Source organism: Perissodus microlepis, chromosome 22 (assembly GCF_051167445.1).
Source record: "Perissodus microlepis isolate ML-2025 ecotype Zambia chromosome 22, ASM5116744v1, whole genome shotgun sequence".
NCBI lineage: Eukaryota > Metazoa > Chordata > Actinopteri > Cichliformes > Cichlidae > Perissodus > Perissodus microlepis.
The window spans coordinates 16,908,606-16,980,694 of NC_140481.1; the positions used below are offsets into that span (position 1 = coordinate 16,908,606).

General features: G+C 39.4%; 1 protein-coding gene across 1 annotated transcript; it reads right to left on the minus strand.

Moving 5' to 3' along the window:
- Window positions 1–25,538: 25,538 nt before the first annotated feature.
- triqk (triple QxxK/R motif containing) lies at window positions 25,539–50,585 on the minus strand. The gene is made up of 4 exons (XM_084919631.1): window positions 50,414–50,585; window positions 44,925–44,999; window positions 34,808–34,893; window positions 25,539–27,361 (listed from the first exon to the last, which is right to left on the minus strand). The coding sequence occupies exons 2-4, from the start codon at window positions 44,983–44,985 to the stop codon at window positions 27,254–27,256; spliced, it is 255 nt and encodes an 84-aa protein (XP_084775757.1). The 5' UTR covers window positions 44,986–44,999; window positions 50,414–50,585; the 3' UTR covers window positions 25,539–27,253.
- Between the last annotated feature and the right edge of the window lie 21,504 nt (window positions 50,586–72,089).

Below are 72,089 nucleotides of genomic sequence, written 5' to 3' on the forward strand. Positions count from 1 at the left end.
AGGAATTAGGGACAGATTTGAGACAGGCTGTATTGTTAAGCCTTCAACAGTGACATGTCTGTTTCGGTCAACGTCTACAGACTGCCTGACCTGGCAACGGCTTTATGAACTTATGTCTCAGCCAAAATTTGTGAAGCATGGATTGGCAAGGTTATGCACATTAAAAATGGAAACTTTTGTCCAGAAAACTAATACAGGAAGTTTTTTTTTTTTTTAATTAGAAATTATTGAAATTTTAAATAAAACTACATAGCAACATTTTGAGACTTAACTTTTACTTTGCCTACAGCAAGTGTGGCTCACACCAACCACCACATTCAGTGATATAAATACAAGGCATCACCACTACCCAGTCCACTCGCTTCGAAATAGCACACAAATGCACACGGGCAAAGCCGCGCGGTCCACCAGACAGACGAACACCCGCTCATTTGTTTCATTTGAGAGCAGAAAAACTGAACAGACGCCGGCTTCTCCTTTCGGCACGGTGCCGGCCGTGGTGGCAGTAGCAGGGGTTGGCGGCAGCACGCTCATCATTCCACAAAACCCCAGCCAGATGTCCCAGAGCCTGGAAGGCAGGTGGGCTGGGGCCCCCCCCTCTGCCGCACCGCGATGATGCTGGCAGCTCTTCAGACCTGCTGGGTATAACCTTTAATTCACATGCTTTTCCTGGCACGGTGGGCTGAGGGGCTGCCATCTGCCTGGCCTGTTGTGGTGTGAAGAGAGAGAGAGAGTGAGAGGAAATGAGAGGAGGAGGGAGAGTGGAAGTGTATCTGTTTGTATGAGAGTTGCGGTGGCACACTGGATGACTGAGCTGCCCAGGAGCCACCTCACAGGATACTATTCTGGTGGTCCATCAGCAGACCCACACACACATATATACACATAAAATCACAGAGTTAGAGTGCGTTCATAAAATCCTCCTTGCTCGGTGCTTACTAATGCTTATGTTTAATCAAGATCGCACATGCTGAAACACAAAGCAGTTTCCTGACTAAATGTGAACAGTTTAAACTACGTCCTAATAAAGACTTAGCGGGGTGCTCTGTCAAACGTCAACACCTTGCACAGATGCTCACCAGATGCAGCGATTTCTACTTGATCCAAAGGCAACTCTGATTATTTACAGTATCCTCTTTCATCTGTTTGCTAACAGACATATTGCTTTTCAGTGCTTTCTGTCATGAAGGAAGGGCAGAGCTGTGTGACTTAGAACAGATGTCATTGATAATCCTGAGCATAATGAAACCCAGCTGACCCGTAAGTCATGATACAGTCAACAAACATGGTGACAGTCACTGAGGAGGTGAGCAGAAGAACCACGTCCCTGGGATCATACATGCCAGGAACAGTCATATTACAATGTTGGGAATTATTGCCAGACTGAGTGAACTGATAAGATCTTTGAAAGTTTGGAGAAGCAGTTTGAACGTGTCTTTATCTTAAGTTGTGGGGTAAGTCTCACTTGCTGTTTTATGTTTTCACATGACATGATAGGGGGTTGCTTTTCCTGTGGTTGAAAGAGAACGTGTATTAAAATGCTAAAAATTAAAATATAGAAAATGAAGAACTCTATCAAGCAGTCTGAAAGACTCGAGTTTAACAAAGGCAGAAGTTTTTCAGATTCCATGGCAGTGCTGTTTGTTTTGGGATTCTCCATGACGAAGGAGCGCACCCTGAACCTAATCACCAGGAAGAGCAGCTCTGAGTTTTCATTATGCTGGAGGAGCACTATTAACCCTTTAAAACCGGTTGGAGCGCATGCTCCGTTTTGCGTAACTATTTTTAAATCCCGGTAGCACTGTAACCACGTAAACTAGCGCAATTATTGTTTTTGCATATGAAACCGGAGGAGTTGTACTTACATCTTATGCCATCAGCTTGTCCTAGGTCACGGTTTCCTTCCACATATCAAGGCCTTATAAGCCTATACTGGTGTTTTTAAAAATTATGTTTGACTTTATGACTTTCTGTGTCATTTCTGGGATGCTTAGAAGTCAAATTGCACTGCTGGAGATAGTTTATTTTGATGCACATGCTGTTTTCTTTGCAGATTTGCATTATAGGATTGTTTTTTTCGTTTTTTTCTGCAGTATATAAAAATTGCTGTATTTCAAAAATAAAACTATGAAGACACTCAAAATAAATTTCCTGTGGTTGGAAACTATTTTGTGCAACTTTTTTGTATTTACAGTTTTAAGGGATAAGCCTCTTAAATTTCTCTAACTAGAAATATATGTTAAAAAAACAAAAACGTAGTTTATTGCACTTTTTTGCAATTTATGTAATTATTATGCACTTAATGCATACATATTATTAAAATTTGGGCTATAATGGTTGTATTGATTTATAGCAACTTGAAATGCTCCCAAAAATGGCACTACAGCATGAAAAAATATAATATAAGCTCTGGCGGACTTGGTTCTATGGTAGGTCTTAAAGGGTTAAAAAGCTTTGCAAGTCATTAATTTAATACTTGAGCACTTTTAAACACACCAGAGAAAAGTTAAACTTAAAGAATGAACTAAAGACATTGCAAATGCTGTTTATGGTGTTAACAACTGTTTGTGAATCCCTGTGAAATAATAGCTATTGTTTTGTGATAACCTTATTGATGTTATTTTAATTGATTTCGATATTTCAGCGAAATATCAGAATATTAAAATTGCGTTGTCACTGCGTCTCCTTCTCTCATCAATGCCTCGAGACTCGAGACTCTGGTCCTACTTACATTCCTGTATTCTGTAAACCTCACATAGGTTGTGTTTGCGTCTTGCAATAAATATTTGTATGTTTGTGTCACGTTGTTCTTTGTGTGTTTCCCTTTTCTGCTGTAAGGATAGAGGAGACTTTGATTTTTGAGTCTTGAGGTGCTTCCAGTTTCAATTATAATTGCTTCATACGCCACAACTTGTCCACATTTTAGATGTGGTCACAATAATTAACAACAAGTCCTGAGTTCCCTCCTGGTACTCCAGCTTCCTCCCACAGTCCAAAGACATGCAGTTAGTGGGGTTAGTTTAACTGGTGATTCTAAATCACCCATAGATGTGGATGTGATTGTGAGTTTTCTGCCATCCCACGCCCTGCAACCCTGAACTGGATTCTCAGAAAAAAATGAATGGATGGAGCAAGTATTTATAAAACCAACAGTAATCACTACAAAAATACACAACTGATAATTAGTGCATACCTAATGTGCATAAGTCATTATACTACATACAAATGTGTATCTATATATTTTAGAGACAATTTACCTAGTTGAACCATTAGCAGCTCCTAAATAATGATGTAATACTTTATTCAGAAATGGTTAAAGTCTCATTTCTTAAGTATGAAAACTTATTAATTGAGAACAAAGCATTTACAACTCTGTTTATAAGTCAAATACTAATGTATACTAATGTAGGTGCAGTGCTTTATAAGTGAGTAAAGTAATATGAGTAAAGGGATTACTATTGCAAAAACGGTAATTAGATTACCGTTACTTTCCTGTAGGAACGTTGCGTTACTGCGTTACTAAAACCGTGATTTTTTTTGCGAGAATGTCTCATGACAGTGACATAAGCGAGTGCGACATTCGTGACAACAGCTGTGTGCAGATTAACAATGGATAATTGACTATGTGCACGAGACAATGCTAACTTCCTGGTTTGAGACCGGATGTGGGGTTGTGCATTTCCGGTAGCTTTACTTTGCGGTCAATCGCTACTGCGAAGATATACTCCAAAATCATGTCCAAAACTCGAAAACGGAAAGATTGCGTTAAGTTACAAAGAGCAGAAGGTGGGAACACTCACCGCTGTTGTGTCATAAAAAATCTAATGATCAATTTTGACGTTTAAAGAGTTTAGATCGATCAGTTGTTTACATCACTCAACACAAGCAGAACTGCATTACTGCAGCAGAAGACACATCGTCCACATTCAGAAGCACATCTCTGTATAATAACTGGTCTTATGATTTAAACAGGCAAATGTTCAGCATTCAAACTACAGGTGAAGAATAGTCAAACCAGATGTTTCCCCTGTTATGTCATATCAGCTAGTCAAGTACACACCTACACAGCATGTTAACAAACCGTGAAAAAAGCCACACAAAAAATGAATGATTGCTGGTAACGGTTTCTATACATTAGTATGTACGAAGGGTATGTTGTGACTTACCTTCAAAATTACAGTGGTCCCTCGCTAATAACGCGGTTCACCTTTCACCTCGCTGTTTCGTGGATTTTTTAGTGCAAGTTTGCATGCTTTTTTTTACGTCACATTGTGTCCTGCGTCCTGATCGCTGCAGACGATCTCCTCCGTGACGTCTCTCCTGTACACTACAGAATCGCTGCATCGATCGCTAGCAGTGTGACTCTGAAGTGCAGTACTGTATGTCCACGAAACGTTTTGCACCGTCAAAAAATAAAATTGGCTACTTGATTTCACCTATCGCTGGTTATTTTTAGAACATAACACCTGCGATAAACGAGGGACAGCTGAGAAATATAACATTTGAATCCCTTTTCTCTTTTGCTCTGAGGCGCGGGGGAAAAATATCGACAAGTCGATGAACATCATTTACAGATGTATTGGGTAAATGCCCAAGACATCTATAGAAATGTAAATCGCCGCTTGATTCATTCATTTGCTTAACTTGTTTTGGACCATAAACCAGGCGCGAATAGGACACCGGAAACAAAGCTCCCCACAGGAGTTTCCGCACCGGAAGTAGCATATGCTAACGTGCACATAGTCAATATATCGAGTGCGGGAGAGAGGGTGTGTGCGTGCAGCGTTTAAAGCGTGGAAGTACTGACCTTATTTTGAGTTTGATTCCATAAAAAGTGACAAAAACATTAGTGTCCGTTGTGCGTGGGAAGAAAACTTCTTTTTACAGCGAAAAAAAAAACCCTAAACAAGCACCGAGTGCGCTACCACGTAATGGGAAATTCACAGAGAAGCTGCCGTATCCTTCCACTGACCGCTGCGGCACACCTGCACCAGAGCACACCTCCGTCTACCCTACTCCTGCTTTACAGGTGAAAATAGAGCAACAGGACCGCTGAGTCTTTGATTTTATTTATTTTCTGCTGTGTTTTACTTGCATCTATTTGAAAGACTGAGTGTAAACACAAAAAAAATATTTTATTTTATGTGCTGGAATGTGCAGAAAATAGGTTTAAATGTTAAACTAATTTCTTCAAGTCAGAGAATGTTGCATATAATTTAATTTTTGCTTGATGCATAAAGTTAAAAGATTAAAACTGATAAAACAAGTAAAAAAAAAGAGACTTTTCCATTTGATTACATTTTGTATGATGGATTATGCAGAAAAAGTAGAACTGGGCTGAAAGATCTATTGCTTTATCACCTATTCAGGTTGTAAATCGTGTTTTTAAAAGTAACTAAGTAACTAAGTAATTAATTACTTTTGAAAATAAGTAATCAGTAAAGTAACGGGATTACTTTTTTGGGGAAGTAATCAGTAATTAGTTACTGATTACTTTTTTCAAGTAACTTGACCAACACTGTTCCCTAATACCTCAGTAATGCCTGAAAGCATATAGTTATTATAAAGTATAACCAAAATGAATATCTAAAATATTACTGGGTAAAATAAAATGACATAAAATGTAACTTAGAGATTAGATTTTACAAATTCTCGACATTAACATTACTTACACATGCCTCTTCATGATACTACTCTCTTTATAACGTGCAGCACATATTGTTAGCCAATATTATATGGTGACTGATACTTGTTTTAATCTGAAACCATTTGAATTCAGTTGTGTGCCATTCCCACTTTTCACAACTAAAGAGGGAACGGGAGATAAAAAAATAATTTAAAAAGTGATTGTGCCAGAGTAGCAGAGAGAGGAAAACAGAGAAAAACAGAGTGAATGTCTTCATTTAATTCCTTTGAGTTAAATGAAGTGAAAGAATGATAAAGGCAAAGTGAGAGAGGGGGAGTCAGAGTCGGACGGAGGGAGCAGAAGATGGATGATAAGCAGCGTGTGGCGCATGTGAAAGATAATGAATAGAAAGAAAATTTCCAGAAATAGAAGAAGAGGAAGAAGTAGAGAAAATGGAACGAAGAGTGAGAAAGAGAGAGAGGGGTGCTGTAGAGAGGCAGCCACAGGCCTGCTGTGTGGTGCATGGCGGAGACTCATCATTCAGCTAATTATGATCAGGCTTTTCCCTGCAGGCACAGCAGTGCTGGAAATGGAAAGTCTTTGTTCTCGCACACCCCAATGGAAGCGATGGGGCATGGCGCCATGCAGATGAGATGTGTGTACACACACGTATACACGTATACAGACACACACATACAAACACAAGCAAGCATGCAGCCTCATTAACACTACATGCACGCACTGTGCTTACTCCCACACACACATTCTTGTGTACATACACACACACACACAATCACTATTCACACCACGCTTCTCTCTTAATGCATGTTGCCAGCCATTTATACATTCCCCCCTCACACAAACACACACCTCATGATCATGCAGTGGCCCACAAAAAAGCACACACACAAACACACACAGCGTACACGTAAACAAACAGTATCCGAATCACAGAGAACGCATTGGAACATTATGATGATACCATCAATTAAGTTTGCACCTACTGAGCCAAGTTATCCATCTCTATTATAGAATACGAGCCTCCTTTAGAAAGACCAGTGGGGTATTCAATTAGAAAAGTGAAGAAAACAATGGAGTTACATCCAACAAGGATTAAAGAGACTCTAAAAAAGTAAATTTGAGCTTTTCATTAATTACTGGGGCTTTTGTGCCAAGTAAGAGCAATTAGGACAAACGCAAGCACACAATATTGCCGAGCAGATTTGTGGGGTCAGATATCAAACCAAATTATCCATAATGACAACAACTACCTGTCAGAACCACGCTGTGACGTTCATGGCTACTGAGCAGCACTTTTTAATTAAAATTTATGGGTATTTCAAACACTTCATTACAAGAAGGGAAATGATTGCTTTATTAATAAAGAAAGAAAAAATTGAAACCCTGCCAAGAAATTGGCATTGGACCTAATGCATAAGCACCCTGCTTAATCCAATTATTTTATGATGATTTCAAAGGCCTAATCAAATCTGCAGCAACTTCCATTCATAGAATTTTCTTCAGAGCATGGATATTATTTTAAATATGATGCAAATCTAAACACAGGTATGAAATGTGATCAAATATTTGTCATTTGAGGAAGGCATATATTTCACATTGGCAGTTAAACGCATGCTCAGGTGTTCATAGTGAACACGACTGCACACCCTCTTAGAACAAGCAGATGAAAACCGTGCTGACTGTTGCACAAAACAATTATCTGACTTGACACATGTAGAAAATATAAAGACAGAAGATGCACAGAAGATTTAAGTTTCAGTCTAGACAGAGAAACATGTGTGTGTGCGTGTGTGTGTACCACGTTTACATATCTTTGTGGGGACCAAAAATTGGAAGTTTACTAAACTTGTGGGGACCAACAACCCTTGTGGGGACAAAATCCCAATCCCCACGAGTCTGACACTCAAAATTTGCTATTAGTGTCAGGGGTACAAGGGTTAGACTAAGGGTTCGGGTTAGGCATTCATTTTTGATGGTTAGGGTTAGGGGAAGCGGCTAGGGGAAAGCATTAGGTCCCCACAAAGACATGAAAACACATCTGTGTGTGTGTATAAATACACACATATACATATACACATACATATATATTCTAAAAAGGTTTTGGCACTCATGTATTTCAAATTAAATCCCTGGGTTATGTCATGACAACAACCAGATAATTTACTATAGATACACTTGAGCTTCTTTGATTGTTTTAGCTTCATGATTGGTATTTAAAAGTACTATTTGAGGTTCACTTTTAATCTAACAATTACAGTAAAACTACAACATCTGATTCCTTACTTCCTACTTTGCTAAATTGACTTCCAAACTTAAGTTCACTTGGAAATTCTTTGGTTCTGGTATATTTTTTTCTAAGAATGAGCCAGAAGATCTCAAGCACAGCTGCTTTCTTGCTCCTGAATAATTGGTCCATTGAGTCCACTCCTTATCTGAAATATTTCGGAGACTGACTTTTCTCTCTATGAGTGTGTGAAACAAAGAGCAGGCAATAATTATGGTTCATGTTCCTTGTGGAGTTACTCTCAGGTGATTCGCCCACTTTGTAAGCAGCACTTTGTCTCCTCTTTGCAGCCATCAGGTGCTTCAGCGCTGTCCAGCAAAAACACTACAGAGCCTACGCTTATACTGAAATCCTTTCAAGTAGCAACTACAGAAGTAACTGCGGGGATATTCTACATTAAAGAAAATTATTGGGTAGTGTAGCTGATACTCATTTCTAAAGAAAAAGATGTCAGGGGAAAAAAAAGGGATAGACTCACTCACCAGATGCATGCTGAAGAAGCAAAGTGCTTAACAAATTATCCAAAAGGAAAATGATGGATCTGGAAATACTTGGAATAATATAGGCCAAGCCAGAGGGAAATAGCTACAGAAGCGTAGTGATTAACTACATTTTGAAGTGTGGAAAGCAATAACTAGGTCTACACTATTTAGAGAGTCTGATAAACAGCATATCACCAAAATAACCATACAATGAGGAAGAGGACAAAGGTCATGTGTCAGACAGAAATATCTCTGCAGTGATCTCACAGGATCTCACAGGAACATGGATCCTTTAAAATGATTTATGATTGAAATAATTTGTTTTGTGCGCAATGGTGTGAATACTTTGTGTGGATGTTGAGTTCCTTCAGAAAACTGAATGACATTTATCCAACATTAAATAAATAAAAAATAAATAAAAACATCTGTTTGCCTCTTTCAAATCATTTGCGACTAGACAAAGTGTGGAACTCAGATAATGATTTCATGCTTTTTCCAAGAGGAAACGTGCCGATGTCTTACAGTTTCAGTGTCTCTAACTGCAAACTCTCCTGCGCTGCTGGAAAATACTGGGCAAACCCCCCCCCAAAATGCATGTATTGTTGTGATTTCATGCCGGGTATTGTTACTGGACATATTTTTTCATGAAGTCTAGCATTACAGCCCCCTGGCAGCCAGGGAAGATCTCTTGGCATGGCTCTTCAGCACTCTCCGACTCCCCTCTCTTGTTTACTGCACAAACACATCTGCCTTTCACGCATAAGTGGCTCCTCAGAGCTGTGCAGCGGTAAATGATATCCCCCTGCTCCCAGATAGAGGTGTGTATCTCAGAATAATGTCCCCAAAGGTGAGAAGACTTGGAAAAAAAAAAAACAATAAAACGAAATAAAAAACCCAAGTTGTTTTAATGAGCTGCTTATTATTGTTTGGGTGCCTTGTGTGTGCGTGTTTGTGCCTAGTAAATACAGGCACATGCATGTACAGTATATAGCTCTTTTTTTTAAAAGTATATTTGAGGAATTAGTACTTTTCATTAATTGGTTGTTTTTGGTGTTTTTGTTGTGTTGGTGAGTGTCAGCAGTGAATAGAAATGGATAATGGATTGAGTTTATTCCAAACAAGCCCTGTACTTGCTTTTTGTGTAGATGGTCTCACCTTCTGTTGTATGGAATGCAAATTAAAAAATATATCTCCAAACTAACAAATCAACACAAAACAACACAAAACAAAACAAACAAGAACTAAAATAATGTCAAGATGAATATTATCGAGAATGGTTAATAGGACTGTAAGCAACCAGGTTTATCTTCTCTTTGACAAACCAGGAGAGCTTCAAATTTTCATTTTAATAATTGTGCTAATGTGTTTTATTTTCTGTGTATGAGATTTCATGAGCGCTTTTTGATGTTTGATGTGGGCTGATGGTGTAGGGTTTATGTTTTTGTTTTACTGCTTAAATGCTATTATTTCTTGCCTAAGTGTAGATGTCTCTGCATCTTTGGTTTTCCATTATTGTCTATAAATGCCATCAACCTGTGAGGGACCACAGATGAAAAGTGCTCATGTTGATTAATGTGCTTTGGCCCTTTTAAAGGAAATAAACATTCAGTTTGGTCTCCATCTAGCTTTTGCTGTTGACATCAGCTGGAATCTGTAAAACTGTCACTGGATAAGGTTGCTTTTACAAAATCATTATTAAATCAAAATATGGAAATATGCCAATTCTTATGTCTTCACAGTCAAAGCCTTATTTTTAAAATACGTTTTTGCAAAATACAGTAAATGGAGCAGTATGTACTTAGCCAAAAATGGCCATTAAAATAGAGTCAGAGACAAGAACTTGAATTAAATTATGTAATTTATTTTTTCTTATTTATTTATTTTTTTTTAAAATCTTATGGAAAATGATTGATCCATCTTGCAGCTATCCATTTCCTTTGACTGAGTATCTCATTTAGCTCTCCTTTCATATTTGTAATCACCATATATGCCCATGGTAAAGTCTTAGTGCCAAGCTTTTGCACACTTTGCACTTCCTATTTGACAGACTTGTTTCCACTCAGATGAGTCTCCTTGATTGTTGACTTACTTGCTTACAGTATGCATTAACATATCTTCCATGTCTAAGTGTCAAATACAGTTTCATAACTACTTCTTTAGCTCATTGTTTCTTTAACAATGTCTTACACTCATCATCAAACAATAATAACTCCTTAAGGACTAATCACAGGAGTAAACTTGTGTATACTGAATAAACTATTCAAACAAATGCTGCAAACATGTTGTGCAGCAACCTTATAAGTCTGAAAAGAACAAAAACAACTAGAAATGAGCCTCGCTCTGAGATTATCAGTCACTTCAGTATGTCAGAGCGCTGGCATGCTGGGAAAAGCTGTCACTGCGGTGAACTGGTGGGTTTGAGGTTACGATGGCCTGATCAGACCGCACTCTTATTCCTGGTGGAGACAGCCAGAAACAAGCAGAGAGTTGTGGAGTGCCAAAATGTAAGTCAACAACCTTACTAACCAGATAGTCAGTTAAGTAACCGACCTCAGCCAGTCAGCCAGCCAGTGCAGCCGAGCGTCTCCTTCATGCTGCCAGCTGTCTGTTTTTTTCCCAGTAGCTACAATGTGGGATTGTTTACAGCTCTTTTTATAGTCCAGTGAATAAGCCCTTATTTTCTCCCAATCTACCCCTGCTGGGAGAGCCAGCCCAGACAGTGGGAAGTAGCCCTGGGAAGTCATAATTATATTTGGCAATGTGTGCAGAACCACACGCGCTCACACACATACACACACACACACACTAAGAAGACAGAAAAGTGTTTAAACGTCATCGCTCACGCTTATATAAAGATCCCTGTAAAAAAAAAAAAAACAAGGTGGTGTGTGCTTGTCTACAGATACACATCAACACATATGGGACACAGCAAACGCAGCGCCATTCCTGCCCTCACAGAAAAGCCAGCATGCGCATCCATAAAAGACCTGAGACACCTCCGCAGAGTTAGAGCGGCGCTTGAACTCACCTCCCTCTCTGCCTGAAACATATGTTTAACAAGTACTCTGGCTCATTTGGCTGACTCTCTCAGACATGAGGGGACAGTGAACGATCATTTAGTGTATGATGACTGCATATGTATTGCCTGATTTGGCTTGTTTCCTTTGTATAAACCAATACGCTTCACATAGCAAAAGAAAAGCAATTACAGAGAGTTCGTTTGTCACTGTTAAATGTAAGTGAAATACATATTTGATTACATTTGTTACATGTGAAACAGTGATTGTGAATTACATACCAAAGTACAATGAATTTGGCTTTTATTCAGTTAAAGTCACCTTACCCACAGAACAACCCTAAGTTTTTTGTCCCCGCTGCTATTGAAACCCACACTCACCAGCCACTTTTAGTCATTTGCTGAAGTTCAACCTGAGCATCAGAATGGATGAAGATTGGTGATTTAAGTGATTCTGAACATGCAGTAGCTTTCTGAGTATTTCAGAAAATGCTGACCTATTGGGATTTTCCTAGACAATCATCCCTGGAGTTTACAGAGAATGGTCCAAAAACAGAGAAAATATCCAGTGAGAGACAGTTTGCTGGGTGAAAATGCCTTGCTGATGCCAAGGGTCAAAGGTGGCCCAACCACAAGCTGATAGGACGGCAACAGAAACCATTTATTGCAATCAAGGTATGCAGAAGGGCATTTCTGTGCATGCAACATATCAATCTTTAAAGCAAATGGGCTACAGCAGCAGAAGACCACACGCACTGTCACTTCTATCAGCTAAGAATAAGAAACTGTGGCTACAGTTCTCATTAGTCTTAATTTCTGCTGAGACATTTGGATGTCAGGGTCAGAATTTGGTGCAAATAACATGAAAGAATGGACCCATCTTGCCTTGTATCAATGGTTCAAGCTCCTGGTGGTCTAATGATGTGAGGGATATTTTCTTCAGACACTTTGGGTCACTTAGTACCAGCAAAGCATTGTTTTAACATCAGTCTGTCAGAATATTGTTGCTCACCATGTCCATCCCTTTTTGACCACAGTGTAACAATTTCTAATGGCTGCTTCAAGCAGGATAGCAAGCCATGCCACAAAGTTAAAATCACAAACTGGTTTCTTGAACTTAACAATGAGTTCTCTGTACACTATAAACTTCACAGTCACCAGTTAGATCTTCTTTTGGCAGTGGAGTATGATTGGAGGAATATGTCCGTGACCTTGTTGAATCTGTGGCATGAAGAATTAAAAAAGCTCTGAAAGTAAAACGGGTCCAACCCACCATCAGCAAGGTGTACCTAATAAAGCTGCTGATTGCATTTTAAAATAGGCAACATTTAATGTCATGAAAAACTATGGATTGGATTTGTTCCTTTTTCATAGAAGGGAAATTGGTAACTGGCATCCAGGAAAACAGAGCGTCATGTTTTAATTTATAAAAAAATGATTATTCCAGCCCACACTATGATTTTGCCTTAGTTAACCCAAACAAGTGCAACTCTAAATAAATAGCATGTTAAGACTTGCACTCGTGCCTCCTGGTCCACAGTCAGCTGTAAATTCCTGTCCACTTCTATCGTATCTCTAGCCCACATGTTGCAGCTGTTGTGCAGTGTAACACTACTTCAGCACAGGGAAGAAAGTTTTACTCTGAGTAATTTCAAGATGCTCTTTCCATACTACGCCTAAGAGTTGATCATTTTTGGGTGGCAACAATGTATAAGTAAGTACAGTTATTACAACCAATAATGTGGCTATTGACGGCTGGGCCTGTGTGTTCCCACTGAATCCATGTTACTGCGGCTGCAGATTAAACTGATTTGTAAGAAGAAGTACTTTGGGTGTCAGATTCTTAAATGAGGGTCACGGCAAAATGGGAACAGTGGGTGAAATCATTTTGCCTGTTCCTCCAGCAGCAGTTCCAGGGGTCCTTTTAAGTGCTTTTTGTGTCTGTGCAACATGTGTGAATACGCCATAATCCATTACTTTCACAACTGCAATTCAGCCTTTCAGAGTAACAACGTTAAATGAGATGAATAGGCCATCACTTGCGCCTCAGAACATTTGTAACAGAGTGCCGTACACAGCCCCAGCTGAAAATTGTACTCAACTGCACATGGGAAGAACTATTTTATATTCTCCCTTTATATCTTTCTTTCCTTCATTTGTACTTGTATTTTTTAACAAAGGCGCTATGGTTAATGTTAAACCATGGTAGGTAAAATAGTAGAGGCAACAAATGCAGAGAATCCTTTCATATTCAGCTGATGTTTTCACGACACAATACCTATGGGTGGAGGATGAATTGGATCATAGCTCTGCCAAGAAACTATTGGAGCACCGCAGGAAACCCATTTATCTGTGAGTGATTCTCAGATTTTGTTATCATAGCAACATCTTCCTCTAAAGTCTGAGTTAACATGAACAAGCCAGCTTAATTTATTTGTTTCTTGCACTTTCTACATTTCTGTAGCAGGTCATGGCACAGGAAAAAAAAGCAAGTATAAGTGGCCATCATTACCACAGTGTGCTTTATGGATTAAAATGGAAACTATTATGAATTGTATAACCAGCACTGTCTTATATAGAGAGTATTAGACTGAGATATAAATAACAATGAAAATGTTCAGATTTCAGTAATGATTGGTTGAATTCCCTGAGCCAGCCAGCCAACTATTTGCCTGATTTTCCTTTATCACTTGCCATGTTTCTCAGTTTCCATTATTCAGCCAAAAAAGGGTAAAGCTAATTGATATCCAGTGTTGATCAGATTTGTATTGCCTGGGTACATGAAAAAGTATTTTCCTGATTTATTTATTTTTGCACATTTGTCTCATTTTCATGTTTGAGAACATGATTTCTCTCTAAAATTGTAATATTAGAGAATACAGAATGCATTTTTTCAATTGATTATTTCATATTAAAATCTATCTGACTCAGTGGAAAAAGTAATTGTCCTCCTTAATATCATGAAACTCTGAATTTTTGGAAAGCTGCCTTTAGTTTCACGAGCCACACCCAGTCCTGATTACTATCAGATCTGTTGAATCAAGAAATCACCTAAATAGTCTGACAATTACTCTGACAAAGTAAAGTGAAGACACCAACAGCTGTGAAACAAAGTCACTGACATTTGTCAGTCTGGAAAGGGTTACAAAGCCATTTCTAAGACTTTTAGACTCCATTGAACCACAGTATGAGCCATTATCCACAAATGGAGAATACTTGGAGCAGTGGTGAATCTTCCCATGAGTGTCCAGCCTACCAAAATTACTAGAAGAGTGACGACTGATCCAGGGCCAAGATTCCTTCACAGCTATGTGAAAGACTAATTACCAGTCATCACAAACACTAGATTGCAGTTCTTGCTGCCAAGGGTGGCACAACCAGTTATTAGGTTCAGGGATATACTTTTTCACTCAGTACGTTTAGATAACTTTTTCCGTTAATAAATGTGTTTAGTCGGGTTATCTTTTTCTAATACTAGAATTTGTTTGATGATCTGAAACATGAAGTGTGACAAATATGCAAAGACATAAGAAATATGTTTTAACAGCATTGTGTCTGTAAGGGAAAAACAAAAATTGCTTTTTTATGTGCAGCTTGTCTTTTTGAAAATTATTTTAAATGCACTCATGCCTTTAATTATTTAAAAATCACAGTTCAGAATAACTGTAAATATCTTACATTATGTTTAAGTAAGCCTGCAAAACCTGCAAATCAGCAGTGCATGCTCAGTACACAATTCCTCCGTTTTTTCAGGTATTTGTAGGTGTTTGGAGCTTCCTGTGTCATTATCATGACACTGCAACAACAAAATATGTTTAATAGACAACATTTTAAAAATGAAGAGATTTTATTGCCCCTAAAACAAATAAAAGTTGTATCTAATCTGCTTATTAAAACTGTTAAACAAAGAGATTGTAGTTATAAACTGACAAACTGCCAAAAAGAGTTGAAATGAAAGCCAAATAAAATTTGAGGTTCTCAAAGGTGAGGCGAATGAGTGAGTGAGGAGGGACATGGTGCGTGGGAGATGGGAGAGCTGTATGCACTCACCCCAGGCTTGTGGGTGAGTCAGGGGGCAAGTATGCCGAGGATGCTCCCTGATTCACCCTGGTACTGTCTTGTGTCGAGGTCTGGGATCCGTCTGGCTCACCCCCCATGTTACACTATCTGCTGTTGAAGGAGGAGAGGTTGGGTCAGGGTTAGGTGTGTGTGGTTGGAGGTATGGCATATCTTTGTGTATGTTAGGGCAGTTTTAGTATCAGACATAAAAAGTATGGGGGTAGGTTAAAGTGAATTTTTTTTAAAGGCAGTAAACTCTAGTTTATGCTTTCTGTTCACATTAGGGTTAAAGGGACAGGAAAGGGATAGCAACAGACATCCAGAAAGAAAAGCACCACGAGTGTCTTGATTATTAAGTCACATTAGGCAGAAACATATATGTGCACACACAGAGGAGTAGCTACATGTACTACAACTATTTGAAAACTGTAAATGATTTGCAGCGACCTCTTCCCTCGTTTTTCTTTCTTGGGTCAAGGTGGTAAAATGATGAAGTGAAGGTAAGAAAGATGAGTCATAGAATATAACGAGTACAAGTTTAGTTTGGGCTTCATTTCACATTAAAGATTAAGAAAACACTGATTGGTGTTACCTTGAGCACAGTTATTTATCAAAGTCCGAGCAGCTTGGTTTATTTTTAAAAGGAAAGTGGAAAGTTGAAAATGAAACTAACCTTTGGGTGGTTGAAGGGAAACATGAATTCTCAGCTCCAGCCTGCAAACCCACAATGAAAACTTTTATCACATTAATTTGAAAAAGAATGCCAATCCACGGTTATTTCGCTGCAGTCTGTGGATAAGTAATTTACTTTGTACTTTTAAGTGTAAACAGGAGATTAGTGGAAAAAATGCATATATATCCATGACTGCAAAATGCTCTTTGATTTAAAGAAGCATGTCATGAGAAGGTTAAGCACTATCAGGTTCTCTTTTGAAATAAACAGCCTGCACACAAGAGACAAGAAACTGTGTACATCTTTTCATTTCTTTAAAATTTGAAGAGTTATTCCCTTTTGTGATTGCCCTTCTTCTTGATCTTGTTCAGTATCACCTAATGCAATAATAAGAATAACCAACAATTATAGTCAAACAGAAATCTCTTTTTCTATTAGGGAGCTGTCAAAACCACATTTTTCTCTTATTGAAATTCGGTGTTTATCGTTTGCCATCTGGAATTGATTTTCTTGTTTAGGGATTTGGCATGAACAAAAAAAACCCTTTTTATATTTATTATTTTGTTCAAGGTAGTTTAGTGTCTTCTCCCAGAGGATTTTCATATACGAGAAATCACTGGCTGTCACAAAACTATGGGTTATGTCTGCCAAATATAATTTGCAGTGAACTGTATAGACTTTCCTCTGAGGCTTTAAGAAACAAGTAATTATTGGAAAGAACTAATATTTACAGCACATTATGTTTTTTTTGCTTCTTACTGGGAACATTCTTCTTTTGTCAGCTTGTTACGGAATCCAGTTGCCTTATTCTTGATACAAATATGACACAAAGTTTCGGGGAGCAGACTGAACTGAGTAAGAAGGCATGCAGTTTGTGAAATTGTACTTGATGAAAGGGAAACACCTAAACATAGAGCATATGATATTACATGTGTAATTTTGATCAACAAATCTATGGAGAGAGAAAAACTGAAGCGATACACTACTGTGCAAAAGACTCAACTCACCCTTCACTCGGTCCAGTCCTTCTACCTGACCATTTTCAGATTCATTATTTGGTTCATTAAATAATTTAAACAAAAAGGGGCCTAATTAAAGGGATGAACCTGCGTTGTGTCGACACATAACAGAGAACTTATAGAAGAACCAGTTTTGAATTGGATCTTGAGGTGCCTTATTAATAACAACCTGCTACAAAACATATCATTTTGCCCTTTTATTTAGTTTAATGTGCTAAAAATGCTGAAGATAACACAGTTTGACAGGAACAAGATTGGTGATTCCCAAGCAACTATTAGTTGCACAGCAGCCAGTGGTGTTGGGGATCTTTTCAAAATTCATGAAATTATTAACACAGAAAAGTGTCATCACATTTCACACAATGCAATATCTTCTAGAAAGCATTAGAATGGCAACAGCTTCACTTTTCATCATGGCAAACACACTGCCGATGCAATGAGAGGATACAAGGATAGAAAAACAAACAAAGTTACACTCTCAGTCCTGGATTGGCTTCCTCAGAGCCAGTGAAGCAATGATGGATGATCTTGAGAGAGATGGGCAGCCAACAACATCCGAAAAACAATCTTTGAATTTCCTTCAACAAGTCTCGTGAACTATTGCTGAAGACTACTGAAAGAAATGATAAAAAAAAGGTGGCCTAAGAGAGTTCAGCCATTGTTGAAGAATAAATGTGGTGAATTTTAAGCTCATTTGTATTTTTGCATCATATACTCTACTTTCATGTTTGCACATATTTCAATAAAATGCTGTACCTATTTCCCGTTTTGCTAGTAAAATATGAAGAAATGAGGGGTTGCTCAAGGCTTTGGCCAGTACTGTACAGGGTGCATTCTTGAAACAAGAAGACTGACAGAGTGGAGACAAACACAGAATCAACTCAACAGCCTGCCATCGTGTTGTGTTAAAAATGAGAGGGCCACAGGTGTGCACTCTCTAATCTCATCATTAAAAACAGGTCCGGTACAGATAGGTGTCATCCACATAGACTCTCACAGGTCCCTCTGATGTGTATTAAACTTATGACAGAATGCCTCTGTGGTGTAAAAATTGTCCTTCAGCAAAGTATTGATATTAGGAGTGTCTGTGTAAATGCCACTTTAGCCCCAAGGCCTGTTAGTTCGCAGCCTCTCATTCCCTCTCATTCACCCACAGTGTGTGTGTTTTACAAGAGGATATTTAGAAGTCAAATGCAAATATCAGATAAAGTTTTTCCCACTTTGTAGCATAGACTCCTGTGTACACTGCCATGTCACTCAACTTGCCACTAAGTGTGCAGACAGCCCAGACAGCTACCTGTCAGGTGATGCTGATTCTGTGATAACTTTAAGCTTTTTATACACAAGGACTTCAAGACAAATCTTCATGATAAAAGCAGTTTTGTATGATGTAACCAAACTATGGGCCTGAGTTTATCATCAATAGGCCTTTCCTCTGCAGGGCATGCCATTTTTTAAAAAGTCAATTTAAAACGTGTCCATGGAACCTTTTTTGTTTTCATTGTAGATTGAATCCTTTTGCATGTTTTGTCTGACCCCATGTAAGTTTTGGAAATCTTTAAAGAGGGTGAAGATGATCAGCAAACACTCGCTGGTTAGCAAGCTGTATCTTGGGGAACATATTTTGCAATCTGAACATCATACTTTATTGAATAACACATGAAACTAGTAATTGAGACCATGAATTAGTCCAATGTTTACTGATTTCATAAATCAAGATTTCTAGGCATTTTCTCATCAATCACTATAACTCAGGTCCTGCTGGCCATTGTGCAGTCCTGCACTGGTAACATCCACTGTCATTTCTATCATGTCTATACCTGCTTAGTGTGATGGCGTGCTAACATGATCTAATCAGCATTACACATAAAATACATGACGATAAAGCACAAAGTTTTACCTGATGACGGCTTAAAGAGGTAAAGTAAAGAAAATCATTTCTAATGTTTCTATTAAATTGCCAGGGAAGCCATCAATTTTAGTAGGTATTGAGTCATTTTAGTTAAATCCACAAATGTTCAGGTCAGTGGGAGAAGGTGAAGACCACTAAAGTCATTAGAAGATATTCCAAAAGGAAAGGAAATTTCTTTGGAAATCTTGTGATCCTCCAGTAGTGCATATGTTTTAATTAGGATTAACTAACTGCTTTAATCCCCAAAGCCACGATCTACTATGATAAAAACATGATGTAACTCCAACATCTACATAATCAGTCTAACTTATTTAACCCTTGTATGGTGTTCGGGTCTGTGAGACCCGTTTTCAGTTTTTTTCAAAAGAAAAATTAAACAATGAATTATTTTTTCAACCTGAAATTCATTGGCTTTGGCTTATTTTCTGTGAAGAACATAAATCCAAACTAATTTTCAATGACCTCATTGTCCTGTGTTCCTACACTCTGTCTTCCTCCTTTCTGGTGCTGCTGATAGTGTTTTCTTCCCCTCCTGCTCCCGCACAAAGTTGCAACATTGTTGAAAATTAAACTAATAACACCGTCTGCTCTTACATTCCCACACATTTTACCCTCTTTCTTGAGGGATCCAAATTTTATTTTCTCATACCCTGTCCCACCTGCAAATTAGGGGCATAATACTATAAATAAGACTTTGCCAGTGTGGTTCTTTATCACAACTGATCAAGATGGCAAAAGATTATCTGCTGCGAGGGCCATCCAATTGATTTTGGAAGAGAGAGGGGCTTCGGATGATGATGTTGACAAAGAGGTTTCAGAATATTACACATTTCTGAAAATTCAGAGTCTGACAGTGACTTTGAAGAAGAGGTTGAGGTTGAGCACCATTTAGTAACAAAACGAAGACGAGTACCCCATCAGCAGCCAGCTCCAGGACCAGAACAAGCCCACCAGACAGCAAGTGAAGAAATATGGATGTCAATAAATGGTGAAATTGAATGGTCATCTTGCCCAAGAAATGAGCCACCCTGCAGAGCTGCTACTGTGATAAGCCAGGGCCAACACGGCTGACAGGTACTCATGTGCAGGACATCAAGTCTTCATTTGAGCTTTTCATCCCAGATTCCATCCAGAAAATTATTCTGGATTGCAGTAATCTAGAAGGAAGGTGTGTTTTTGGAGAGAGGTGGAAGGAGATGGACCAAATTCATCTAAGAACCCCAAAGGCCTACTTTGGGGTTCTTATCCTTGCAGGAGTTTTCAGGTCCAAAGGGGAATCCACAGAATCCCTGTGGGATGCAGAAACCGGCAAGAACCTTTCCGTGCATCAATGTCTCTGGAAAACTTCCACAAAATTTCCAGGATTATCTGTTTTGATAACCGAGACGACAGACCAGCTCGACGGCAGAGAGACAAGCTAGCTGCCATCAGGACAGTGTGGGATAAGTGGGTGCACCACCTCCCACTGTTTTACAACCCTGGGCCTAATGTCACCATTGATGAGCAGCTGATCCCATTTAGTTGTGAAACATGTTGCTTCACGTGTAAATGTGTTGTGTCTTTCCACTCACTCCACTTGATTATAACTGATTTATTTTTTTATAACATTTTATAAAAAAATAAAAAAAATAAAAACGAGAAGCACATTAATTCATAAATGTGATCTAACAAAGGTAAAGGGAAAAAATTAACCATGTTTGCTGTTCATATGGCTTGTAATTGGGATGAAGTAAACATCTGTTGAGTAATTTAACATAAAATTGTTTGATAGTGTTACTTTGGAAAGCCAAAACTCTAGCGGGTCCACCAGACCCATGAACACTGGCTGAGTAACAAAAATATGAACACCACACAAGGGTTAAAAGAGAATAGAAGTGAATAAATATTCAGCTCATGGAGAGAACAAAGACCCCAGTTCTTTTTTATACACTGTTTTATACACAGCATTTGGTTTTCATGACATATTTAACCCTGGCCTTTGCGCAGCTACTCTTAGTGAAAGAATTTTCTAGTATAAAACATCTAGCTGAGCTGAGATGCAGCGATAAAAAAAAAAAATGAAACAACATAAAAGTTTTTGCTGAATGGTGGTCTTTGTTCTTCTAAGTTTTCTATGACTGAATGATATCTCCCCTAACCTCCTACGACCCCCTGGCTCAAGGGCACAAGAAATAGAGAGACTGGTCACTGGTGGGCAAATAGAGAAAGCAGTGTATGTATTTGTGGGACAAAGTGAGAAAAGAGGGGAAAAGCGGGAAAGAAGGAATATGAGTGTGAGTGCCTTTTTGCCTTCTTGCCTTTTGCCCCAGGGTTAGGAGACCTGTGACTCTGTGTCTTCTAAATCAAAGACAAGGCACAGCCATAACCTTCTTAAGAGAATGAGGATCCTTTCACTACCTTGCAACCGCTCTATCTTCTCAGTGCTCAATGCTTAAAAGTGTAAATATTCCCTAAGTAACTCGCAAAACTACAGATGTAACATGAAAAGGATGTTTTGAGCAGGTGGACTTTCCAAAGCACTGAGAAAACAGAAAAGACCATTACATAAAGACAGCAAGACAATTGGTACACACAGCTAATGGGCATATGGTCCCTGATCCTGTGATCTGACCTTTTACCCTTGTGTAATATGATATCTGTTTAGATTTGCTTGGGAGGCTAACAGAAAGATTGATAGCCACTTTTTTATTGGTGCATCGATCATGTTCACTTGTTTCAACTGCCAAAACATAGTGATGATGCTTCTGCCTATTAAAATACTAATCATGCTGGTTATGCTGCTAAAGTGTGCTCGTCTTAGTTCTGTGAATTTTTCTAGTGCATTTAGGTGATCTAGACTTCATCTTTGTCTATCAGTCTATCAGTAAAACAAATAAATTGCTGAATGTTTTGTAAACTAGGAAGTGACTGGAGAGCCTCGTAGTGCAGAAACAATCACGTTAGCCACTTTACTCCTTAAACGCGCCCATCACTGCTGTCTACTTTCTGGAACAGTGATTCGCAGAGAGCGGAGGAGGGAGCTGAGATCGCCTTACTTATTCCAGTAAACAACACAGCGATCTAAAAGACAACATGTAGATATTATTCCCTCGGGTAATTCAACGCTCACTAGTGCATAGCCAACAGCACAAATGTGAGAAACATAGTAACTTTGCTCTGGCTAAAAGATAAAAAAAAGAAATAAAAATGAAAACAACAGATTTTAAGAAACAGGTTGCTCATGTTCTTTGCTCATTTAAAATATATATATGCATGTGATCTGAACAGACAAATCACAGCAAAAAGTGGCACTTGGCTGTGAATTTTTATTCACTGAAAACTCAGGCAGCTGTGATGCATACTGCAGCTTTTGTTGGAAAGATAAACGACACTTGAAATGCAAAACAAATAGATGCCCAAAGCAATCAGCTGTAGAGAATTCAGTAGAAGTACCCACTAGTTATTAGCTTAATGTGCTAACAGAGTCCTCAGTGTGCTCCTTTCCCATTTTAACTGGTGTGTACAAGAGGCCTGATTCTCAGGTAAATCAGTCTCAAGTGGGTCCGAGTTGGATGGTTTACTCAGGGTGTTGAGTCTCTTAGGAACTGAAGGATAGGATGTCAGCTGCTGCTTCCTGCTTAAGCCAGTAACAGGAACTGGCTGTGTTCCAGTGTGTGTGTGTGTGTGTGTGTGTGTGTGTGTGTGTGCTGTCAGACAGAGGACTGGGCAACAAGCCCAGGTGCAGCAGAGCCCAGGTGTTCCTCTACGAACAACACAATGAGTGCGTGCAAACATGGAGGGACCGACAAGCAAATGGAGAGGGATTGGTATCAGAGAGCACACCTGTTGAGCACCTGTCCTATCCGCTTATGACACACTGATTATAGATGGAGCAGTTGTAAACACATGCGCTCCAAAAGCCAAAACTTGTACACACACATATCAGTCAGTAAGAATCAACCACAGCGCTCTGTGCACAGCCTCACTCAGACATCAAACTACTTTTGAGTCTTTGCAACTTTTCACTTTCTCCCTGCCCTCCCTGCCTTTCTCTGATCTCCCGCTGAGTTCTTCAGTCTCTGTGTCATTAGGCAGCGAATCAGGGATTAAGAGGACGATGGGAGGATGTGATTTGCAGCAGAATCCACTAAGTCTGGCATTACCACACACCTCACAAAGCGCGGGGGAGGTTCTAATCCACCGCACACCACAATCCTGCTAATGCATTCATATCAGACACGCAGACAATTGAGGTCGACTGAGAATTAAACACCAAAAGTATTACTGTCAAGTTCAGCATGGGCATGTTTGTTTTTACATTAAAGTCTGAACTGAGGCAGACACCTGCATTTCAGCTGGGTGTTAGCGATGTAGGATGATGATTTATAGGACAAATACTTGCATGAAGAACAATGTATATCTCTGAATAACAAACTTACATATAATATGTATTGCATCATACCATTTCTCAAGGACTAATGCAGAAAAGCTACTAAATGAGTCAAAAATGAAAAGATTCACTGCATACACTTTTATATATTCTGTCACAGTGACCTTGGATGCACACAGTAAAGTTTCTGTCATTGCATGACCTACAAATATTTGTCTTTTTAGCAGAAGTGCAGAAGCAGAGGGACATGTGAAGTATTAAAGCAAAACAATGACAGGGGGAGGGAAGGGGGAAAAGTGGGAAGAGAGAAAGAAGGGAAAGATTAGCAGTAGTACTTTGTGACATGCATCATCAGTCCTGTCTTCTCACTACATCTCCCTAATGGGAGCGCAGCAGTGTGTGTGTGTGTTTGCGCGCAAACGCATGTGTGAGAGAGAGAGTGAGAGTGATGAGCCTCTCTGTCAGAGTGACTTGTAGAGAGACCGTGTGTCTGTGTGTGAAAGAGATAGGGACTAAATGAGCTTCTGGTGGGACTGACCCTTCTCACTTCTCACTGGTCCGTCAGAGAAACTGAGCGCTCCACTGGAGCATGGCCACAGGCAGGGTGCTGAATACTGAAAATGTTACACACACATACACAAACTCTGGGGAAAGGCAGCTGCAGAAGCTCTCTGTATGACCATATTCACATACACACAAAACGCATTAAAACAGAGGTATTTTAGAGACTAAACAGAAAATACATGGAGGTCAAGGTGCATTTATGTTCACATGACGTCAGAAAATGTGACAAAATGCACGTGTTTGTTTATGTCAAAAGCAAATACCGTGCACGCCAAATCTAGCGTGCTGCAAATGCGGGGTGTCTGGTTCACCAGTAGTCATAATTATGATTCATGTCTCAGTAAACAGCCATGCATGTATGATAAGGTTTGTTTTGCCTCAAGTGTGGGAAAGCACAGCAAATTACATGTGCATGTACGCATGTGTGTGTTGGTGCAAATGTGAGTTTGAGGCTAAGTATAATTACTCTTGGTGACATACCGCACATGACTAATGAGCAGAGTTTGGGCACGAAGCGTCGAGCTCATTTGTCACAGGATGGTAGGTAAAAATTTCAGTGGTTTCAACTCCCGTGGAAAGCTGGAAAGGTCATGTTAAATGCTCATAAAGCCCTAATGCCTGATTAATTTCCTGTGCAAGCACAACTCAGTGAACACCCTCGATTAGGAGTGACACGTCACATGACACGGATGTCACAGTCATGTCCTTTTGCCGCTGTTCTCTCGCCATTATACTGTAGCATCTCTCACTGCCTCCGCGGTTCAATCCAGTGGCATGCAAATAGCCTTGACATGACCAGAAGAGCACTCCACACATAGTCAATACAATTTAATAACCCATTACGGAGAGAACACTGTTGTTTATAGCTGGGAATTAAACCAATCTAAAAAGAAATAATGGCAGCTTTTACTCCATAAAAGTAAATCGACGCTAGGATTTTTTTATTCATTAACTTTTAAGACTCAAAGTAATGACTACACATACATTTAACAGCTGAATATAAACCTCTGGAGATAAGAAATATAAAACATCACTGGTTCTAATGCATATGATTCATCTAAAGTACACACTGTCTGATCAGCTGTTATTTTGATTGTGTTTAAATGGAAACCTTTCTCTTATTTAAATTAATAAATTCAATTACAATCACCTTCTTACAGCAATAAAAGCCTCTGGGGTGGTCTGTACTTAACCTTATATACCACCGCTTTTTGTTGTGTAGGTAGGAGGTGACATTGATGGTAGGTAGAAATGTGAAATTTTATTTATGAAATAGTCTGTAACCGTAAATGTACAAATGCATACAATAAGATAACAAAGGATAGTGATCATTCATGCTATGGTAATAGCTCTTGTATTTCCACGTGATATCATCATTTGTTTTTTCAAGATTGTGGTTAATATATCACGGATATCGTCGATAAACATATATTACACCCTAAAATTACATACGAAAAACTCCAACAAAAGCAGAAAGATAATTCATGTCACAAAGAATCACACGATTGATTCATTTAAAAAAAAAAGCACACTTTAAGATGTTTATTTAACAGATGTACTCGACAACAGAACAAACCACCATACTGTTATGAAAAAAGATCTTTCCAAACACAGGTCTGAATACACGGGTTGGGCAGCGAGATCCTTTCTATTGTGCTGATGTCAAGGCTCTTGTAGTTGGTAACGGTGACCTTTCAGATAACAGGTGTCATGTATGAAGGTCTATTAGACCAGGCTATCTATTGTTACACATGTGGGAGGCTCATGGTGTTGGGGGAGGGAGCTCGGACGTATCAAGGCGAGATAAAAGCCTCCGAGTGAGGGCGCGGGTGCATGCTCATCATAATGGTTTCTTTGACATGTGGTCTTTTACTAGAGGTCAGAAGGTCATGGGAGAAAAGGCAAAAACTGAAAGCTCAAAATCTATCTCACATTTCAGGAATCATATCAGCAGCAGACATGACTCGTCCCTCCCCAGAGGGTTTCTGAAATACAAACATGCTGGAATAAACTTAAAGCACTGATATGTATTTGGTATTGGTCTTGTATGCATTACGCAAAACTTCATTTTCTATAAAAAGCCTTATAGACGACAGTATTGCTCTTTCTGCGGGGGGGAAAAAAAAAAAAGTAAAATCAGAAAAATACAATTTTAAACCAAAAAAAATTCCATTAAACTTATATGAAGATAATAAAAAGCTACTGACTCTGTGCTTCTGCTAACAAATGATCTTTCAAACAGTGGAAGCACTTGAACTGAAATGATTGCAGCGTGCAGGCCTCAGGCACAAAGAGTGAAGCAGTAGAAAAAAAGCAGCATTGACAGTCCTTCATATTCCTTTCTATACAGACATATCACATTTTACAGAATACAATACACACAAGATGGAATGAAAATAGTGTTGTTGTTTTTTTATAAGGAAAATAGAAGCAGGCTTGTGTCACATCAGCCATCAATTATCTCCACAATTTACATTCAATCTGATGAACCCAATCATATTTGTGTGCTTACCCTGAGTATGTCTGCCTCCACGCCGCATGTAAGTCGGGCAACGTGTTATTCTGTATTCTGCACACATGTTCAATCAGGACAAGGGCTTTGTGGATTCTAATCTCACACTTTGTGATCTCCAGATATCCAGGAGGAGAGGTTTGTGCACTGGAATGTGAGGCGAGTGTTTGTCTCGATGTGACGAGAGCTTCGGCGGGAGATTTACATTTTTCTATTAGCGGTGAAAACAGTGGGACGTGACTCTGCTGAATATGACTAACGAAGCTTAGTCTCCACTGTGGCTCGGATCAGTTGTGTAAAAGGATGCTAACTTTCTTTACAGAAGGTAGATGTCAAGCAGGAGGTCACCGTCGTTTAAATACTTTACTCTAGTTGGCTTAAATTCACCACATTAAAAAAGAAAAAGAAAAAAGGTTTTACATTGGGGAGTCATTAGATTGAAAAAATTCATTGCAGAAAGAAAGATCAAATTTCTGTGTTTGATCAATTCCAAAACCTTTATCTTAAAAAAAACCCTGAAACTTGACTGTGTGATATGCAGTAATGTGTCTTTTCATAGTGTGTTCACAGTCTGCACATCACCAACGAAATGTGGGGAAAAAACCCGAACAAAAGCCCCAAAAAAACTACAAAACTAAACGGTAGTTTGCGTTAACCAATTTGCCCATGTGCATAAAGCAGAGAAACCAAGTATTTGGTCCACTGTCCACCTCCTATTAATCCACGTCCACGTCCAGGTTAATCTCGGTGCTCAGGTTAAGGTAGAAGAAGGCGTACACGCAGAGCACGAAGAACAGGATTGCCGCGATGACCAGGAACGCATCCTGAGGAGAAAGCAAAGGTTTAAAAATATATTCAAAATGTTCTTGTGAGCATTTTTTTTATTTTTCTGCCTAAATCCCGAGTCTGTCTTTACACTCATGAATGTCTGCTTTGTTTGAATGTCATTGCAGTGTTTCATAATTGTTGTGCTTATTTATTTGTGTTACGTCTGTATTTGCCAAGTCTCTAATGCCTTTCTTTTCATCTAAATTCACCGCATGTGAATAAAGATTTGTTGTTTTCTTTGCTTGTTTTGAAAACCACAAAATAAATATTTAAACTCTTGCTCACAGTTCTACTGATGTGCATAAAAGGGCAAATCTAACTATAGCAATTACATTTCAGTTTCACATATTAAACTGGGCGGGAAAAAATTACTACAGAGGAGCAAACAAAGCTATTATCATCATCATCATCTGTGGATGTCATAATAATATATGAATTTGTATCTGTTTTCATATTTAAACCAGAAACGTAAACTGGAAGCAGTTGAAAATCCTCCACAGCTTCACATTGACAGTGTCAAACAGCTTCTTCTTTTATTTTTTAATTTGAATTTTGTGTTGTTATACACGGTGTGGACACGCTAGCCCTTCAGAAAATATGCTAACAAAATGTTTCTATAAAAACATTTGAAATCGTAAAAGAACTGTACCAATAGAAATCACTTCTCATAATTAGGTAATACCACTAATGTGAAACACTACTTACTTTATAAAAATAAAAAAAATCCAATCCACTATGTATTTTTATTACAATGTACATTTTACTCCAGTATTTAAGCAATCGAGCTAGAAAAACGTAAGAATACATAATAACTCGTAAAATAATAAGTAACTATTTTATATATGATCACAACTTAAAACAAAACTTGGTTTAGGGGACTGATGATTAGGGCTGGACAATATGGAAAAACCACATTATTTTTTTAGGACAAACTCTGGCTGCCGTTCATCTGTAGTGAGCGCAGACTGTCAGGCCACCGTTTACCTCAACTAATCAAACTATTAGCTTGTAATCAGTTGTTGTCGTCGTTGACAGCTCGTCAGCTGTCCTGTGACGGGAGGGTCTCATGTCTAATCTGCTGACAGTAACTGTCACTGTCAAAATCAGGACTAAATACGCATGTTTATTCACTTTTGCAAAGACCTGACTTCAATTCAGGAGAGGAGTTAGAAATGAGGGAGGAGAGAAAGGACTGATGGAGGAGGAGAAAGAGATAATGAGAAAGAGCTGAATGGTCATATACAGTTTTTAAAAAAAACAAAAACAAAAAGCTTATATGTGATTTTTAAAGTACCATATAAAGTGTACTATGCTTGTGGCCAGTTTCTAGCCATATACATAAAACACGATTAGGCAGAACTGCGGTAACTGGGCAACACTGTGCCACCCACTCCTATGAATTTTCAATGGATTAACTGTAAGTTTATGAGACTGCATCAATTGATGAAAGACCCAATAACATACCAATGGGATATATACTCACGAGTACAACATTTTTTTTCTGTTAAACAAACTCAAACTAAATTACTTATCGCCCTACTGGGGCGACCGTGGCTCAAGAGTTGGCAGTTCGTCTTGTAATCGGAAGGTTGCCTGTTCGAGCCCCGGCTCCGACAGTTTCGGTCGTTGTGTCCTTGGGCAAGACACTTCACCCGTTGCCTACTGGTGGTGGTCAGAGGGCCCGGTGGCGCCAGTGTCCGGCAGCCTCGCCTCTGTCAGTGCGCCCCACGGCAGCTGTGGCTACAATGTAGCTTGCCATCACCAGTGTGTGAATGGGTGGATGACTGAATGCGTAAAGCGCTTTGGGGTCCTTAGGGACTAGTAAAGCGCTATACAAATACAGCCCCTTTACCATTTCTTCCGCCAAGAAGAAATGGTAAAGCTATGCTTTCTCTCACTCGCACACTTATGGAGGTGCAAAGAGTACCAGACACAATATGTAATAATTAGGTGCTGGTAGGTAAAATTGAAGCAACATCTATGGAAGGAAAAAAAAAAAACCACATTGCAGCATCACATTTCAGAAGTGGCTGCAGTATTTAAAAAAAATAAATAAATAAAAAATCTATTTGCAGTCAGGCTCCACTTTCACTTTTTTCCTCCCTCCATTTTTACTGATAAGTTAAACTTTCTTCTACAAAATGGCCTATTTTTTTTATTTTTATTTTTTTAGATTTTCTATTGGTTAATTGTCAAACAAATTGAGGCTTTCCAAAGGAGTGGTATTCAACTTGAAAATGGGAATTAGGAGCGCTTGTTCATTATGTGGTGCTCACACGATTACAATCTTCATCAGCTGGAGTTTCATTAGGGGCACTCAGAGTATTGAACAATGCCAGTTATTCTTTATCAAGAGAACTCATTAGCAGCAAACTTTCTAATCAACACTGGAGAGCTTGGAGAGCTTTAAAAGAGCACAGAGTACAGTCTGATTGGAGGTTATTCAAAAAGAAATATTTGAGCGTGGAAATGAGTTTTAAATTGCAAACTGGGCCACAACAACAAAGGTGACGTGGCAAGTGTTACAAAAAAAAAAAAAAAAAAACTTAAATCTTTGCAAATGTTAATAAATTCAGTTTTCCATTTATAGATTTATAAAAAGACTTCAGGGAAAAACTAAATTTAACAAAATCCACCTGTTCATGAAAGAGGCTGATACAAGGTTAGAGACGGGCATAAAGCACTAAAAAAGAAAATAAGATAAGCTTAATCATCCTAAAAGACACTTTTAAAAAATTGAAACAACAAAACTATATGACAATCTGATAAAACATCAGTTCAACGATTCCCTTATACTGCACATACACACATGGCAGACTACAAAAATCAGTCAATGGGCCAAACTGCAGAGAGAAAATGATAGAAAAATAAATAAATAATAAAAAAAAAAAAAAAAAGGGAGTGAGAATGAAATAGAAAACAAGTGAGATAAAGCTCGGCACAAATGAGGGGTGGTGGGGGGCTAATAATAATTCCTCTCTGACGAAGGCGATGGGGGTGACAATTAAAAGGCGTCACAGCAGCCACAGCTATCTGTGTACATGTTGTAGTGCCTAGTCATCAGCAGCATTGGTCTTCATTAGCCTCAGCCCACATTTATCTGAATCCCAGCAGCCTCCAAACAGCTTAAAGTCCTAGCTTAATTGGAAAACTTTTAAATTTCATGCACTTTAGTTTCATATATTAACCGCCAGGCTTCCACCGCTTGATTTACTTTTCTATTTTGCTTAGGCCTCGGAGAAAAGAGAACTGTTATCAAATCACCGAGGCTTGATTGTTTTCTGCTTTTTCGTGTGTTCTGTGGCAGCTTTGAAAAAAACAGAAAAAGAAGCACAACAAAGAAGCGTTTGTAATTCTGTCGAGAATATCACAAAGAAAACATTGTGTTTCTGACATAGGTAAGCATTTTATTGAATTGCTGGAGACACAAAAAAAAAAAAATTACAATTCAGGTTTCTCCCCCTTCTTTGCATCAGGTTTCAGAGATAAAGAGAACAGCTGGTTACAGTGACTTGTCTATAAAAACAAGCTGGAGGGGTTTCAGTGAAAACACTCGAGTTGGAGAAAGCACCTGCATTTGATTGAGATCATTGTTTTCGAGAAGAGTAAAGCCCACTGCGTTGACTCTTGCCTTGTCTCACAAATACATTTATGTGCTCCCCTCCATACACACACACTCACTCAGACACTAACACACAGCCTCTCTGCCCACATTTTGATGGAGACCTCTGGATGGGGCCCAAACACATCATCATCTTCATCGTGTGGTTCTCTCAGCACTGGCGGCAGCTGCAGCACACTCGGCATGCTGGGAGCCTAGTCCCCATCACCCTGGCGACAAGCCATTGCTCAGCAGACATCCCCTCATCTGGTCCGACTTTTATTCTCCTCCTGGGTTTGTTTGTGCACGTATACGTGTGTACGTCTGTTTGTATGTTCCCATGTGCTAAGCAGGTTAGAGTCGGTGTGTCTGGGGCTGTATGTGGGTGGCAGCTTGTGAGAGCCACACAACCGTCGGTGCATTTGGAGCACAGTTAGTAAGCAGGTCTCATCCATACCAGCCACAGCAACCAACAATCAACCGTTAAAGTGTTACGTTTTCTGACCGATTAAATTGAAATTTCTAGTTAATTTTTGTAGATATATTCGTTTCCTTTGTTGAGCAATCGATTCTCCATCACCGACAAAATAGATTCTCCTGCCTTCAGACCTCATTCACTCTTTTGCAAAGCTTCAAATCTATTGATAATTTTGCTGAATTTAATCACGTCATCTATTAGAGGAAAAACAAACAAAAAAATGCTTACCACAGCGTCCAAGGGTCCAGAGGGGTGGAAAGCTACAAAGTTAAGGTTAGTGAAGGATGCTGAGCCTAAAGCCAGTTTTAAAGGTCACAAAGGTAGCTCTCTCTTCCAGATTGCCATGGTAACTCATGGTGTTGCACACATAAGCTGCTCTGGATGTAGTTCAGAGCTGTGGTTTAAAAAAGGGCTGCAAGCGTCACACTTTCACCCATCCTTTTTCTGACAATGTGCTCTGAGTGTGATGCAGATGTTCAGCAGAGGGAATATGTTTTATTTATGTAAAATGGTGAGCCACAAGTTGCTAACATGACTGAACAAAGCCGTGACGTTGCAGCAGACTACTATCACATGCATTCAATTCAGCGATGCAGAAAAATAATGGACTTTTTATACTTGGTGCTTATTTGCTTTAAAAAAAAAAAAAAAAAGGCAGATATGGCAACTATGAATAAATTTCACTTTAATTTGGCCAAAGAGTAAATTGATTACAACATCTCTGCTATTACATCCCCATGCTGAAATGGAAACAAGTTTAAAGTTTAAAAGCTCGAATGTGCCACTGTCATGTTAGAAATAAACAGCAGCACCATTAAATAGAACAAAAGGCCACAAAGCTCCCAACACAACCTTGAGCTTTTCTCTAACAGCACTGATTCGGGCATTTCACTAATTACTGCTTCAGTTACTCGAATCTGCCCCGTTAAAACAAAAGTTGGAGCTTCTTGACGTGAGTTATACTTATACGAACATAAGAAATGCCAAATACTGTATAGAAAAATAGGATGTAATTTCAAAAACACTCTAAAACAACTCTAGATATGAAGCTCTATCCATGGTTCAAATCCTCACCTGCGTCCTGACCCACCTGCTCTTGTCACAAAGAGGCAAAAATGTCCAAAAAACTAATACTTGTGGATCTATAGGATCTCGCTCGCCACACAGCACACATTCACAAATGACAGATGGAAGATACCCATCATTATCTGTCGTCTCCATCCTCTGCCAATTCCATAAGAAACCCCACCCCACCCACTCTACCACAACTTCCTAGGCTCAGCGGCTAAATAAGACTGAGGGAAAACAGTGCAGAACTGAACAGAAGGCTAGTGTGCCAATTAGACAAGGCAGCAGGCTCGTTTCCTCTGCTGCAAGATAATGTGCTGGAGCTACTTTGAAGGCACTGCTTCTTCTCTAGGCAACCTGAGGAGAGGCTGCAGACCGCACTTCCTGCCAGTTTCTCCCTCTCTGCTGTCATTACCACATACCATCCACTCTTTGGAAGAGCCAAAGACTTGTGTTCTGGCAACAAGTCGTTACTTCCGTAAACACACTGTGACTCAACCTGTGTATAAGGACCTGCATGGATACAGCAGGTGGCTGGTTTTTGGGTTGTTTTTCCTTTCTTTTTTTTTTAAAGCAACCCAGACAACTCAGCACTACGGTGGGAACAGAAGTTCTCCTTCTTTCACTTTCTCCTCCACAGTGTCTCCATCCTTTCTCTCTGCCAACTCATCCAGACTGCCCCGTTACCAGGACAGCCCCAAGACAGCCTGCCCTGGCAGCTGTCAGATTCTCTGTGCCCGCATGTCTGTTGGCCCTTCTGAGGTGCCAGCTGCATCTGAGAGCAGCATCTCAACCAGGAATATGGAGAAGAGAAGAGAAGAGAAGAGAAGAGAAGAGAAGAGAAGCAGACAACATGCCCCAACATCCAAACCAGCCCTAAAAATTCCAGACAAATCTTTGCTGTCAACCAAAGGTTCAGAGAGAGAGAGAGTGAGGGAGGCTTTCTACTGTCATCAGAGAGCTGTGTAAAAATCACTTCTTCAACTTCATATCACGCTAAAAGGACTTGATGGGAAAGCAAGCGTGACCAAATATCCATTACATTTGGGCTGAATTTCAATCGAACTCGGGGCCAAGAGGTCTAAGACAGTTTAATATCCTCGTCCCAGAGGTATTTTTAATCCAACCTCTGAAAATTCCACTCATCTTGGGCATGAAAAACATGAATTATTCATGACCAATATCAATATTTCAAGATATGGACTAATCTAATTGGATTAAAGACGTGTTTAATGAGGCCCTGCATGTCTAAGAGATGCATATTTTAAAACCTGACCATTTCACCCAGTGTTTAATCCTCATTGTGATTTGTTCATCTCTGCTCACTTTGTAGCAACTGAGGCTTAATCAGGAAGTGAAACATTTTGGCTTTTAATGTCCTGTAAGCAGAACTTGTCAGTGTAACAAAGGACAATAAGTGTTCAAGAACTAATACTGAATGTTACTGTAATGACGTCTTTCAATTGAGCTTCACTAAAAAATAAAGTTATAAAAGTTCCTCTCATGGAATCTGTGATTTCAATCGTCTTCTTCTCTTGGCTGCTCCCTTTAGGGGGCGCCACAGCAGATCATCTGCCTCCATCTCGCCCTGATGCTAGCATCCTCTTCTGTCACACCAACCCTCTGCAGGGCCACTCATATCCCAAAATGTTCTTTTTGGTCTTCCTCTTTTCTTCTTGTTCCATCTTCATCATCCTTTGGCCAATAGATCCATGTTCCCTCCTCTCTACATGTCTCAGCCTTGCCCGTCATTGGCTCCAAATCTCTTGACCTCCTTTTACTTTAGCATTACCTGCTCTATCCATTTCATCTTCTTTCATCTGCATACTGTATTTTCCTCTTTTCACCCACCTTCCTGTTGCCCCTCCTTTGCCATTGAAAGGATAAGACCACCTTTGTGTTTTATATCTCCTCTTTTTGTTAAAGAAAAGCACTATTTTATACACAATCTATGAAGGACACTAGCATACCTTCTTTAGCAAAGCAGCAGGGATCTTAAAAGAATAGAACAGCACATAATTATGTGAAGATCTACTATGGATTATTATATTCCCTGAAGACCTAGAGTAACTTCTTTCAATAAGACAGTGTGAAGAGTCTGGAAAACATAATATAAATATAAAAACTTAATACAAAAAGGAGCATGGGAAAAGTTGGCTAGCAGATCTTGTACATAGATAAGCAGAACCACAATTGTACCAGGACAGACATTTAAGTGTGGATATACATATATACAAACTGTAGAATACATATAGATAAAGGCTGCAGTAGTCCTAAACAGAAACCAAGTCTCACCCTGAATCCAGAGGAATTCTTCTTCGCTTCAGCTTTCAGCCGTGTTGCTTTCAAAACCGACTTTGTCTTTTTGTAGTCTTGCTTACCTAAAACACATGAAATAGATAAAAAGAAATTAAATGAAGTACACAAATAAATGACCAAGATTGACTGATATCGAGTGACAGGTTTCATTTACTGTTGCCAAACAACCAAAGAGACCAGAAAGTTTTTGTGTAGAAGTGTAGTACTCTGGGAACATTGTGAGGAATCTGGCTTAAGGTGACTGCACTCACCATTTTGTATTTGTAGTGACCAAATGGTTTTTATATAATTCATAAATGCTGGTTGTACTCTGGTCTTTATTCTACAGAATAGGGAGGTTGCTGAATGGAAATATAACAGTTAAATGTGAGTTTCTCTCTATGTATTCATGTGCTCAAAAATGGGTGGTGAGAAAGTGAGAAATAAATTGTGCACCACTGAAATTTCTCAAATAAACATATACACGCCTCACGCAGTCTACAAAACACACGGTTCACCTGTGCTTACTTGACTTCCCGTAGGCTAAATTCTCAAGGGTGAGTCCTGTGGGCAAACTGGCCACCCGGCAAAAAGGGTGTGTGTGTGTGTGTGTGTGTGTGTGTGTGTGTGTGTGTGTGTGTGTGTGTGTGTGTGTGTGTGTGTGTGTGTGTGTGTGTGTGTGTGTGACAGCTGGTTGTCTTGGTCTAATTAGAAACAACACACAGCAGGAAAAGGAACTTTGCTAACAATAGGGTGGAAAGGCAACAGCTTGCTGAACAGTGTGTGTGTGTGTGCGCGTGTTCAAGTTGTGCAATTTCCTTTTTTTTTTTAAACTATTCTTTCTTCAAACTTATGGTTAAATCTAGATTTGATTAATGGTAAGATGAGTGTGGTGCTTGAAGTTAACTATGAGGTTTTCATGATTTAAACTTGATTGTACTTCATTAGAAAAACAGGGATGTTACATAGTATAGACTGAGACCAAGTCAGCCTGGTGGTTTTTCCTCTTCCAATTAATCCTTGTTTACAATGGCGAATAGGAAGAGAGACTGGAAGATGTATTTTGGAGAGGGTTTGAGAGGGAAAAGCTGAAATAAGCTAGTGGGAAAACAGGTGTAGGTGTGTGCGTGTGTGTGTAGAGCTGATTTCCACTCAATAAGGTGTCACTCTTACGGCCCAGTCACAGAGGAAAAGAGGAAATGACCATTAGCCTTATGTTAAGCATTTCACCTGCTTTTCAATAATCTTGCTCCCCCTGCATCTTTTTTCCAAGATCTGATATTCACTTCCCATCTCTCCGCGCTCTCTTTTATCCCCCCCCCTCCATTCCTCCTGGTCCTGAACCCTTCGTTCACCTCCCACTGACTCTGTGGAGGGCTAATAGAAATGGGGAGCGTGTTGCCAGGAGCAAACAGCGAGCTAGTGGGAATTCATTACGGGGGGGCACTGAATGTCTCCTCCACTTGTCAGAAAGTGGAGAGGGGAAAATTTGATTGGAGGGCACCTCAGGTTGCTCACTATTCACATAACCGTTGCAAAGATTTTCACACTTTAAATGGCGTGATGTGAGCAAGGATGGGGTTTAAATTTCAATGCTAGATGTATACATTGGTTGAAGACATAACCATCTAGTAACAATTAGTACTTAACTGAGGCCAAATCAGAATACTTACACCAAGCAAGGTAATATGTAGAGTAGTGTATATGCTAGAGAATTACCTCAGTGTGTGTATATGGTATTCTAATGCTGCTGTGTTACACTGGTGTACCTCCTGTAGCTACACAGCAGCTTTCTCGTGTGGTTTGTTTGTGTGGGTTTGGAGCCTGCACAATCTACACGCGCGTGCCTGATGATATTGCACTGGGCTTATGAGTACTCCTATTTGTCATCACCGTTTCCACTGCTTCACCAGCGCCGGAGACATTTTCTGTCACCAATTATCTACCTGCATTGAGCTACAAGCAATCCTCCCATCCCTCCCTGCCTCAGCCTGCCACCCTGAAAAGCCATCACTGTTCTCCTGTACAGCAACAACAATGACACGTCTCAGAGGAACATTAACCCCTGTAAAACGGCCTAGGGCACCCGCTGGGATGGCTTCCCTGATCGTGCCTTTCACTGAAGTCATCGCTGAAGAGACAGAGAGGAAAAGTGAAAGTGGCCTTCTCCCCCCACCGCTTAAAGGAAAGTTCAGATTCTTCTTGCTTGTTTGTCATCAGGTTACCTATAAATGGAGTCTGATGAAGACGGCTGTGAAATTAGTTTTTATCTTGAGCCATTATTCTGTTTAGCATAATGAGACAGGTAGGGGGTATTAGCTAAAATTAGTCACATGTGATTGTGCACTCAAGGGAAAGAGAGGGGAGGTATGTGATTTGTGTCATACAAATTGGCCATTAAAATGAAGATAGAAGAGTGGTGAGTGATGATAAGAAACTTTACTATTTTTTTTAAGCTTCTAATGCATACAATGGAATCCAACAGCCTGAGCCTCCTAAATGCTTCTATTTTAGAAAACAAATACAGATCCAATTCGAACATCCTGTATTACAGCTGGCAAAATGAGCTTAATTTTGGTGAAATTTTTAGTTGTGATAAAAATGTAAATTAATTTCATGAATATCTTATTCAGTAATCCCCGTTTGCATTAATGACAGCGCTCAAGCTGGACTCCACAAGTCTGCATAAAGATGAGACATGCTATCAAAAATGGAGACAATGCCCCGAATAGTTTACTGCGATATTCAGCACTCCTTGGTCTTCGAGCGTCATCACAAGGATGTAGCTCAAAGGATGTTACGTGTCTCTGAACAGTGGGTTGCTACTTGTTTTGGTGCAGGTGTTTAGTTAAAGACACGCTGCACTGACATTCTCTAGGCTGATTATCTTCTCACACCTTTCTGTTACTGCTGTGAATCTTAAAGTTTAAGTCATCGTTAAATTCTTCAGTTGTCCACACAAACATTTTGATGTCTTAAGCCATGCCAAGTGTTTGCTCTTGTTTCCTCCTTTCTGTGAAGCGGTTTGGAGACACTACCCATCCTCTGACGAGATAGTCTTCCTGCTACAGACTGAAATAACATGTTCTTTATTTAGAAAATGCAGCTGTTTCTAACAAAGCTCGATGCCCTGAACCTCGTGATCATATGGTTTTTCTTTCAGTCTCCCTGGTAATGTTCGGAATAGGGCTGACTGAGTTCTCGCAAAAGCATTTGAGAGCCATTTGAAACCTTCACTCCAGTCATGATGTGATGCTAATAATACCCCTCTTTGCTTAGAATAGCAATTTGATTGCTGACACTTTCTCTTTGCAAGGAGATCATTTTTCCCCACTATCACAATGAAGGTAGTAACCAAATCGAAACTGCACAGCCACATTTGTAACAGGTGTGCAACGGCAGGATGTTCATTTACGTCAAGCCTCTAGTGAGTAGATTCAATTCATCTCCTTTTATATGCAACAAACCCTTAGACAACCATGTCTACTTTTAGATTTCTGGTTGCAAGTTCAAGAGTGAATTGTTCACAACTGGTGAGACCACCTTAAGCCTTTCATATAATTAAGTAAGTACATGCTCCATTTATTTAAGTATTGTATATGGGTGTTGGGGGGCGGGGATAGGGAACATTCTAAGCCTATGTAAGCAAACCTTAAGCCACTATTGGAGCACACTGCAATAGGTGGTCCCGAACTATCTATGTAACCTTTATAAAAAAAGTCTCTTGCTCTGTTCAACTTCTCCTTTCCTCCTTTGTTATTTAGAAATGGACTAGAATGAGAAACATGGGGATCATTTTGTGAATAAATTATTTCCTACTTTTGAGCAACTGAGAAATGAAAGCCTATCATGAACTAGTATAGTTCGGCTGCTTTTATTCGAGTCATGCATCCTCCTATATATAAAAACAAAAAACAAAAGCAAATTATATATTATTCTCAGTCATATCTTGGTAAATTTATTCCAGTGTCAGAAAGTATTAAAAATCAAGTACTATACCATTGCAACGAGTTCCATTATGAACCCAGTATACCCAACTTTGCAAAAATCCCACAGTTTATCTAATGCCATGTCTTCATTTAACCTCCTAAGACCCGAACTCTTCCACGACATGGATGTTTAATTTCTCTTTGATATTTGGGCATATTGGGGCCCAATAAATGTAAAAAACAAAGATTTTTTTTACCTTTTTTTTTTTTTTTTTTTTTTTTATAAAAAGAAAAATGAGAGCCACAAATGAGGATATTCATTTTAAATTTTGATAGAACACAAATGAATATTCTGTTCAGTATAATGTCCTCGTAAGTGGATATCAGGCCCATGTAGAGCAAAAGTGAGTATTTTGGTCTAAATAACCCAAAATGTGGACGGCAGGTCCTAGGAGAATAAACCATGAGCGAGAAGCACATTAGCAAAGCGGCAGCAGCTCCAAACTTCTGCCTGTGTCAGACAGAGCACAGCAAAAAAGCCAACACGAAGGAAAAAAAATAGACTTAAAGTATAAGAATATGGTTCAGAGCACACATATGGACTTACAGTACCACTGTACTCATTTAGTAGACAGGCATGAGGATGACTACTGAAAAACTTGCAGCAATATTCAGTTTAATTGCAAGCACGACTAGGTACACCTGTTCACCTGCTTGTTAACATGAATTACTCATCAGTCAGTAACACGGCAACAAGTTTAGACATGTAGACATGGTCAAAATAACCTGCTGAAGTTCAAACTGAGCATCAGAATGGGGAAGAAAGGTGATGTAAGTGACTTTGGCATGGTCATTAGTGCCAGATGGGCGGGTCAGAGTGTTTCAGAAACCGCTGATCTACTGGGGTTTTCCTAGTCAACCATCCCTAAGGATTACAAAGAACGGTCCAAAAAAGAGAAAATATGCACCAAGCAACAGCTCTCTGGGTAAAAGTGCCCTGTAGATGCCAGAGGTGAGAGGAGAATGGAAAGAGTGCTTTAAGCTGATAGGTGGGCAATATTAATTTAAATTACCACTCACTAAAACAATGATTTGCAGAAGAGAATCTCTGACCGGACAACATGCCAAACGTTGAAGCAGATGGGCTATAGCAGCAGACTGCAATAGGCACTCTTGTCAGCTGAGAACAGGAAACGGAGTACAGTGGTACAGTGGTTAATGTTGCTGCTTCACAACAAGAAGGTCCTGGGTTTGAATGCACTGGCTGGGTTCTTTTTCTGAGGATTTTGCATGTTCTCCCTGTGTTGTGTGGGTGTTCAGGTCTCAGCATATCCCAGCTTCATCTCACAGTCCAACTTTCAATCCTGAAACTGGCCACTGGTGTGAATGTGAGCATGAATTTAATGGATGTAGCTATATGACCCAAAACAAGGGTAGCTCTGAAGTAACCACCAATTCATTATTAAACTGATAGATGATATAACCAGGTTGCTTTAAAGCCAATATATGTAAAATCATTTACGGCTTACAGCACACAACTGTCGCTAAGCCAAAATGACCACAAAACAGGGACATGAGTATGTTCAGAGGAAAAAATAAATAAACTAAAATGCCTGAAGATTTCAGTGGGTGACTGTTTGTGTTTATGGGGACTAACCGTCCCACATACTGCATCCAACACAGGCAGAGTAATTTGGACAGACAGCCCTGTCTAGTAGTTTCTGAGTGCCCTGGGACAATTCGGGAAACACACCGACAGCGTGTTTGACAGTTTTCATGCTTTGCTTCCACGTCTATCTGGCATTGCAGCCATATAGTCAGTGACCACATGGTGCGGATCGCTGACATCTGCCAGGATGAGTGGTAGAACCTGAGAACTGATGCCAGACTCTTGGGGTATACTGAGCCCTTTTTCGCTTAATGGAAGAGAAAGGAAGCGAAATAATAAATAATAAAGGGAGATTATCCATGATATAACGCCAAGAGATAACTGGTACACCTTGTCGATCTGCTGCGCTGTCCTATCTACAGATAGGAGTGAAGTATTTCACCTGTAAGAAGCAGTATATCATGGGTGTTATCTTTTATTTGCATGTAAAATGGTAACTTGTAAAGCTATTGGCTTCCAGCTTGACATTTTGTATTTAAAATTGTGGGTGTCTTTATCTATGTGGACAATTTTCCCTAGTTTTCAACAAGCAGTAAGGATCATTGTGACTGAACACTTGTACTTACATGTAAGAATGCTACAGCTTTATCTATCCTAAGGGCATTCAATTACAACAGGTTTAATAATGTTATTAAAAAAGAGAGTGTCAACAGTAGCTATTTGATGGCCATCTGCCATGACAAAAGCACTCCAGCAGAGATGATGGTACAGCTCAACAACCAGCCTGGACTACCGCCGATGTGCCATGAATAAGCTACCTATTACGATTTCAAATTACCATGTGTGGCCCATTCCAGCTCTGACGAGAACAAGCCCCATGCTCCATTTGAAGACTTCATTTTTCTCCATCTTTTCCCCCCCACGCTCTGTTTTTCACCTTTGCTGTTAAACAGTGGTTCAGTGAAATTGCCTGATGGCCGTCCTTTTCAAACAGAAGGAAAATGGTAGAAATTGAGGGGTTGGAGGCAGGCGGCGGGAGAGATGGGACCAAAGTGTGTTACACATTTCTGAAGTGATAAGATGTGCTCAGAAAGAAAACACTAAATGGGGGAAAGGAAAAAAAAAAAAAAAATGGACTCGTGGGAGAGGATGTGACGGCGGGAGATGAGCTTGTTATGTTATGTCTGTCTCTCATTTGTTGAACCTATCAGGTTTTGCATAATGGCAGACAGTTAAGGGATATCTTCAGGCTAAATAATTCTATTCTTCTGTCCCAGTATGAAAACATATACAACAGCAATCCCTCTCCTTTATAAGCTGGTGGTGTAAAAAGCTTTCACAAGCCTGAGGAAAATAAAATAAAAAAAACACAATTGGACTTAGTGCCATCTTTTTTTTAACAATAATAACAAAAAGAAAAGAAGGATAAACGTGACATAACTTTAGAAATGGAAATATGAACCGTCCAAACATTTTGCTTTAAAACTCATGAGAGCACCACGAGTCCTGTTAACACAAAATTAACGCCAGAAAATACAAAACCTGGAAAAAATGTGAGGATGTGAATCACCACAGGCAAAAAAAATAACATGTACTTAAAGCTGGAATGAAGGTGTTTAGAACAATGCCATTACTGTCACAGTAACGTCACCGTAGTTTACAGCTTTTTAAATAAATATATAGCATCTCCATGTACTCCGACTTCCTCCCACAGTCCAAAGACATGCAGTTAGTGGGGATAGGTCCACTGGAAACTCGAAATTGCCCATAAGTGTGGATGCGGGTATGAATGTGAGTGCGAATGGTTGTCTATGTCTATGCGTTAGCCCTGCGACAGACTGACGATCTGTCCAGGGTGTAACCCGTGTCTCGCCTTAAGACAGCTGGCATGGGATCCAGCATCCTCCCAGCTTAGAACAGGAAAGTGAGGGTATTATTCACACAGGCTCACAAACATTGGACAACAACAAAAACTGTAAAAACATTGCCTGGTCTGATGAGTCTGCTGCCACTTTGAATGGTAGGATCAAAATTTGGTATAAACAACATAAAAGAGATTTATCCTGGCTTCTAGTAATGGTCTAGGCCATAGGTGTCAAACTCTGGCCCGCGGGCCAAATTTGGCCCGCAGCCTAAATACATTTGGCCCGCGAAGCCATACCAAATTACTATTGGAGTAAGCCAACAGAGTACCTTTGAGTTTTGGGGGGAACCCCAGAATACCATCTTGGATGTGCAGCTCTACAGCAACTGTGTAACAGATCCGCAGTAATTGTGTGATACAATCATGCCAAAATCTGAAGACAAAAGGGGTCCAACCTGGTACTATCAATGTGTATCTATTGAAGTAATCGCATTTAACTACTAACTAAACAAAAGAACGCAAGAAAAGGACATGCACATTTGTGTAGCCAGATGTTGTTGCCACATCTCTTGGACTGGGATTCAAGTCACCAAGTTAAATATTCTTTCCTTGAATGTACTGTAGCATCAGATTTTTAGATTCCCACAGTCATGGAGATCCAAATAAATCTCAGACATCGTGTTAGTTTAGTAACTGCACTGTGCCATCACTCTACTACCTTGTAAAAGGACAAATCATCAGTCATTAGTTGTCAATTAATCAAGGCCAAAACCAGATCTTTCATGAAAAGTTCATTTGCTGATAAAATTTCTTTCCCTAAGGATTTGCATGACTTTTGTGTCTTATAAGACTACTGTGTCACATTTCATGTTAACAAAATGGGAGTCCCGGGATTTAAAGTAAAACGTTGAAGCCTGCAAAGCCAACAGAGCTTCCCTTTGTATCCAAGTCTGTCAGCTGCCCACAATTATCCAGCTTTGCCACTGGCGACCTTTTGGCTTTGCTCTACACGAGAAAAACAAAAACAAAAAGATATGATAGGTGCACTGATCTTTAAGAAACCACAGCTGGCACGCTAAAGTTGGCTGAGCCTTTGATTGATTCCAATCATATTGCCTTAGTTGGCCCTTTGTGAAGAAAGGGGAATGAAGGGGGAAGTAAATACTACATGATTAGAAAGCCAATAAACCTGACAAAACAGCTTCTGACAAGATGGTCTTTAAGCAACGTATTCACTGTCACCTGAGACGCTGCTTTTTCATGACCAAGTGTAATTATTTGCACAGTTTGCATAATGGCTGTGAATTTGGTTGAATTTTCTTTTTACTCTAGTGCAAACCAGAAACACTTCCAACGCTGTGCAAAGAGATGATGCATAATCCTACACTGACAAATGTGAGAACGGCCACCAAATACTTCCCAGTAACATAATAATAATAATAATAATAATAATATTATTATTATTATTATTATTATTATTATTATTATTATTATTATTATTATTATTATTATTATTATATGTGATTTCTTAAATGTGGAATGTCAGCTTGATTTTTTATAATGCGGCATTAATTACGTGTGCATTCCTACACTGGCACAATCAACCAATCAGTGAGGATTATGTCTCAAATGGAATTCGACCACAAGTAGATAAATACAAACTACCAAAAAAGCATCACAAAATAATTACCAGTAGCCTTGTTGTTTTAATTATTAGTTAATATATTGGTAGAATTTTGCTGAAACTATCAGCCATATGTTACATACGCTGCTATAGAGAATTTATGACAATGGAGAAAAACAGTTTGTTGGATGAGTTTTCACCATGGACAGTATGAAGATAGATACAGTGATCATAACATCACCCATCGGTTAATGAAGTCTTATTATGAAGCTTAGGGCTGAGCTTTTTAGCTGCTATAGTCTTGGCATTTTAAAAACAAATGTGATGACCAAGGGGTGGATTGGGCTACAAAGCACTCTTGTACTTGTACTTACAATCACAACTGCATAAAATCACCTGTAAAATGTTTATGAGATCAGGTCTGAGAGCAGTTTTCCAATAGATTTCTATTGGATTAGAAGTCTTTTTGGCCCCCATTAGAAGTAGCGCATGTATAAAGCACTGTTGCATTTGCTTCTCTTTTTAGACCTAGATGCTAGATCTATGTTTTGCACTGTGTATGATTTCCACACAGTTCAAACATGTCAGGTCAACTAGCAATAACTAAAAGTTTTCAGAACAGGTCCACAAAATTCAAAAACCACTCAAGTTCCTCTTCTTGTACAACTATGGAAAGTTTTCAGTGATCAGTGGAATGTTGAATGCATTTCTCAAAGGGGCTAGATTTTAATTTTCAGGAAGCAGATAAAGTTGCAGGTTGTGTTGATGCCAGTGGGTTCAAGCCTAAAACTTATGGGCTTTAAGCTGTTTAAGATTGGTTCCTCTAAAATTTCTTTGTTACTATATAAGTCTGCTTTGACTATCTCACTAGGGGACCAATTCACAGCACGCAATCAGATGAATGTTGAAAAAACAAAAAATGAATGCCTGAGAACACTACCTTAAAATAAGAGATGAGACGAACTTCGAACATAAAGCTTTTTATGGACCAGTTTTTGGTTTTTTTTTCCAAATACACCTTGTGCGTTATTTCATTTAATTACATTTGATTGATTTGCTGTTGCCGAGCAGCAGTACAGATGACTCACCAATCTGCTTTCTGTATTGATCAACCGGTAATTTGGTTGCACTGGCATCTTTCTTCCCCATCCTCCGTCCTCAACCTGACAGAAAATGAGAATAAAAAACATTGAGACAATTTCACAGTTAAGTCTCCACATTACTCACGATTGTTTGCAACTATACTGCAGCTCCACTCCTTCTGTAGCTGGGGATAATTTATGAAATCTGCAGGAAGGATTCAAGTTAATACACAATCACATATAGCGCACAAAGTAGTCAATTTTGATCAGGCAGATGGTTTATCTTTCACATACATCTGCTACACGTAATTAAATTAATTCTCACCACCTACCATGTGTGTTACGCTCTCGGTATGTGCACTTCCTACCCATCTCATTTAGCCTAGCACCATTTTCCTTCACACCATGAGTTCTCTTTGATTACACTGACAGCTCAGAGGTAAGATATAAAGACAGAGAGCTATGAATAATATAAATAGTATCCTTAGGATGTAATTGTACAAGTGAGTGACTACACTTGGGGTATGGAATAAATATGAACATAAAAGCACTGCACAGCAGGGATAGCTAAGACGTACTGGTCAAAGGAAGAAGACTTATGAATAAGAAAACAAACGTGCTGCAGGGTTTGATTTGATATGGTTCTCTCTTCTATTTGGCTTGTGTTTCAATAAATGAACCTTCTTCAAGTTTAAGAAATATAGTAGAACAAGGGGCACTGGTAACAATAACATGCCAGATAATGATTAGACAGTTGGCTGTTGTAGTCAGTAAATTGCACTTGCAGATTACACAGTAAAAGACATCCCTATAAACATATCAAGTCATAATAAGTAAGTCATTTTCCGTTTCACTTGTGTAAAGAGGCGTCCATACAGGAAGTGGCGTGCTGAACAAAACGCTAAATATCACTCCCATCACTAGAGAATTCCTGAACTATCGTGCGACTCTTTTGGTTCTGTACATCACCTCAATGGACTAAAATAAAGCAAACAAGATGTGAGTGAAGAATAGCTGCCAATCAAGAAGTTTAATGAAGAAAAATCCCCATTAACCATTTAGGTATAATCAGCCATTTTTAACACAGTCTTTTTATTTTGCAGTGAAATGAAAAAAATCTAATCAATAAGCAGTTTCATGGTCAGGTGTGTTATGTTATTTCATAACAAATGAAAGTGTTGAATTGGCATTCTGTAGCTGTAGGTCTCAATATGACGTCCAAAAATATTGATCAGAAAACCAGATGTGTCAGCGGTACTAGAAACTTTAGGACAAGGCAAATCAACACAACAACAAAGCAACACTAAAGGGCCAGACATGATGATGTGATGATATGAGATTCCTTTCTTTGGTGGAAAAAGAATCACTTCACAACATCTAACCAAGTCAAGAGCACTCTCATAGAGGTAAGTGTATCATTGTCAGCATCTGCAATCAAGGGACTCATTCATGAATGTAAATGAACTCAAGACCACTGGTGCAACTCAGGAGGAAGAAAGTTCAGATAAACGTGAAAACGGAAAGAAAAATGACTGTGAATGAGGAAACGTTGATGGAAGTGATGATATCTGAGATCCACAGGCCAGACATGCAAAGGAAAACACTCAAATTCAATGATATGAGATTTCTTGCCTTTTGCAATGCTCCAAACCTGGTGGGATAGCATTTTACAGTCCAGCTGGAGAATGTTTCTTTTGTGATGCGTTTGAAGTCAGAGCTTTAAAACGGCAGAGTAAGTTACCTGACTTGAATTTTGTCGGCTTAGTCTGTGAAGCAGATTAAGGTACTTGATAAAGACAAAACTAAAGGCAGAAAGACCCACAAAGAAGCAGAAACTAATGGTGGCTGGGGTAAAGGCTTGCCTCGCAAAGCTTCTCAAGACAGGTGACCCTCATGGATACCACACTTTCTGCAAAGGATTCTCTTTATAATTATGTTTGCTTTCCCATAATGTTTAGGCCTGAAAAAAACTGAGTCTTGATTTTGATTAATTAATTTTAAACCCAATTTAGTTGATTATAGAAGCTAGTTTAAGTATATCAAGTATTTTAACCATAACCATTCACTGGTTATGGTATTTGGAGATGGCAAGGTTGTTTTTCTGTGCACCTATAATAAAAACAATAAAACAATACTTGAAAGATTTTATGATGTTTAACACAAATAACTAATAAATAAATAAATAAATAATCAAATGAATACAAATGTGTGTCAATTACAAAGAGTACACCACTGGCATATAACTTTAAATGGTATTATTCAAGTGACAAGAACTACACTACAATCAAATTAAATTAATTTAATTGGCTATATAAAGTTGGAATATTACAATACAAAGTTGGAAGATTACAGACGCCATTAGATGTGTTACTGGGGTTTTACCCTATATAAAAATACCATTACAGTGTCTTTGATCTACTATAACTGTTGATTTTTTTAAAAATGCCTTATGGCCAAAAGATAATCTAAATAAGAGAAATGAATTGGAAGCCAGCATCTAAGCCCATGTAATGCTTTTCTTTACAAAACTTAGGACTGCCTGTTTGTTGCATCAATCCAAAACACTTGTTTCTCCTGCTCTAAATTCCAGACAGACTCTCTCACAACACACTGCATCAATCAATATTGTAGCCCTTTGTTTAAAATAGTGGGAAAAGTAAGAGTGAATCTAGGGACGCGTACGTGTGGTTGCTGATGATACAGAAATGTCCATCCTGTTCTCTGGGCAAAAGATTTGAGGTGAAAAGATTTACAACTACCCACATTAGACACATAATACCAGCTACCAAATCCTGCTACTCTAACAATAAATGATTATAATAAAAAAAAAAAGAGAAAGAAAGAAAATGTTCAAGTGTGGTAAAAAGAAACATTTGTATGCAGGTGTGCACATAAGGGGAAGAGTTAGGTGAATAGGAAAAATATCTATGTGTATCCAAGAGGAACAAGAGTGGTGGAGAATCTAGAGCTGCAGCTGGGGAATAGAGGAGAGAGACTGAATTAGCATGTTCAAGGAGCGTGGCTGGCTGCCTGTGCTGACTGATACCTTCTCAGGGGAGACTGCAGCTGCCTTGGGAAACCGGAATTTTACCTTACATTAAAAACACTGTTTTCAGCTACATTTCAAACACTCTTAGTGGCAGCATAGAACAAGGATGTACGCACAGCTATTGTTCTCCAGCAGCTGGAAACCAGAGTCAGCAAATAAAAGCAAGTCAGAGAAAGACAAAAGGAGGAGAGGAACCTGTCCAAATGAAAATAAAATGTTAACAGTTGGAGGCTCTCAGAGCTACTGCTATGCAGTATTATTCATTAGCATCACAATAATATACCTAAATTGGAGTCATCAACGTTTGAACAGATACATTTGAGTATATTTTGCATCTGCATCAGTGGAACATAGTAAAGCAGCATGCTGCAGCTAGTGACAGGTGCATTGTTGGAGTTGATACTATAATACATCCCTGTCCATTTTTTCACCTTATAGTCATAGATGACAAGGCAAATAATACATTCCTGTCATTAACAGTGTTAACTGTAATCTCACTTTACTAGAAACCTGAAGTAAATCTGGATTTTTAAAAATTGATTTATTTTTTAAAAATAAAGCATTTTACAACAGCCATTTCCCTGAAAGACACAGTCTTCAACCCCAGTAGAGTAAAAACTACAAGTCAAGGTTTTACTTGCCATGCACAGGTTAGACGAGTGTCATTCAAGAAAATACTTACAAATGAGTACATATGAACTGAACCAAAAGAAACAAACGGTTGTATTAAGTATCTGTACAAAAGATTTGTCTTTATCTTGCTCACATTGCCCTCATAATGTTTAAATAAGTATACCAGCCTGTCTGTAAATTTAGCATTTAAGATGATTCACAACCGTAGGCTTTAGCAGGTGAAGGAATTTGTGAAAGAGCCAGAAAATCATTAATGTCAATGTGCTGTAGGATTCATTGAGTAATTATATGGTGATGTCAATCTGGAGAAATTCCAAGTGCAAACGTACAGCAAATGTGAAGAAAAAGGGTTTCTTTAGGGTTTACAGATAAAGGTCTGAAAAAGGAAATATCCAGGTCTCTGGTGACAGGAGAATGGCTAGACTCCAGCGAGCTGATAGGAAGGCAACGTAATTCAAATAGCTACTTATTGCAAGCAATAGATGCAGAAGAGCGTCGTGTCGGTGTTGTTCCCACATCATCATAATAAATGTTGTTCCAGGTTCAACATTGCAACAACACCAACACGAGGATATCAGATCGTCCGCAGAGGACCACACCAGGTGCCCCTAGGTGTCAGCTAAGAAAGTGAGGCTACAGTTTGCTCAGGCTTTGATAGTGGTGGTGAAATGATGTGGAGGATATTTTCTTGGCACACTTTCGGTGCCTTAATACCAACCGAGCCTCAATTAAACACCACAAACTTTCCTAAGTTGTTGCTGCTGTCCGTTCCTTTATGACTACAGTGCACCAGTCTTCTGATGGCTGCTTCCAGCAGAATAACACACCATGTCACAAAGCTCACATCATCTCAAACTGGTTCCTTGAATATGATAATGACTTCACTGTGCTCCAATTATCTCAATTCCAAAAAGTGCCTCTGCAATGTGGTGGAAAAGGAAGATGACAAAACCTCTGAGGAATGTTTTCAGTAACTTGTTGAATCTATGCTTCAGATGATTTAGGCAACTCTGAAGGCAAAAGAAAAACCTCATACTAGCAAGGCATACCTGAGTATAGCATTGCATATTAAGCTCAAGTTGCTCCAGGTGACCCAGATTAGTCTGAAAAATTATGTATTCTCGGTAAACTTCAAAATAACATCTTTTCTTTGTACCATTCATGCTGGTACCACAGTCTGACTCCCAAGCACATGAACGAAGCAAAGTCAGAAGAACAACTTCCCAATCTGGAAAATGTGACCATTCTAAATGCACGTGAATGCACAAGTAGTGTTAGCAAAGGGTCATGCTAAATAGGGTCCCAGTGCCTCACAAAAACAAATAAATAAATGTTGATAAAATTCAGCACTTCAAAGTTAAATATTTTCACAGATTAGCAGCTATTTTCTAAGCTGTATGTGTTTGGAAAGAAATCATTGAAAGTCTTTACCACCAGTATCCATTCAGACAAAGCAAAACCATGATTATTTAGTCTGAATGTTTTTATGTTTGCTGGAACTGATAGGTCAACTTTGTTTCTTCAGTTTATTCTCCCCTCACTGACATCAACAGCGTAAACAAAAATAAGATCAAATGTAAAAAGGCAGATTTATGATATGCTTGCGCAACAATGCTTGATGCTTGTTGACATTTATTATATCCTTCTATTTCTCAACAACGTCAAAATCACCAGTAAGTCTTGACTATTAACAGAACACCCATTTAATGTTTCTGAAAGCCCTTTAATGTGTGTGTAAAGACTCCAAAACACCGCAGTAAGTAGAGACGTGCAAGAAGCAATGTTCATTCATTGCACTGACGGCGATACTTACACTGTGAACGCGTCGACGAGAAGAAGTTTACGATATGCACGGCTGCTTTACGTGAACCCGCAGGACGACCGATTTCACCAATTTTATTTATTGGACTTTGATCTAAATTTCTCCGAAATGCCAACACATCACTTCTTCCGCGGACAGTTCCTGTTTTGCTCGGCAACGTCGATGACAGGCAGCCTTTTCATCCAATGAAACAAGAGTATCTTTCGTTTTGACCAATAGCGGGGCGCCGGGTGGGACGCTAAGACAAAAAAACTGGAGTAGCATGTGACGGATTGATAGTCGGACACTCCCAAGCGGATCCTTTTTTCCTCAAAACTTTTTAACCAGGGTCACCAAAATGGTATTTATTTCTTAAATGTGTCAGAAAAAAACAGTTTTAGATGTTACTGCTATGCATAAAACACAAAAATAGCCCATCAGGCATATGACTTTATAACAGTGCTACATCATTATGGACTAAACTGTCAATAATATCAGGTAGCAAAAACTACGAGAACTATTTGCTAATTAAAACATGAGTAATAATGTACAAATATAACGATTTTTTAATGTTTTACATTAAATGAAGAAGGAGCAGATTTTTATGATACTCCCAAAGAGATTTATCTCTCCTTCTGGGACAGAACTGGAGAGCTTTTGCCTGTTAGACAAGTGTGTAAACCACTACACTATGGAGCCACTGAGCGTAAAATACTCAGATTATCACATACAAGAAATGCGGACAACTTCACAATATTGTTTCTTTGACTTTAAAACCAAAAAGGTCACTGATAATGCTCTAATCAGTTTTGATAGGACGTACACTGAGAAATGGGAGCCAGGGTTCAGAATCTTCCATCACTGCAAAATAAGATGATCACACAGACCTGTCTGCACATCACATGCAAGGATGTGTTCACCCTTGGTTATCCCAAACAGTTAAATGTTATTTAAAGTAACAAAGACATGTGCTGTGTTAATTAAATAGTCATGTTCATTTAATTTGTTGTCCTTAAGTTATTCTTGCAGAATATTACCAATGCCATTGTGATCATTGTGGAAAACAATAGCTCTGTTCGGTCACAATTAAAGGAAGCAACAGCCAACCTCATCAAAGATGAGGCAATCTTACTCCACCATGTTCATTTCTCTTTTATCAGTCTTTGTTTTTAACAGTTTTTCCTTGTTTACTGTGTAGAGTTTTATTTCCCCCTAATTGCATTCAGCCTCATTGCTGCCTGGGGCTTAGTGCAGATTATGGGTAGACTTGCCACCGCTTGTAACTTATTGAAGTTTAAAATGATTTTCTGCTCTCCCATGGGCATGCCATTTGCATGCAGCACAGCAGTAACTAATAGATGTAATCTGTCTATAATGTGTCTGTATTACGCTTTACTTCACATGAAGCTGCCATTCATATGGAGCACTTAAACACTGCCCCTTGATTGAGAAACAATCGTTTGAGTGGCATTTGTCAGTGATGGTATTTTCTTTTTATGAGGAGAAATATTGCTGAGGAAACAGGATATTTTCCATGTATGTTCATGGAAAATGCTTTTCTAAAAATAAAACTGAAGTTATGTGAACTATCTAAGGCAAGTACTTTGATTTCAGACCATATGCTGTAAATACATAAAGTCATGCATATTTGCCAAAAATGTTAGACCTGTCAACAAATAGCCTCAATAAGAAGCCTGAAACTATTGTCTTAATATGGCCATCAAAAGCAGCACGAGTGCAGTTAATGCAGAGCTCAAATGTTCTCTTGTTATTCTAAATGTGTGTGATTAATTTCTCCCGTTGAGTGAAACAAACCAACGTGCTGTGCCTGTCACTCTGATAGATATGGAAAGCATTAGCATCTACTGCTGCTGAGAATGAAAACTAGGTAGGATGGATTTGCCTGATGAACAGCTTCAGTGTGTGGCCTGTACACGGAAATGTATGGATAACTCTTGAAAAGAGATGAGAGGATTTCCCTCAGGATCTGTTACAGAGAGGTGAAATATTTCACCAGTGATTGAAGACTTGCTAAATGAAATTGAGTTTCAGCTGTACAAATGGCTGCAAAGTGACCGCGCTGCAGAGGCGGCATGAAATAGAGTTAAGCCTCGGCCGTTTTCCTAATATGATCATCTGCTTTGTAGTTTGTTTGTTTGCACTTAGATCTATTTATGTGCGCCTGCCTCTGTTTCTCTTTTCTCTTTTTTGCCTCTCGCTGCCTGTCTCTCTTTGAACCTCACTCTTTTACACCCCTCCCTCGATTCCTCCCTCTTCATCTCTCCTCCTCTCCGGCAGTTATACGGCCTTTAATTGCCAGACATTAAAAAGAATGCAAGAGAAGAAGAATCCCCTGGGGCTACTGGCAGGCTAAATGGCAGATCTGCTGCCATCGCCTCTTTTACATGCAGCAATGAAGACGTGTCAACATAATCTTAGGCAATTTGCAGTCATCATCAGGGGGACTGATTAATTTCTGACTGTCAGTCGTAAACAGTAGAGTGGTCTGTCTATATTTTAAGGTCTTACTTTAAATGTTTTAAAGCAAATTTAATGGTTAGCAGTCAACAAAAAGGCATTCGTATTGACATGGAAAATAATCCACCTGTAAAATGCTGTTAATTGGAGATATTAGACCTCTTATCAAAAAGGGCTTAGGACCCCTACACACTGTATAATAATAAAAATGTCACACCGTCTGAGGCAGATTCTTTGAATATTAGCCACAATCTCTTTCAGAATGTATACTATCAATTCTGAGGCATGTGAGATTAAGAAATTAATTCCTTGTGAATCTGCAGACACACCAACAATTCCTGTTATTTATCAGTGTCTCTCAGATGTTTAAAAAATGCGTTTGGCAACATTTAATGCTGTAATGAGCTTTCCTAGTTTATAAATGTGGGTGGTGGCAGCAGCTACAGTCGTGCTGTCAGAATTTGGTCATATTTTCACTGCAACATGAGACCAATGTAATGCTCAGGGTTTTGTTTTATCAGATTAACTCAAGAGGATGCAAAATTGAACTGAAAGAAATTTCCACAAAACAGTGTTTTAATAATTCAATCCAGAAATATTCAGAAACACACAGTGCCCTCTAAAATATGTCACATGAATTCTTATAGATTGAAGTTTAGTGTTCGCCTTTCATTTCCATCTTCAGTCACGTTATTGGTTCGGAGAAGACACAATTCTTTCCCCTGTTTAATATTCTTATCTCAGTTTTCCCGCAATGTCTGCAGTGTGTGGTGAATTCTCTCCCCTCTCTATCTCTCAGCCACAGAGTTCCCTCTCATTGACGGGAAAACTGTATCAGCACCGATACAGAGCAAAATGAATTTTGGGTTTATGAAATGCAAGGCCTGGTATAAGAAAAAAAAACTAACAGACCTAGAAAGATAAGTTATCGTGAGGTGGATTTAGCTCCGTTTTGCTCCAGTCATTATCCGGTATCGGAGTCTGATGACTGGGAGTTATCCACTTGTGTGAGGAGGGTCTGGGTATGTCGCGACTTGGCACACATGCATGCAAATGAATTCTCATTGTAAACTGTGTCAGTGACGATCAATATAAAATTAACATTTATGACACGTAGCTCATAGCTATGCTAACTAGATAACCCAGCCACATTGCTCTACGAGCCCTTGTTGTCCTTTTGCAACCAGGAAGGGCATTCAGCAAAATATCTTTGCCAAATTAACCTCATGGATCATCAGTAAGATTTCCATAAGGAACTGGATGAGGTACAGAACAAGTTACGCTAACTATATATGCTAAGAACGCTCTCCTTCCAGTTATCAGATGTTTTAGTACAAGCTAAAGTCAATGTTAATCCAATTACCAGTTCATTTTCTTCCTGAACCTGACCCTATCCTGTCACTGGGCCAGAGGCTGAATGAAACATGGAGGGGCTGCAAGTTCATCATAGGCCATTGTTTAAAAATTTCTTAACAAATAAATGAATCAAACAGCAGGCTAAATCCACTATGTACCATGCAAAGCGAGATAGTTGGGAAATTTAGATTGCTCATTAGTAGAAGGGATATGAGCTTTTCATTATACAAAGCAAAAATGGGACCTTCTTTTTCATGAAAGGAGTTTCTTCTTCAGCTTAGAAAGAGGGAAGGTAGTTCTGCATGGATCTGATGGTTGGTCTGGCAGGTGCTCTTTGGTGGTTTCTCCATGGTTTCTATGTATCAGTGTAATATCTGGATTTCAGTAAATCACTTTGACATTGATGTTAACAATTAGCTTTATTCATGAATTCAACAATTTGAATTTTTGTTTTCAATTCAAGTGGTGGTCAAGGGCGACACATGTGACGTAGTGAATGTTATGGTAAACAAATGCTCTTTAGGGTATAGATGAGGCATCAAATATTCACAACAAATGCAGATTGGAGAGCGTTGTGTAATGTACAATGCTTGTGTGTGTGTGGTAACTGCCTGCACTGAGTTTTAGCTCTGGTGTTTGTACAGGTGCTGCAGTTGGATCTCTGCGAGGTCTCCCAGTGGTCACACTGCAGACTGGCTGATTCGGCTTGTTTCTTTTCACTGTTTACTCTGGCAAGTCAAGTCAAGGTCCTGCTGAGAGCTATTCTTGAGGTACATAATTTTTGTCACTTTGGGTCCACCACCAGCAAAAATGCATAAATACTCTGGTTTTTTCTTTCGTCTTTTTTTTTTTTTTTTTTTTTTAACAATTCGGTCCAAAAACACACACATCCAGAAACACGGAGTAAATGATTCGCTTAAGAAAATAACTGCAAAAAAAGGAAAAGAAAAACACTAACTCATCCATCCTCACAATCCTACACTGCCCTCTCAATAAAATGTGGTAGACTCTAATACTACCTTGCCTAGTTGTCGTAAGACAGCTGCAGAGTTCTGACATGTTAATTTCAGCCGTGAGTTGACCTCCAGCTAATTATCCTTCAACTCTATAAACACTAGTAGCACCAGTTAACACCAATTAATGGTCACTAATCATTGCCAGATGCTGCACCTTGAGTAATTTGCCTACACTTGCACTTACAATTTCACACATTCATATGATTCTAAATGTCCCACACACTGACAATTAACCACATTTTGTGCGCCACTATTTCTTGCATGTTTAATATTATATATAGACAAATCTACACAGGGATAAAATCCCATTATGATAAAGCTTAAATGTCTTCAGTAACATCACAATAGTCATATTATATATATTCTGGAGTGTTTCTTCAGAATGGAAGCTCATAAACATAAACCAGGTCCAACTTGCAATGTGCAACATCTATCCAAATACACCTAATGTTGAAATGCATGCATTGTTAAAATCCTACATGCAGAGAGGGACAAGGTTGATCCCAGAGCATGTGAACTGGGCGGACACTTTTAGCAAAATAGTGGATTGTGCTATTTCATGAAAAAGAAGACAGGGTACATTCCTGTTGGCACAGATGTGCTTGTACTCGCACTGCTTTGTGCTCAAAATGGAGAAGAAAGGCTCTATATAGGAACCAGTCAATCTACCATTTACAACGAAGGCATATATACAATGACACGCACAGACAGATGCTCAACAATTACATAAGTATACAAACAAAGCAGGAGAGAACAGTTATAGGACAGGTGGAGTCTTGGAGCTCAAAATAGCTTTTCACTTCTTTTTGTTTTTGCAATTTTCAAGTTAGATTGGGCTAAAGAATTGCAGGGGTGGAGCCTGTGTGCTTCAAAAATTAGTGCCCTCCACCCTCACTGACATCATAGTTGCCAGGATTGCAGCTTGACCTGCGGTAACTTACCGGTGTGTTGGTGTTGAGCTTGTATTATCAACAAACTGTATGACTTAATTTTAGTAGTAGTTGTGTATCAGTAGGATTCAGCTGAGAACGGCACAGTGAACTTTTTGAACTGGCCCCCAGGGCCTATCTTTAATGGCAATAATAACATGAAGGCATTACACATTAGGAAAATAAATCTTAACAGATCCTAACACAAAATAATCTCTGAGCCTCAAATAATTAAAAGCTATATTCGCTCCCTCAGTTCTGTCTGCTCCAACATCATTCTTGATTTGCTGCTTCATTGTTTGTATTGATTAGTCGAGTGCGCACTGTTTGCTCTCTTGCCTGCCAACTGTACTGTTGCCAAGGGAAAGCGTGAACAAACCTCTGCCAGCATCAGCCTCCTCCAGCAACAGCTGTGCCACATATGCTGCCGATCAATATAAACAAACATGGCCTCCCTGCACCAGGGATAAGGATTGACAGGTATGATTCATCTTCTGTGCCACTGGTGGGAGGTGCGAGTAATAATAAGGAGAGATAGATCTTTTCCCATTGCAGTATGGCCACTGAGGTTAGTAGGGGTAGGTCAGAGACATCATTCGCCCCCCAAGGTAACTGGCAGGGTTCCCCTCATAACCCCTCGCAGTTTTGCTGAGGATTAGAGCAGCGTGAATCCACCAGGGCTGTAATTTGCGGCGTTCTGTACACAGAGTGAGCAGCAAAGATGAATGTGGTACAGGCATGGATCATTGGTGCCGTGCCAGTCGCACTGCAACTGAGCATATTTAACAAAGACAGTGGGGAAGATCACAGTATCCGAGTGACTCATAACACTCTGCTATTTAATAAATACTTTGTAAGCTGCACCATTTCAGCATATGATCGTCTCATCAAGCGATTTGTGTTTGATGCATCTCACTCTCAAAAATAATGATGAAATTTCTATGCAAGCGCCATTTAAGGATTTTGATCATTGCACTGTGGTCCTTTGTGACTACATGACAGGAGTTCAGCGGCTTGTACATCACGTATGCCATTGTCTCAGGGGCACAGCTGAAAACACAGGCCATGGAGGACAATAGCTCCATAGAGTGGCTATGACGTCGCCTTGATGAAGAGTAATGGCTTGAAACAATATTTCCCCAAGGAGTAGAATTGAAATCTGAACACTGTGATATGGTTTCATCGCCATGCAATTTGGAGATGTCAGATCAGTTTTGCTGGGGCCAGTGTTGTATGATGGAGCAAAGCACAACCACAGGAGGAATGGGTGATATACAGACAGCAATGCTTTTATATGGGCTGCACAAAGCCTGCAATATCTCACGGTGAAGGGTAAATAAATATGGTATCTGAGAAAGGCATCCAGTTGTAAGTCAGTCATTTTAATGTAAGTGTTCTCTAGTTGATGTTGTTTGAAAGAATTCATTGACACGTGGTGTGTTTGGTCAAAATAGCGATAGCGTCCTGGAGAACAACAGGTTGGGGTTAAGTTTAACGTCATAAATTTTTCAATATATACATTTCTGTTCATAAGTCTTGAGCTGCCCTTTACATCTTTATAGTTTTCTAGGAAAATGGGAAATAGGTGCTGCAACGTAGTAAAATATGCAACTGAAATATGCAATTGAAATGCAATTGAAATACAACAATTTCAATTTTCAATTTCATCAATTTCATAATTCAAATTCTTCAATAATGTTGAGGTCCAGGCTCTGGGGAGGCAAATCCATGACTGATGACTGATACTTGCCTGATACTTTTACTGCACCGACAGTGTGTCCAGAGTTCATGGTTATGCTGAAAAATTACACTGTTTCTAATCAAACAATTTGCAGATGGTTTAGCATGATAGATCAAAATACTTTTTTTACTTTTTTTTGTGTCATAACCCACGCTCAAAGTTAAATGTGTTATCTTTGACGTTTTCTTAGGTTCAGCTAAAATAACGCAAGCAAATAACATGTTTTGTGACAGGCTGCTAGCCACAAAGTGCCTAAAGATCTAATTTAAACATGTTTTTTTGCTTAGTTTCACTGGTCCTTTAAACCTTTTTATATATTCAAGTAACTCATAGGTCACAGTATAGGTCAAAATATATACACTTAAGAGGTGGCTCAAAAACTTTGCACAGTACTGGAGAAGCATAAAATATTCTAGCTGAAAATGTGACCACATTCCAGCTTTTTGGTAACTTTTTTCAGTACATCTAAATTGTTTATTTTTATTCAAGTTCTCACATTTCTCCTAATTTGTCAAAGTAAATATTTTAACAATTATAAAAGAGCCGTCTCCACTGGAGCTCATTCACAACCACAAAAATAAACCGTTTACATTTAATATTCAACAATGGCAATGAACCAAACTTCCAACCAAGAAGGCAATGAAAAAAGTTGACATTTTGAAACACAGTGTCTCCTTAAGCCAAAGCTACTGGAAAAAATTAATAATAAAATGTCTTCAATCAGTGTTACTGATATGGAGCTACTTAATAATCAGGTTTGATATTTAGATAAGGGTTGATTGGTGCATTTAAATCAGGTCCATTGTGTGGTGTAGTCATTAACAAGACCACGGCTCTGTTGGACGCCTCCATCACGCAGGCTGTCAAAAGTCACTGCTGACAGTTTCCTCTGGCAGCCTCTATACTTCACACATCGACGTCACCGCGAGTTACAGCGGCAGGGGATGAAGCCAGGTCGAGGCGATGCGCAGGGTTAAATTAACCGATGGGCTCAAACACTCATCTTACTGGCAGACTGAAAAAATTTAAGTCAGGCGAAGTACCAATCATTGCTTTAATAACTAGAAATCTCAGAAGAAACATGCTTAAATGGTAAACCACCGACTTCAAAACAAGCATCAAAACTGAATGCTGCAGAGTCTGGAGTCAAGACCATGGCAACAGCCTTTTTCTTGCTTTTTCTATGACTAGAGCTGCACAGCTGTGCAGATAGTTTATTTGTTTACTTTATTTACCAGTCAATTACATTTTAATGTGACTTGCCTAATGTCCACATTCTGTCTTCAGATGTGGTATATGTAATGACTGTGATAGATAAAAGACAGTTTAATTATACTAGACCCTAATTGTGTGCATGCAAAGCCTCTATTACAGCAGCCTTGAATCTATACCATCATTGAGTGGGAATGAGCATAATTGGAAGTCTGATTGCAGATATCAGAGCTTCTTAGAAATGCGATGGCAAATGTTGCCTGTGAGGCTGCTAACAGTGACAACATTGGTAGAAATTTAAAATAGCAAAAGTGCCAAAGCTTGACGACTGGTGTTGGGCAGAAGGATGGGGCAAAACATTGATGAAGACGATACAACATAAATTTTTACTACAGCAACAGCTGCTCTCCTTTATTTATCTAATGGCATACACAGCATCCGGCCACACAGTTATCTTTCTGTCCTGTGCACAATCAATATAGTATAAAGTTGTTAAGGGGAAACAGAATATTCTAGTCGCTCCTCTCAGTTGCTGTGGTGTTGTTTTAGTCCCAGTGTGATGCCATTCATTACTGCCCTGTCAGAGCTCTCACGACTTGAGGCTCAACAACTAATTGCGATGACATTTTCAAATACACTCAGTGCTATGAGCCACGAGCAGTAAAAGCCACACACGGAGCCCTATATACTCCAACGGTGATATAAAACCTTTATTAGAGGTTATGTCAACAAAAGTCACCTCCTGGTGCAGAGGCAACATTATTTTCCACTATTTTCTCTTCATTATTTTTGGAATTTGGATGGTGTAGTGGAGGTTGAGGGCTCTTTATTTTAGGTGCCCTTTTGATCCTGCGCTGAGAAAAAAATTAGACCTTATTTGAAATGAAGGTTAAAAAGTAGAAAATGAGGAAATAGGAGTGAAACACGGAGAAGATTAATTTGTTTTTCCCCAATAATTGCACCATTATTACGAGTTTTCGTGAGAAATCTCTGGACTGAGCCAGAACTGTGTTTTCTTTAGTGATGCAACAGCTCGAGCTACACCTTCAAAGTTTAAAACAAGGAATTTGTATCATTTATTTTAGTTTTATTATTTTCTCTGTGAGACTGTGAATAATACACCACAAATGAAAATGTAACAATGTATTTTGTACTTCTAGAAATCTGGATCTATTCGGACTATTGCACTTTATTAGTTGCCTGCCTGCTCATAACCTTTACATATGTCTTTAATTTCTCATTTGAATTCTAATATCTGTTGATAGTTAGCATATATTCCTGTTGTGTATATTTATTTGGTGCTTTCTTAGATGTCTAATTTTATCCTAATTCTATCAATAGCAAATTAAATGCTCATTTATACTGGAAAAAATTACTGACCCAAAAAGTAAAACTTTAGTGTTTTTCTTATAAATCAATATTTTTTTTAACATAATTATTTTGGACAGAATTTTGTTGGTAAAACATTTTATGTTCCCTGCACTGCTGCTAACATTTACAATTCACACAGTGTATCTACTGAGTAGTGTATCCATACGCCTGCTCCACAATGTAACAGTTGCAAGCTGACGCAATACAATCTGTGTTCACGCTGCAGTGTTCTTAGCTTGTGTGGTCAGAAAGAGAAAAGACAACGGGGCGCGAAACATGCCTGGTTTTTATTGTAATATTTTTAAATTAAAAGTAAAAAAGAAAAACCCAAAACATATTACCTCAGTCCTGAAGAATGACTAAAATTACATCAGTATAACGTGGCTTTACATTTTAGATAATCATTTTTCTTTCCTTTCTTAGACATTGATTTGTTGATGCAGAATGTCATTAACAACAGCGCAAACTCTGCTTTCTATTGTCGGTGGAATTTGGATTCACTTATTTTGTGAAGAAAATACATGATTAGAAAATGGATCTGTCTGTTTATGCTTTTTATGACTAAGAATATCCAGCCATCCAATTCAGCATCACTGGACTAAGACTACCAATCAATACAATTATTTTAACTCAATGAAATTAGCTGAAGCTCGTATATTCATTTTACCATTCTGTGCACTGGTGATGGTGACGTTTTTCTGCAGGATTATTTTCAGAACCCGTGTTGCATTTCACTGTTGTGACTTTTTAAATTATCTTCAGAGAATTTTATGACCTTTCCCCTTGTTAGCATGTCTGACTGGACTAGAGAGTGCTCAGTTGGTCCACTTTTCACAGAAGCATCAAATGACACGTCAAAATACAATTTCTAATATGAACATGCTCAGAGCTTGAAGCAGAAATTCTGGGTTATCTGTTATCTGACTGGGATTTTAGGTTTTGTAAAGCCAGCTAACATGAAGAAAGCAAGGCTGTGTTAAACCTGCTTTGTAGCGCAACCCTCAGATGTCAGAGTCAACATTTCTTAGTATTTAGTTCATATTCCAGCATAGCTCCAGCTAACATTGTAAAGCAGTGTTTAAGCGTTCCACAGTGAATCGCACTGTCCCTATTAATATGCAGGTTCAACAGTTTGGAAAAAAGTGCGATTAGCCACTAGAGAAAGAGTTTCACTGTGAACACACTGCTCGAATTAGCAGCACAACAATCTCAAGTTTAAATCAATTTTAAACAAATATTAGCAACAGAATCACCAGCAGTACCAAACATCTTGGGTGAAATATTGTGCGCATACCTGAACACTCGAACACACACACACACACACACACACACACACACAGAGATGGTGAATTATTAATATATACACCCTGAATCGCATACGTTGTTGGATTCATCAGTGATGTGAAGACCCAGTAGACTTCCATCTGTGCTGCAGCCTGATGCTTTTACATGTTGCAGGAAAGTCTAAACTCTGGATCTGGAAAAGTCCTCACTCCTTCTTCACTGGGACGCTGATGATCACAGTGCTATGGCAGTCCATGCCCCGGAACACTCACCGAGATATAATTTTGTCCTCATGAGAAAATGTTATCACACATTATCATATACTGTCAATTAACTTTAAATTAGGCTTATCGTCAATTAATTTAGCTGCTAACTAACGCAAATAATTCACAACCACAGTCATTTACTTTGTAAAATAAGGTTTCCAGAGCTGCACCAGACTGACTTGTAGCATCCTCCTTCAAGCTTTTGTCCTCTTGATCGTTCTTAATAGGAGTGTCGTTGTCCTTTGCTTTCAAGTTTTCCCCTAGCAAAAAGCCCGCAATTACGTGTATGACCGCTGTGTCGATAAGATTACTGTCTTTATCTAGGAGGAACAAAAATATACCAGCAGTTAGTTTTGCGGGGAAATTATTATTTTTATTAGTGGATTGTGCACGGCTCACCGTAAAACTAGAACAAACCAGTTTTCAGATTGGTTAATAAGAGCAACCTGGAGTCACATCTTTTACTTTGTTGTTTGTATTTTCTCTCAGCCAGAAACAATGGGAAAACATTAATGACTGAGGGTGCTGAATAATGATTTGATTAAAACAGAGACATGTGCGCACACACACATAAATGCACCGCCACTGTGTCCTCAAAACCTGAGAGACATCGCACATGAAAGGTGCTCGACATCAGAGGGAGTCAAATTGGCCTTGGCTGGGAGGATTGGTCCAATCAACCTCCAACCGTATAATTAGTAATTAGATTGGGATTAGAGTCAACTCTGAGTGGTGGAGCGTGGCCAATTCAAATCAGCATATGAAATGTGATTAAATTAATAAGAGAAAAATTGAAATATTAATGTCCTCTTTTTCCTCTGGGTCTCAGTTTGATTGGTTTGAACTTTGGTTAATTATGGACTCACGTAGAGTAAAAACATTGTGGACTATTTCTTATTAAAGTTTGTTTTAGTGCTGCAAATTAACATACCCTCAAAATTCAACATCCAAATAGGCCCGTGCGCTAATCATCTTTTAATTAAAAATGACACCACAAAACACAAAACAGTCGATGACAATGCAAAAATATTATTTTGACTTTTATGGATTGTCATTTAGTTGTGTGTATCATTTGTTTGTTTGTGTGATAAAGGGGCACACACATCCTGAATGTGACTCTTCTGTTTTTCTTTTCTGGTCCTTTCTGTGTCTCTTTCTGCTCGTGTGTGTTACATGCAGGGCCAGATTTGTCAGCACGCTTTGAATATCAAGGGGAAATCTTTTGTTAAGAAAGGTTAATAACATAAAAAATTGCAATACACAAATAAATAAATACCAAGCTCACTTATCTGAAAAGAATATGAAGTTGCCCAACCAGTTCAAAAACCCATCTCAAGCACAAGAAAATCTCTCACCAGCTGATTATTTGGAGGAAGCAGCACAGTGAAACTGGAGCCCCTGAGGGTCTGTCCTTCCTTGAGACTGTCTAACTGGCCTTACCTTGAATGTTCCCACTTCAGTTTCCTGAAGTTTTTTTTCGTCCTGAGTGGAGGAGGTCAGGGTAGATTTCATGGTCTAACAGCCGTGGAAATAGGAGTCGGTAGCGCTGCGCAAATAGACGTGGCGATTTGGATTTAAGTAGCTGCAGATAATTTACAATCAGCTCCTTTTCACTCCTCCGGTAACAATTGTGTCAAGAGAGTGACCGTTTGTGTCAAAAGTTTCCTGCATGATTAATGCTTAGGCATTAAAAGGATTAATTCTTAACAATAAGCCTGTCATTATGATCTGGATTTTTTAAAAAGATTTAATAAGCATGGCGATCAAAAGGGTTCTTAGGGAAGGGTGACAACCATTCATTTAGTACCGACCTCCTTACCTATTAAGATCTCATTTAAAATTTGTCCGAATTCCATTATTTAAACTTACACTGTTTACTTTAGTGTGCCAAGGACAAATGCATTTGAGACTGTTTCTTTGGGAACCTTGAAGATGTATCCTCAATTTTCCAGAGTAAAGAGGTTTACTAATTCATCCCATGACTCGCAGATTCATTATATATGGATGTAAACCTGTGTGAAGCGTTGTGGCATGAGTTTTTGAGCATGTATAAAAGATTTCACTCCAACAAGCCACGTAAGAAGGCAAGATGTTAAATATTGAAGAGACAGCAAAGCTCTGGTGCAGGTGTTTTGTGTTGTTTTATCTTGTGTTACATTGTAGTATTAGGGAAACGCCAGGTGTGTTTTACAGAAATCTATCATCTTTAATACTTTGATGTTAGGATAGGCAAATAGGAAAAGAAGGAGACAGAGAGCAATGGTGGCAAACAGAGAGAGACTGAGACGATTAGGGATGGGTATCGAAAACCGGTTCTTGTTGAGAACCGGTTCCCACTGTTTCAATTCCTTGGGATCGTTTGCCATTTTTGCAAACGATTCCCTTATCGATTCCAGTCGCCCCGAATGACGTCACCACGTTGCGGAGCGTCATTTACCTGGCAGGAAACACGACGCCTAAGCGGCTTAAACGCTCAAAAGTTTGGTTATACTTTACGAGAACGAATGACAACAGGGCAACTTGCAATACTTGCAAAGTGGATATTTCATTTAAGGGAGGAAACACTACGAATATGCAAAAGCATTTGCTCACAGAACACGCGATAACCTTAAATGGATGTCGTGATTTTAATTCTGCTCCAGACTCGTGAATCTCAACCCAGCAGCAGCGGTAACGTTTGCATGTCCTCAACCGTTAATGCGGCAGGTAAATAATCAACTAACAGTGCATATTATGTTAGCGCGATCTGCCTTATTACAAAACCTGCCATTACTGTGCGCTGCATTTAGGTGACCATGATGAGACAGACAGAGAGAGTCTGGCTGGCTCAGATGCTGGCAGTTCTCGCTGCAGTCTACCGGTAGCGTCTCCTTTCAGGCCAGGATAGACGAATGTCACCGAGCAGTGACTGAGTTTGTGGTCAAAGGCTTGCACCCATTTGTTACAGCAGATGCCCCCGATTTTCGGTAAGTGAATGTGTTTAATTGTAGGCAGGGACATTACTGGATATTCTTGTGTAATTGCTACAGAATAATTGATGTTATACTTTGTTATTGCTACAGAAGAATATTTATTTTATTGTTTTACATTTACAATTTTTTCCCCGGGGACCCTGTGACACCCCATTGAAGAGCCATAGGCTGGATCTCTTAAGATCTCACTGTTGGGTTTGTAAGGCCATGTTACTGCTAAATTTCTATCTTGTTCAAAGAGAAGATATAAAACAAAGTTCTAAGCTAATCGACCTTAGTGTTCTCCTTTTTTAAAAAAAAGAATCGATAAGAGAATCGATAAAGAATCGAATCGTTAAACAGAATCGAAAATGGAATCGGAATCGTGAAAATCTTATCAATACCCATCCCTAGAGACGATTCCATGTTGTGAAAATGTGCGAGTAATTGTTTTCCCTGTTTGTCTCCTCTGGTTGGCATCTGGACAAGCTTCCTCACCCAGGGTACCTACATCACCTGGCTAACCTCCAACCACAAACAACTCAAATCAAATTTAGAAAACAAACAGGAGCTTTTATCATGTTTTAAATTACTGGATTTTAAAATTCATTACTTTAGTGTCTTTTTTCAGCAATCTCATCAGTGTCATTTGCAAAAAAAAAACATTTGTACAGAGAAAATGTTGTAATGTGTACTTTTTTTGGGTACATGTGTTTCACTGCTTGCAAATATATCAGTCACATGGCAAGAACTTAAAGTAGACGTGGTCAAGACGAGCATCACAGTGGAGATGAAACATCACTTAAATGCCTTTGAATGTGTTTTGGTTGTTGGAGCCAGACAGCAGTTTCACAAACTAATCATTTACTTTCAAACACAACCATCTCTAGGGTTTAAAGAGAATGGACCCAAAAAGAGAAAATATCCCATAAGCCACAGTCTGGCCAGAGGAGAATGGCCAGACTGCTTCTAGCTGATGGGAAGTGAAAAGTAACAGGTATAATCACTGGTTACAACCAAAGGATGCAGAAGAGGATCTTTGAATACAAAACACACTGAACATTAAATATACTCACCAATACTGGATAATAGAAGATTGGAAAAGCATTACTTGGTCTGATGAGTATCGAGTCTTCTGGTGCAACATTCGGATGGTAAGGTCAGAATTTAGTGCGAACAGCATGAAAGCAGGGATCCATCCTCTCTTGTTTCAACAGTTCAAGCTGCTGGTGGTGTAATCGTGAGGGGGAAAGGCTCTTGCCACATTTTATTTAAACATGAGGGCATACCTGAGAATTGTTGCTGACCGTGTCCATAGCCTAACATCTTCCGATTGCATGCTTTAGGCAGGATAGCACACAAAAGCCAAATCATCTCAAGCTGGTTTCTTTAACATGACAGTCAGTTCACTGTACTCAAATGGCCTCTAAGGTCACCAGTTCTCAGTCCAATGGAGCACCCAACCTTTGGGTGTGGTGAAATGGGAGCTTCAACTCCTGGATGTGCTGCCAACAAATCTGCAGCAACTGTGTGATGCTATCATGTCGCTGTGGACCAAAATCTGTGAAGAACGTTTCCAACTGTTTCTCAGTTTGCAACGTAGAAGTTAATAATATGCAATATGTAATAAACCTATAACGACTAGAGGGGCCTTTTCTTAATTCATCATGTCTAATTTTGATGCTTTAGATATGTCTTGCCAAAAACACTTCTTGATGCATTCTTAGTCCAAGCACATTTTTTATTCATGTTTAAAGATGGCCATTATGTAAAATCATTATCATTTTTTTTCCACAAAATTGTGACTTTCAAATTCAAATGCAATGGGCTTTTCCCCCAAAACACTTATTTCCATCAGGCACTCATCAGTTATTCAAAACAACAGCAAAAAAAGTACTTTATGATTTTTCTTTTTAAACATATGAAATTTCAGTGCTTTCGGTGGCTTGATCACAATATCAGAAGATGCATGTCATTTTCATTTAAAAAGATAAGAGCATTTTTGCCAGCCCATTTTACACTACATTTATTGAAAGAGAATGATTCTTGGCAGAGGCATCTATTATGTTTTATTAATAGATGCATGTACTAAAGAAGGAGGGGTAGAAAAACTCGCGCGCACCGCTTGAGGGACGTGATCACTCAGTGCATTAAAATGTATGATACAAGGGAGCTAGTGAGACGGTTATCTGTGTGGAGAAAAAGATGAATAAATATTGAAACATCTTTATAAAATATTAACGACAACACAAACAATGTAAGTAACTAAGGGATTTAGGAGTGGCCAAAGAGTCCAGTGGGGATAAATTTTCAAGTGCAGCAAAGAGTACGCAGTCTTTTAGACTTTTTTACTGAGCAGGAATAGAAGCAATTTTCTGAAGCATCGCAGACGAACTGCTTCGCAGCATGAGAAAATAAATATTTCTTTGAGATCACAGGTTTCCCCTCAGAGAGGCCCGTGTCTTTAATGCATCACTGGGAGACAGGGGGGGAGCAGTTGTGTATAAAATATGATGACTCCTGGGATGTTTGATTTATGATGGGTGCAGCTTTTTGATGCAATATTTACCTAAAAGAGTGCTTGTAAGAAGAGGGACTTTTTTCCTGATGGACAGCTAGCGTGGTTATCAATGGTCTCATTGTTGAATCGATAAAGTTTTCATCTGTGTCCTGGATTTGCTTTGTTATCCTGTCACTTGCCATTGCAGTTAATATGCAGTGTGTGTGTTTGTGTGTGTGTGTGTATGTCTTAAGATGGTGCAGCTCCTGTCAATGCTCCCTGAAAAATAAATACCAAAGATTTTTAAATGTAGCATCTGTCCAAGTTCCTGTTATCAAGTTTGCACTATTTGTGGCATCAGTTTGGGCAAATTTCTTCACAGCCATTTGGTTAAACTTTAAATTTCCAGTAATGCATTTTTTCTCCCCTCGTGCTGATTTGCAACTAGCTCATGAAAATACACATAATATGTAAAAGAAACAGAAGACAGTGGTGTAAAAAAAAACAACAACTCACTGCTGAGCAAATACCTTATCAATAAACAGGCTGCGTTGCTGAAGATTGCCTCAAAAATGTTAAAGTGAAATAAAAAAATCTTAGCCATACACTCTACGGCTGACTGCCATATACTTTCGATGTTTTATTCAACCTGTTATTAGTGGTGCGTCAGTACCTTCTCCACTCAGAACATCTGTTTTCATATTTTTTTACTTCTGCAATTTGATGGCAGCGTAGTGCTTTGTGAACACGAGAGAGAGAGTCTGTCAAAAAAAAAAAAAAACAACAGACTTTTTCTTATATGTAATGAAGTTAGTGAATGTACAAGTAAAAGGAACAAAACTCATGCTTCAGACTTCTCTAAAAGTTCCACTTCAATCATTTTTTGCTACTCTTGGCTCTGCCGAGAGTCTGGTTATCCTTATTATGGTTATTTCAGTCACACAGTTCTGGCACAGCATCCCACCCATGATGGACAAACAATCATAAGAAAGGCTTACAGAGAGATACCCATAAACGGAGAGGCAAAAAAATTGCCTATTTTTACACAGTGTATTAACTCCGGGATTAGGGTTAGGCTGAGTTTATGGTAAACTTTGATAGAGTAAATTGTGACTCATGCAAAGCTACCCTAGCAGAATAAACAGTGGAGCTTAGGATAAGAACAATAGTTAACCTTTGAGTTTAGTTTAAATCCATATGTGGATGTGCAGACAAACCCCTGCAGCTCTTTCTGTGCTAATGGAATTTATTTTCATCAACATATATTGACATGGACATACGCTCTGGTTGAAAATGTTGAAAAATATGCTGTTTTTAACTTGGCTTAATGAATTTAAAAAGTAACTGAAAGAAGTGGAGTTCCTAATAAGATCTCCAATTAGTCTGAATGTATGCTGAAGAGACTTTGATCGTAGCATTCCTCAGGCCTCTGGAATGAAAAGTTGAATATTTCACATCATAAGCTCGGTCACAAAAAAATCTATTCCACTCATAAAGCAATTTGCTCATTGCCCATTTCTTTGTAGCTGGCAGCTGGTCACACACACTGTTCTCCTGATTTGGAGGTTCTGGCAGTCTCGTGCAGACCTTTTTACATCCCGAGGGAGTTTACAGTAGTTATTGTGATAGCTGTTTATATACCGCCGGATGCTAACGTTAGCACGGCTCTCAGCCTCTTGCTCAACACCATAAACAAACAACAGCTTTTTATTGTCGCCGGCGACTTTAACAAAGCGTGCCTAAAGACTGTGCTTCCTAAATTTGTCCAGTTTGTGGACTTTGCTACGAGAGGAGAACACACTTTGGACCATGTCTATTCAAACATCAGGCATGCTTTCAGAGCGACACCCCTCCCCCACCTGGCTGGATCTGACCACCACTGCATGTCCCTCACCCCCACCTACACCCCCCTGCTGAGAAAAACAAAGCCCCAGACAAAGACAATAAAAACTTGGCCTGAAGGAGCCCTTTCTCAACTGCAGGACTGCTTCTCAACAACTGTATGGGATTTATTCTCCAGCCACAACCTCCAGGAGTACACGGACACTGTACTCTCGTACATCAGGAACTGTGTTGACAATGTCACCGTCAACAAAAGGGTCAGGGTGTTTCCAAATCAAAAACCCTGGATGAATAGCGAAGTACAATCCCTCCTAAAAAGCCGCAACACTGCCTTCAAGTCAGGGGACAGGGCTGCGTATAGGGCGGCCAGGGCAGACCTGAGTAGAGGCATCAGGAAAGCTAAAACGGCCTATAGGAGAAGGATTGAAGATCACTTTGCTGACAACGACCCCAGAAAAATGTGGCAGGGGATCAATCACATTACCAACTACAGAAGCAATAACCAGGCGACATCTAGGACTGATGCCTCGCTGGCTGAGGATCTAAACCGTTTCTTCGCCCGCTTTGAGACGACCAGGCCCCCAGCTGCCACACCACTTCCACCCGCCCCCAGCACTGGCACACTAACACTCAGGGAGCATCAAGTGAGGTGTGTTCTAAGGTCAGTGAATCCCAGGAAGGCGGCAGGTCCTGATGGAATACATGGAAAGGTTCTCAGAGCATGTGCTGACGAACTGACCGGAGTCTTCACTAAAATCTTCAACCTTTCCTTGTCACCAAACACCGTCCCGCCCTGCCTCAAAACCTCCACCATCATCCCCATTGCCAAGAAGACAGCTGTGGCCAGCCCAAATGACTACAGGCCTGTTGCACTTACGCCTGTAGTGATGAAGTGCTTTGAGAGACTGGTCTGTCAGCACATCAGGGCCGGTCTGCCTCCCACTCTGGACCCCCACCAATTTGCCTACAGGACAAATCGATCCACCGAGGACGCTATCACCATAGCGCTCCACACTGCGCTGAGTCACCTGGAGCACCGAGGAAGCTATGTGAGAATGCTCTTCCTGGACTTTAGCTCAGCATTCAATCATATCATCCCGGAGATCCTGGTCCAGAAACTGTCTCACCTGGGACTCTCCACCCCCATCTGCCTCTGGATCAAGGACTTCCTGACAAATAGACCACAGTCTGTCAGACTCGGCCCCCACCTGTCCAGCACCATCACACTCAGCACCGGGTCTCCACAAGGATGTGTTTTGAGTCCCCTCCTGTTTACGCTCTACACATCCGACTGCTCCCCTACCCATCTCGCAAACACCATCATAAAGTTCGCGGATGACACCACAGTGGTTGGACTCATCTCAAGGGGGGATGAGTCGGACTACAGAGATGAGGTCAACAGACTGACTGAGTGGTGTTCAGTTAACAACCTCCAACTGAACACCACGAAAACTAAAGAACTTATCTTGGACTTCAGGAAGGGCAGAGCAGACCCGGCCCCACTCTACATCCACGGGAACTGTGTGGAGAGGGTACACTCCATGAGGTTTCTGGGCGTGCACATCTCTGATGACCTCTCCTGGACTGCAAATACCACGGCGGTGGTTAACAAGGCCCAGCAGCGTCTCCACTTTCTGAGAGTGCTCAGGAGGAACAACCTGGAGGAGAGGCTGCTGGTGACATTTTACAGAGCCACCATAGAGAGCATCCTAACGTACGGCATAACATCATGGTATGCAGGGTGCTCAGCTGCGGACAGGAAAGTACTGCAGAGGGTCATCAACACAGCTCAGAAGATCACTGGCTGCTCTCTGCCCAGCCTGGAGGTCACTGCAAACTCTCGGTACCTCAGCAGAGCTGGCAATATCATCAAGGACTACTCTCACCCCAGCAATCAACTGTTTGAACTATTACCGTCAGGCCGACGGTACAGGTCACATAAAACCAGGACAAACAGATTCAGGGATAGCTTCTTTCCCAGAGCTATCACCGTAGTAAATAAGCACAAAAACAATTGAACCTATTCCATACCGTCACTGTCATTATATTATGCTGCTACTCATACTGTCATTATATTAATGCTGCTATCCTGTATATATTGTACATACTATTGTTTGAGTAATACGATTGTTTTTTTTTTGTTTTTTTTGTACTTTTTATATTTTACATTTGTATTTATTATTGAAACTTGCACCAAGGGAGTGGCACTCCAATTTCGTTGTACTCTGTACAATGACAATAAAGGCTATTCTATTCTATTCTATTCTATTCTATTCTATTCTATTCTATTCTATTCTACAGGACATCCAGGGCGCTCACTGAGTAGGTAAATCTCCTGTATGATAAACCACAGCATACTTTTTTCCCATCACTTGTCATTTCAAAGACCTCATAGTACCTTTTCTCCCCAATAGAGCACTCTGCTCTCAGGTGGTTTATATGTGGTTCCTATGGATATTTAAAAGTAGAATGGGACAGCCTTCAGCTATCAGGCCCCGTCTTCAGTGGAACCAGCTCCCAGTTTGGATTCAGGAGACAGACACTATCTCTACTTTTAAGATTAGGCTTAAAACTTTCCTTTTTGATAAAGCGTGTAGTTAGTGCTATAACCCTAAGCCATCCTTTAGTTATGCTCCAATAGGCCTAGGCTGCTGGGGGCTTCCAATGATGCAGTGGGTGTTTCTAAGTGGTTTAGACACCACTATGGATTCAATCATTTATAAAAAATAGCAAAGAAATGTA

Bases quoted from the DNA above. Each gene is read 5' to 3' on its own strand.
- triqk (XM_084919631.1), bottom strand. From the start codon at position 44,985: ATGGGGAAGAAAGATGCCAGTGCAACCAAATTACCGGTTGATCAATAC. The intron at 34,894-44,924 runs GTGAGTCATCTG...CATGTGTTTTAG, and splicing joins TCAATACAGAAAGCAGATTG to GTAAGCAAGACTACAAAAAG. The intron at 27,362-34,807 runs GTGAGACTTGGT...CTTTCTCCTCAG, and splicing joins AGAATTCCTCTGGATTCAGG to GATGCGTTCCTGGTCATCGC.